The sequence below is a fragment of the Pongo pygmaeus genome, chromosome 1 (genome assembly GCF_028885625.2).
Source record: "Pongo pygmaeus isolate AG05252 chromosome 1, NHGRI_mPonPyg2-v2.0_pri, whole genome shotgun sequence".
In the NCBI taxonomy this organism is placed as follows: Eukaryota; Metazoa; Chordata; class Mammalia; order Primates; family Hominidae; genus Pongo; species Pongo pygmaeus.
Window position 1 is genome coordinate 220530284 of NC_072373.2, and position 60948 is coordinate 220591231.

Here is a 60948-nt window from a genome sequence, read left to right on the forward strand (position 1 = left end):
ATCTGGGGGCCCCTCCATGACACAGCCTCTGACTCACACCCCACAACCTCGAAGCCTCCGCCGCCTTCTCTGACCTTCATAAATCCTTGCGCTCCGAGTTGGCTGGTTTCTTTTTTCTCTGACCACTGCTCCTCCACTGAAGGCCTTTTCCTCTTGGGCAGGGCCCACTCGGCCTGTGGCTACCTGACCAGGGACTTGGCAGAGTGGAGGCTTTCCAGGCATCCCCACACCTCCCTCCACTGCTGGCTGCCATCCCCCAAGCTCTCTCGAGTCCTGTCCCTTCCGCCATTCCTCTCTAGCCTTTGTCTGCCTGAGACCCCCAAGTTACTGGGTGGCCAATCCAGGTGGTCCTGCCTGGGCAGCTGGAGGGAAGATGCTTTCCTTTTCCCCTCCAAACCTTCCTCAGGGGTCAGGCTCTGACCATTCTCAGCTGAAGCCCAGGAGGACATTCAGAGCCAGCCAGTGGCTGTGTGGGTCACGTATGCAAGCAGCTCCCCATCTTTGCAGACATCTTCAAATGCACCCAGAAATCACCTCTTCTATCCCTTGCCTCCAGGCTTCCTCCTACACACAGTTGCCCAGATAGGAGAGCAGAGGCTCAGAATTGGGGTGAGGATTGATCACCTGCTGTCACCAGCCAGAGCTGCAAGCCTTTTGTTAAGATTCCTTGCTTTGGAGAGTCACTGGGGGCAGCACCCAGAGGCATGTGTGCACCCCGCAGCGGTCCTGGACACAGATGCCCTCTCTCAGATCCCATGTCGGGAGCAGAGGCACACAGTCCTCTGTGCTGGGTGCCCGGTGCGGGCAGTCATACTCCCAGGCTTAGACTTTGGGTAGTTCTGTTCCCTTATTCAGGGTTTTGGGGCCAGGGGCAGCTCAGTAAGGTTTCTAGGCCTCTCCAGCTGCTGTTCCTATGTAGGGATGGGTTGGGGAATCACAGAGCCAATGGGGCTGTGTGACGGCCAGGAGTGGGGACTGCCAGGAAGGCAGTGGGAAGGGCAGTGGAGTAGGGGAGGGATGCCCAACTCCCTGAGAGGCCATTTAGAACTATAGAGCAAGCAGGAAAAAAGGAGAAAAATGAGGGGAAAGTAGGAGAAAGAGTAGATTGTTAACTCCCTGATGTCTTTGACCCAAGGCCTCCCTGGCCCCTCCCTTTGCAAAATAGAAATATTGCAAAAATAGGCCAGCGCCATGTTGCTGGATGCTGTCCAAAGACCAGGGAAGCCTGGGCCCTGCTCCCCTCCCCTCATCGGAAGGCAGTGCAGCCCCTCCTGAAAGAGGAGCGCTGGGAAAGGCGAGGAGGGCAGCACGGTAGGTGAAGAAGGGACGGAGAACCAGGTCCTTCCTTAGCAAGGCTGCCCAAGGCCCTGCTCACCCCACCATCTCTTTCCTTGAGCCCCTCTGGGCCGAATGGGTCACTTAAGTCACCATTTAAGGACTCTCAAAATATATGGCTGCAGCAGGGACATCTGGGGATGTCCCATGGTGCATGGTTCATGGTGGGGAGAACCCTCAAACTGCCTTCTCTGGCAGAAAAGGAAGAGGAGCAAGGGGAGCACAAAGCGCCTGGCTGGCCATGGGCTGGCAGGAAATGAGGTTCCACGTTGAAGGGGACAGGCCTGGAGATGGGGGGGGCGGGGAGGGGAGGAGGAGCCGGGATGGGCCTCAGACTCCCTGGTTGAGGGTGCCTGTGCTCTGCTGAGCGCCCTTCCTAGGGCAGCGGCCAGAGGGACAAGGCAGGGAGGAAGCGCAAGTGATGGCCGGGATCATGGGTCGGGGGCTGTGGGAGAAGGGGAGCGCCGATCTCCATTCGTCTGGCTGCCGGGCGGATGGCCCAACTTTGAGGGAGGAGTGAGCAGAAAGACCGGAAGACCGGGGAGGCTCTGGGAGGACACTTGGACCCGTTTTAAGGGCAAAACCAAAGCAACGCCGAGGAAACCCCAGTGCGTGTCCCAGGCCGGCGCTCCTGGGGCCCAGGGCCGGAGACGCGCGGGGTGCGGAGGCGCGCGGGCCTGACTGCGCGCGGGCCTGACTGCGCCCTGCCCCGCCTCGCCCCGCGCTCCTGTTCCTTCAGCTCCAAGAGCCGCCAGTGCTGTGAGGGGAACACGAAATCCCTGTGCTACCCGAGGAGCCCCGAGCCCGCAGGCAGCGGGCAGGGGAGCAGGGGAGCGCGCGGCCCGGCGGGCGCGGCCCCGCGGCGCCTCACACCTGCGCCCGCCCTCGCGGAAAAGTTAGCGCGGCCGCGCGGGGCGTGGGGCAGGCGCGCCCGGCGGCCGTCGGTCGCGTTCGCGGGGCCCGAGCGGCCGCTGGGAGCGTGCGAGCGCGCGCGCGGCCGCCGGCGGCCGGCAAGAGTGGGCGCGTGCCCGCGGACGCCGTCCTCGGGCCGCGTTCCCCGCCCCGCGCCGGGTCCCCTCCCGCCAGCCCTGAGCGCAAGTCCCCGCCCCCTCCTCCCGGAGCCAGAGGTTTGGGGAATCGCAGAGCCAATGGAGCCGGCCGCCCTGCCAGTGCGGCGCGGGCGCGCGCGGCAGGGGCGCGCGGCGGGGGCGCGAGCGAGCGCGAGCCCATTCACTCCGGCACCGGGCGGGCGGGCGGGCGGCCGGCGGCGGGCGGGCGCACCGGGCGGCGGCGGCGGCGGCGGCGGCGGGGCCGCGCTCTGCTCTTTCACCTGCCGGGGCCGGCGCGGGCCGGGCCGAGGAGGCGGTGCCGCGGCCGCCCTGCCAATCACCGCGGCGCCTGGCAGCGCCCCCGGCCGCGCCCGCCCGCCCGCTCCCTCCTGCCAAACTGTTACCCTGAGTGTTACCGGCAGGAGCAATGACATCAGGGCTTTAAAACAACTTGTTATTCGGGGAGTAATCAGTTGCAATTAGGCATTAATTAAGTATTATGAAAGTTGATTATTTAAGTGAATTCGGCTTTCGACTCTCCGACTATGGTGAGTACCGGGCGCGGGCGGGGGAGGCCCGGGGGCCGCGGTCTCGGGCGGCGACCCGGGCGCGGGGCGCGGTCGCCGGGACGGGGGCGCCTATGGGCCTCGCGGATCCCCCGGCCAGGGCCGCCAAGCCGGGGCCGCGCCGGCCGAGAGTTGCTGCCTTAGTTGGAGAAACTCAGGCGGCGCGGACCCGCGGGCGCGTGCGGGGCCGAGCGTGAGAAGCGGGCGGCGCGGAGGAGAAAGTTTCTCCGCGGCGGCCTCGGCGCCCGCCCGGGACTGGCCGCTCCTGCGGGGTGGGGGGCAAGCGGGGCGGGCGGCCGGGGTCCCGCGAGACGCTAACCCCGTGTTTCTTCTCTCCCGGTCTTCCCCTGGTGGCGTTCCGCGAAGAGTTTGGGACCAAGGAGAAGAGAATGGATCTTGGAACAGGTACCGGCCGGTGGGAACGCAGGGGCGGCTCTTTCACTTTTCTTTCGCTTCTTTTACGGAAGTTCTTCTTTTTAGCCCAATGAGGTGGCGGCGGGGCCGGGTGGGGGCCGGGAGGGTCGGGCGGCTGCCTCCCGGCGTCCCGGCCTCGGGATCGGCGACTTCTGAGGCTGTTGTTGTTGTTATTTGCCACTTGCTTAGAGGCTGTGACTAATGTGATGCTTGTCATTATGAAAGAACCGAGAGGAGCAGGAGCTGGGGGGCACCCAGAGAGCGGATTTAGGGGGTTTTTGTGGGGTTTTTGTTCTCCGTGTTTTTCGTATGGCTTCGTGTTTTTTTCTGTGTGTATGTGTGCCTTTTTTTTTTTTTTTTTTTTTTTGTTCTCTGCAAAGATCTTTGTGTGTCGGCTCTGGGGTGTGTGTTTTTATTTTTTTAGTGGGGGGTGGTTTAGTTTTTGAAAGCAGCGTCCTGTTGGGAAAGGTGGTTAGTCTGGTTTCGGGGCGACTGTCTCAAGGTAAAGGAATTTAATTTATTTGGGACAAGGCTGTGTCGGATGATCAAGCTGCTTATTATGGCTAATGAGTATTTTTCACCTGAGAATCTGTGGGATGAGGTGGCTGTTATCAGTTCAAAGTGAGGGGCCCCGGACTGTCTCCCACCTGCCTCTTTAGCCCCCACCCTGGGGGTGGTGATGGACCAGACGGACTGCGCAGCATAGGCATCTGGGTTTGGGGGCCTCCTGTGGGACAAGGCTGGGGGCTCCAGGAGGCCTGGTGCTCACCTGGGGCAGTTTATCCTGATACTTTGGTGTTTTCTTGGTTTTAATCTAATTCTTTCCAGTGTTTTTGCCTTCAGCTCTTGTGGGCTTCCCATGGGCCCTGGCTATTGAAACCAATTTTGACCAGGACCCTCACGTGCTAGGTTGACAAAAGCAGCAGCTGTCTTCTTAAATGTTTAAAAAGAAACAAACAGCCGAATCACTCATTGAGACTGATCTCTGAACTCTCCTGGTTCATTGATGGGATAGGTGATACTGGTGGCTGTTAGCATTGTTGTTTATAATAGGCCCAAGTTCACAGCATCGGCCCTTGGGACCCATGAGCTGATATTTGACCTTCTAAGGTCAAAGGGGAGTGGGCGGAGAGACGGGAGGCCGCCCTGAGGGGCCGAGGATAGGTGGCACGGTGGCCGGTGAAGAAGGGCCTGTGTTTGTTGGAGGGAGGTGTCGTTTGCAGAGTTTGAGGACTGTATGACACCAGGTGTGATCTTGGCTGGTCTGACGTGGAGGGCCTGGGGACCTCTCTGCCCAGGAAGGGTGTGACACCCCCTGCTGGGCAAAGTGGTAAAGGTGTCTAAGGCCACGGCTGCCACCCTGCCCCTCCCTGCCCTCCATTCCCACAGAGAACCTGCCTGCCCCCACCTCCAATCGGTGTCTCATCACCTCTCTCTCAGGCCCCACCCCCTTTCTTTGGAAATGGGGCCCCCACCCATCCCAGCCAAGAAGCAGACCCCAGAGTTGGGCCTGGTGGCAATGCACCACCCCTTACCTGGGGCAGGCGAGCCTCTGCTTGTGGGCCAGCACACGGGACCCAGGCATCACAGAGCTGGAAGGCAGGCCCTCTGGTCGGCCTCCTCCTAACCTGGGTGCCAGCTGGAGCCAGCATCCATCCTCCTGCCATCCACCAACCAGTCCCTCCAAGTCTGTCGTGGGGACAGTACTCCAAAGCCCTTCTCTAGGGTGTCCTGACTTGAGCGAGGGCCCCCCAGCCCTGGTAGGAGGCAGGTGGCAGAGCCTCTTGTGGCTTTTCTCCTGGGCCTTAGGGAGGCTGACTTCTCCCAGCACTCCAGGGACAGGCTCTGGAAACTTTTCCTAGAAGCCAGAAGGGACCCTGAGGTCAGCTGCTTCCTCCTGTAGCTAGAGTAGAGCACTCCCAGTGGGACTCAGGCCTGGACTCTGGCCACTCAGAGGGGAGGCCCAGGGTGGCAGAGTTCTGACTGTTTCCTGGAGGAGTCATCTGGTGATACCATCTCAGTCTCTTCTTTGAACTTGGAAGTTTCACTTATAATCTCAGAACTTCAGAAGAAAAGCAATCTTCCCCCCACTTCACCAAAAAAGGGAAGCAGATGAGGACGCTGAGATCCCCTCTGAGCTGGTCCCTGGGCTGACTCCATGCTCATCTTCAGGAGCTGGGAATAGCTCCCTCAACTTCATAGTGCACGCAGCATACAGCCGGGGCCACGGGCCTCGTCTCTGGCCAGGGCTCGTGGCTAGTGAAGTGAGGGTCCCTTCCTCTGGGGCAGCATGGGCAGCTTCAGCCAAGGGCCTCTCTGACATAGTCCAAGGCCAGGGGCGCAGGCCTCGAAGGGCTGCTGGCATCATGGACCCACCAAGCCTCTGATCATAGGTTAACATCTCCTGCGGCCCCGGACACATCTAGGTCCTGAAGGCCTTCAGCCATAAGGAAGTCAGTGGTGGGAGAGCCAAGCCTTCTCAGGAGGGGACAGAAGGACCTCAGGACCCTCAGGGGCCATGTGGACCCCCTTTCCCCCACCATAGTTCAGCCGAGGGCTGGATCAATCTGGACGTCTTTAGCAATAAAAAATGCCGATGTCGTCCTAATTCACCAGGCCCCGAGATGACAGCAAATTTACATTTTTTAATTAAACTAGCAGCCAGTTTTTATGAGAGGGGGTTGGGTTATGCAAATCAAATGGTTGTGTACGGAAGATTAGGAGAGTTTGGGAATAAATTCCACAAATGCTAATAAAAAAAAAAAAGGAAAGAGAGAGAGGGAGGGAGGGAGGGGAGAGAGGAAGAGAGGAGGACATAGTTCCATTAGGCCCTTTTAGAGTGATTTCCCTGGGGGAGGGAGCGGGAAGGGGGGAGGGGAGATGGGAGGAAGCTTTCAGACACAGGTACATCCATCCTGCAGTTGGGAAGCTCCCAGGGTTAGGCCCCACCAGGCTGATTCCCAGGCCCTGAACACAGCTAGAAGCCAGGGTGAAAATGGCGGTGAAGCACGGGTGGAGTTCTGAGCAGGCGTTCGCCCTTGACTCGTGGGGATCTGGTGATAGTTGCCCCTTCTCTTCTTGAGACGAAGGGGTGGGGCTGTCCCAGGCGCGGAGGACCCAAGATAGGCTCTACAAGGCTCTCAAGGGCCAAAGAGGCAAGAGGGCAAGTTTAAAGGGATGGCCACAGACCGCAGGTGGAGCCAGTGAGGGACAGTGCTGCCCATGTGTCGCTGTGGCTGCAGCCTTGTCGTCCAGGCGGGTCAGTGGGAGGAAGCCCGGCCGGTTTCTTTCTCTTTCTGGGGCTCCAGGCCAGGACCCCCTTGCGTTGCCAGCAGATCCTGCATCGCAAACGGCCCAGGCCCAACTGTGGGGAGGCCGGGAAGCGTGGGATCAGAAGCTGGGCCAGGCTGGCTCATCTTCCTGATTCTCAGTAGCCCTATGCTTTGAGAGCATACTGTCTTGAGGTAGGCCGCAGACTTCTTCTAGATGGTGTCTAAGCCGAGAGAGCAAAGAGCTTGGCATCCCCAACCCAGCCCCAGTGTGTGCTGCTCAGGCCCCTGCCCTGAGTGTCAGCCGCCTTCAGATCAGACCTTCCGTGAGCCGCCAGGTCAAGGCCAGAGCCTTGCCAAGTGTGGAGGCTTCTAGGAACCTCACTAGCTCTGGTTACACCTTCAACCTGCCAGGCACCGGGGATTGAGAAGGTTCCTGTGCTGTTCTGGAGGAAGAGATTCCATGCCGGGTTTAGGGCAGAGCAGATTGCTCTCAATTTCCTTCCTCCAGCCTTTACTTGGCCAGATACACCCACTCAACCAGTCTAAGCTGGGGCCAGCCCCCGTAGCCAGGTTGGGCACCGGTTTTGCCAGTCTGCTGCAGGGGGTAGGTGCTCTGGGGCCATCTTGGCAGAAAGGAGCTGAGAGCCCAGGACAGAATGGGCCATCTCAGAAGTCATGAGTTTCCTGGTACCATTCAAACAGAGGTTTGTGCTGTGCACCGGTTAGTGACATTTGGAGGGACTTGAGCATCAGATGACCTTTAAGATCTTCAGCTGTCTGACTCCCAACTTGATTTTGTTCAGTGGGGCAGTCCTGGCGGATGGGAGTAGGGGGTGAGTGGACGAGGTGAGGAGCACATTATTTGGACCTTTTCTTTGGTAGAAAGCATTGGAGACAGGCAGCTCTGGGCTGTGAAGTGACCCTTTGAACCAGCCCTGGTTCTAGTTGCAAGACGTCAGAGGAAACTGAAGCTAAAAGGCCTAGCATAGCCTTTCCTCCCCAACAAGAGGCCGAGGCAGAAGGGCAGGTCTGAAAGGCTCCCTAAAGAGACCCCACCCCAGGCCCTTTTTCCCTGGTAGGGACCAGCGAGGAGAACCCATTCACTCTCCTCTCCAAGAAAGGCACTGAGTGTAGGTGGTACTCAGACCTGTCTACTGGCCTTGTCGGTACTACTGGTGTTCCCCCAGTCCCCACAGCCCCAGAATCTGGCTGAGCTGCAGCTTGGGTTTTTGTGATGGAAAAATAAAATAAATGCAGGCACCTTTGGAGGGCTGAGCCACGCAGCGGTATCTCCTCATGAGAATGGCTGCCCTGGCTCAAGGCCGTGCCCACTGTCTGAGCAGGGGATTGGATGGGGCTTGGAAAGGCTCTTGGCCCCAACTCCTCTTCTTCCTGGGTCCTGCCAGGTCAGTGGTGCAGCCCCAGCCTCCATCAGCCTCCTCTAGAACGGGTGGCCCAACACTCTTCCAGGGCTGAGGCCATTTCTCCACCTGGTCCAGCCCCCAGGCCCCAAGGCTCACCTTCTAACACAGCCTTCTCTGAGCTGATTTTTAAACCCTGACCGCCCTGGCCGCTGCTACCACCTCTTCCTCCTTTTCCTCCTTCTCCTCATCTTCAGAGGGGGAAGGAAGTTGCACTGTAGTAATTACCGCCTGTAGGTCCCCACGGCAAGCAGCAGCTGTTCTGGGGTAGCTGGGCCAGGGTACAACGAGTAGGGAGAAGCTGGGAGCAGGAGGAGGGCGGGCAGCCCCAGTGTGCAAAAGAGGAGGGGCAGCCTCGCCGGGACCACCTGTGCAGGGCAGCAGCTTGGTGGTCTAGCGCCTGGCTAGACCCCTCTGGCTGCCTGGCCACAGAACAGCACGCTGACACCCTCGACTCAGCAGGATGTATGGTCTCCTGCTGGGGAAGAGACCCATGCGGGAGGCGAGGCCTGAAACCCAGGAAGCATGGGAGGCTCTCCTGCAGCAAGAGGGACAGAAATGAGGACTGCCCGGGCCCCTGTGTTGGCAGCGTCTGTCTAGTGGAGGGAGAGGAGCGGTCTGCTGTCCCACCAGGCCGAGGAGCCAGGGGCCAGGGACCAGACAGCTTTGTGAAAGAGTGGCCTTAAGGGACCTCCCTCCGCCACCACGCTTTCCAGACTCCTAGCCAGCCCCTTCTGTCTGCGCCTTGTCCTCCCTCCCCCTCCAAGAGCAGAACTCTTGCTTCCCATTTTGCAACCACGTTTTTCTGTCTTTTTCATCCAGGCCACCCAGCTCCCTAAAGCCAGGCCCTCACTGCTACCTTTCTTGCCCCGTGCAACCTTTCCAGCCTCACACCCCGTTGGCCCTGGAAAAAGATAGAGAAGCTGCTGGCTGCGAGCCTGCTGTTCTGAGGCTCTGGGTAGACCTGTGACGTTGCTGTGCCAGGACCCAGCACTCGGACTCATGTGCCCTGATCCCCAGGAGGCCAGGGCCCTTGTTTTCCTCTACCACGGCTGCTCCTAATGGTGACCATTAGATGGTAGCTGGTGTACTGCCACCTCCTCCCCGGGCCTGGTATGGGCCGGGGCTCACGCCTTCCTGCTGTAAGTGCTGGTGGAACTGATTGATTGATGTGCCTCTTCCCCAAGTGCCTCCCTGGCTTCTTAGTGGGGGCAGAAGGAGGAAGGCAGGAAATGTTGGCCAATTCCCTTGGGACCTGGGTTTTAGCTCCTTGAGAGCTTTCTAGAGCCTGGTTTACAGGAAGGAGCGAGGCTGGGATTTGGGATGACGTGAAAGGGGCAGGGGAGCCCTAAGGATAAAGACAGGAGTGTGATGGTTGGATGGGACCCACAGTAACTCCTAACCATGACCATGGCCTGGGACTGGGATGTCAGTCTGCAGCCAGAGGGTGATCCAGGCCTTTCTCCACTTCCTCCCTTGCCCGTCTCCCTCTCCCCTTTCTCTCTCCTCCTGAGCAGACCTCACCGCTGCATGTCAGCCCTCTCTCATTCTCTTCCCCGCTTCCGGGATCCCTCCAGCTAGACAAACCCAGGGCAGGGAGTAAGGCCAGAAAGACAGGGATACACCCATACTGAGGGCCAGCCAGGCGCCAGGGCTTCAGGCCTCTGCCCTGGGCGTGGTATGTGGGCCACTCCTGGCAGGGGCATCTGCTCTTAGAATGTCCCACACGCCTGACTCTGGGGTCTTGGCCCTTCTGGGCCCTGCCGGTGCTGTAATCACTCACCTGCTGACACCCTTCCTAAAGCCAAGAGGGCCCTCTCTTGATGCCACCTGGCTGAGGCTGGGGCACTGCCTGGCGTTGGAGGAGAAGGCGGGAGCCGGGAAACGGACACATTTTGTGTTTCCAGAGACCAGGTGTTCCCAAAGTTCGCCTGGCCTTTTCTTATGGGGCTCTTTCGGTGAACTAAGGGGGCCCTGGGAGGGACTGCGCTGTGTGAGAATGGGGGACTGGAGGAGCCAGGCAGAGCTTTAGATGGGGGGACCCTAGTGCAGCGGGAGAGCAGGAGGCGTCCCAGAGGCCGGCTGGGAGAGACTCCTGGAAGTTTTGTCACCAGGAAGTGCCTCTTCCCCGCAGCTATGATCCTCACCGCCCTCTAGCCCAGTGCCTCCCTGTCTATCACTCCTTCAGCCTGGGAACCCAAGGCCACGGGAAGCCAGGGGCTGTCTCGCAGAAGGATGACCCGGCTCTCCACTGCCCAGCAGGGGGCGCCCCACGGCATCTGCCCCCGTCCTTTTAGGTGTGGGGTGGTGTGGTCAGGACCTGGTCCAGGCCTTCTGGCCACGGGTGGGGGAGGGGCAGCCTAGCGTCCCCACCCCCAGAGGTTCCTTGGCTGAGTTTGTTTGCCAGGGTGACCTGTTTAATCATCTCATTTTCTGGTGGCCGTTTATTCCTCGTTTCCACGGTTACGGCCCCATTAAGGGGAGAAGCAATAAGGCGGTGAGTCAAACAGGTAATAAAAACATGCAGAACCCCTGTGCACCAAGAGAGGGTGGCGGGGAGGGGCGCAGTGAGCTGAGACGGCCTGGGGGGAAGCCCAGGTGACGCCCTACCCGCCTTATCCTCCAGAGGCCTGAGTGTCCCCAAGACCCAGTCCTCGGCTTAGAACTGTCCCCAGCCCTTGGTCCCCTGGGCAACAGGCTGTCCCAGGTAAAACAGGAAGGAGAAAGGTGAGAGGGGGCGTGATACAAGGCCCCCCAGGGCTGCCCCACAGTTGGTGTGTGACCTGTTTCCAGGCCCCACCTCGTGCTCCCTTGGTAGGGGCGGGGGATGATTTCTGACATTGGTTTGAACCCTAGAATTTTTTTCTGCCAACTTTATCAGAAAGCATATTTGTGGTGAGTGCTGCTAACAGGGCCAGTCCGGTGAGTAAATATTCCTGGTGTGGACGGCCCTGTGACCTTGCAAGGGAGGAGTACAGTGGTGTGGCCAAGGGCATGTAAGGAGAGGAGAGGACGACCAGGCGCCCACGGGCCCCTGTGCTGGGTGGGGGGCTCTTCCTGGGAAGGGGTCAGGTGGGGGCCACAGGGTCAGGTTGACCCCAGTAGCCTCTTCCCAGCAGCATGGTCTGCCTCAGGCCCCAGTGACACCAGCTGGAGCCGGGTTGTGTGACTTGCTGGCTGGGGGACAGGTTGGCAGCTGCCCCTGTGGGCTCCCTTCCTCTGGTAAATGGAAGCTGAAATGAAAGTCAGCCTCTTTCCGGCCCCTTTGAGTCCAGGGGCACGTGCCTCCCTCCCAGTGTCCTCTCCCTGTCCTTCCCAGGAGCTTCCTGGGTATCCCCAGCCCCTCTGCCCTGCCCTCGAGGTTTTTGAATAAGCAGAGGCAGTGGGCTGACTGGAGTGGACAGGGGGAGGCTGGGGTCTTCCTGTTGCCAGGAAGGGTGGGGCTCAGGCAGGCGTGGTAATGCCAGGCCATGCAGGGCCAGCTTCGTGCCCGGGGGCCGAGGATCAGTGGCTCAGAGAGAAAACAGCAGAGGCCACTCTGAGGGCTCCCGAGTTGGGGAGGAGCCTCCCTTCTCTCCAATGCCATGCTCCCTGACAAACTCACCCAGGTCTGTGACTCTGATTATTAATTTCAAAGTTGATTTCTGACGAGAGAGAGAGAGGGAGGAAGGTGTGGGAAATGGGGGAACCCTTTGGCCGGGAAATGCGTCTTGGGAATGGGCCTAGATGAGTGAATATTCCGATCAAACAATTAAAAATAGAACACGCTACCGAGGCCCCAGCTGCCGAGGTTTTTCAGCAACTGTCACCAGTGGGTTCATGGGGCAGGTGGCACTGGAAAGGAGTTTTTCCACAAACGGCAAATATCAGAGATGACAGTGTGCCCCCCACTTCCCTCCCAGTTCTCCCCAGACTCCCCTCTAGGGCCTGTGTAGCTTCAGGGCCGCCCTTCTCCCCTGCAGGGCCCGGCCGCAGCGGTGAAGTCATCGCCAGATGCCTTGGTAATTGCTTTAAGAATCTAACTTAAAATAAGATGAAAACTTATATTCCTGGGTAAGGAGTAATTTCCCATGTAATAGTAAATTAATGAAAGGATTATACCAGGGGGCCTGGCGGGGAGGCCATGCTCATCTGATAAATGCAAGGGTTTCAGGCAAGACAGCTCCATTCCAGGAGGCTCCCGACCTTTGGTCCAGGTCCCACACTGGGGGTTCCTCTTGGGCTCCCCCGTGGGCAGCTGAGTTGGGAGGACACATTCCATGTGTGCTCAGTGTCCCTCTCAATGACGGGAACCAGCTTTTTAAAACCTACAGATGGGAGAGGCTCAGGTCTGGCCTCCACAGGCATGAGAGGCCCTGTGTCATCAGTTCGCCCAGGCAAGAGAGAATTTCTGACACCCGAGAGTGTGGGCCCCCAGAAGCAGATACGAGTTAGACTCCAGGCCGAGTTCCCAGCTCTTAGACTGTGTGGTCAGCATCGTGGTGTCTCACGATAGGATGACCAACCACCCCAGTTTGCCCAGAACTGCAAAGACCCATGTGTGTGAATCCCCTCGGTCCTGGGCAAACTGGGAGGCCTAGTCAGCCCTGTTTGGAGGCAGGAGGATGGGCTACTTGACATGGTGCCACCCTCAGGGTCCTGGAGAGCCCAGGCACCTCCTGAATGGACCATGTCTTTGTCCAGGAAGAGGACTTGCAGCTGGCTCCACTTAAACCCCCTTGCGCTACCAAAACTTGCTCCCAGGCCGCTGCGTTCCACTAGGCGCATGTGCTGGGGCAGGCATGCTCGTGTCCCCGGCTCCCCGCCCCCTCCAAGGCATGGCAGGGCACTGCTTGGAAGCTTGACCCGGCCTAGAAAAGGGCTTGCAGCTGTGATCCCACCCCTTTAACACTGAGCCTTCTCCCCACGACATATCACAGTCCAGGCGGGGCTTCTGGAGAGGATGCGGACAAGGCAACCCCCACCCCCAAGCCCCTCACTCCCCCACCACCGTAAGTTTATCAGCGCCTTCCTTCCGAGAGAGCCACACCTAACATCTCATCTCTCCTCATCAGTTCCCTTGGAGGAAGACAAGGAGCTGTCCCATTTCCTAAGTGGGGAAGCTGGAGGCCCGGAGATACTGCTGGGTTTGTTCCCAAATGCTAAATGCCAGAGGACTTGGTGCGGGGCGCCCCTGAGCACTGTTCCAAATGGCAGCACTGAGTGAGGACACACAGGCCTCCAGCCCTAGGTATCTACCGTGCTGCCTGGCCCACGTCCCCAAACGTCTCTGGCCCCCATGTGTATCCCACCTGTAGTCTGCAAACACATCCCTGGGCTGCAGGGATGCAAGATAAAATGTAGTTGTTGATGCAGATGCATTTTGAGCTTCTGGGGGAAAGCCTCCTTTTCTAGAGGCATCCGGAGTGCCCATCTTTGCAGAAACGAGTGCTCCCGTCTGTCCGCAGGGGAGGGTTGCAGGTGGGTGGAACGCCCTCCGACTTGTCTCTGGAAGTGAAAGGACTGGACACAGAGCCCTTCAGGAAGCATGTCTAACCGAACGGGCATTCTCCTAGGAGACAGGTTCACGATGCATGTTTGCTGGATATGTTTCTGTGTAAGCAGAGACTTGCTGGAAGGGAAGATGGGGAGCTTGCCCCCTGGTTCACTGGGAGACCATTTTCAGTTCAGCTCTGCGGTGGGTGTCTCCACTGGCTTTCTTTGCTACTAGAGGTGATGGGACTGCCTTGGGAACTCCACGCGATAAACTCACTGCTTTGCAGGCAGCTTTCCCAGGTGGGGTTTTAGGCTGGGGGCTGTACTGAGTTTGCTCAGGTCTTTGCTTGGTTGTAATCTGAGAGTGAACCGGCTTCTTTCCCAGTGTAGACCACACTGTGCTTTAGGAGGTGGGGAAGATTTGTGCTGCCCTTCCCCCACACCTACCCCCAACCCACAGGAAGGAACGTGGAGCAGTAGGGCTGAGAATTCCTAGTCTAAACAACCCAGGAAAGCACGCTCAGAGAGCCAAGCCAGAACCCCAGATGGTGTGATCCGATTGTAACTGGAAGGATGGTGGCTTTGGTTGTTAGATGTTATGTGGCCGTTGCTGTTCAAGCAGACAGATTGGTGACTTCCAGACTGCAGAGATCAGAGCGGGCTCTCCTTTATTTATCTTCGCATACCCGCAGGGTTAGGGGACCGAGTGGAATAGCTAGAATGGACAGACAGGCCTGGAGAGCCAGGCACAAGAAGCAGGGGGGATGACAGGCCCCGGCCCAGCCACACCAAGCGCACCACGCAGGGCCACAGATGGCACCACGCCTCCAAGGGCCATATGGGGTTCCTTTCCCTGGCCTCCCTGATAGGAAGGATCACTTTGGGGCTCCTTGGGAGGCCTTCAGATGGAGCTGAAGAGCCCCTAGGCAGGGCCAAGTGCCCAGAGAAGGAGACGGAGATGTTTTCTATTTCCGGGTCCCTGGGGGGCCCAGGGGCAGATTGAGACAGGCTCCTTGCAGGGAAGGTGTTAACAAACAGCAGGTGATTAAACATGACAAGCGGTGACATTTCTGTTCAGGGTTCTCAGTCCCGGCGAAGCCAAGAATGAAGCTATAAACCCTGACATTTTGTGTTACGCACCGAGAGGTTTTTAATAGACCTCGCTCCCTCTTCCCCACTCAACTTCTCTCCCTCCTTTACTTCCCCTCTCAGTATCCACTGCCCCACTGGAAGCTCCTGCCTCCTGGATTCCGTCGGGCCCCCATGAGCCTTCCCAGGCCCTTGATCCACAGACCCTCCTCCCTCTGCCTCTGCAGGGCTGAGTACAACCCTGCCCTCTGCCTCTCCCACTTCACGGTGATATATCCCATTGCCCCTTCTCCCCGTCCCGACACCCCCCACTTCCCTCCAGCCTTCACTGTCTCACCTGTTTTTGGGTCCTGATCTCACAGCCTCACCCTTAGCTGCGGCTGTCCCAGTTGTCTGGGACAGCAGGTGGCTGTCCCTGTGTGTTGTGTTTATAACATAACATTTTCAGACAAACTTGAAAGTGGGTGTAGGGAGATGGTGGGGCTTGGTGTGGGATTTTCCCCCATCTTTTTTTCAATCCCCTTTTCTCCTTTTGGGACACGGACAGGAGGTGGAGGGAGAGAGTTGCACTTCACTGCAAACAGTTGCAGGATTTATTCAGAAAGGGACTGGCCAGCAACAGTTGTTCCTCTCGCCGAGAAATGTTCGAACAACTGGAGCCTCTTTTGTTCTCTGGGTAGAGCCCTGTGAAGGGCGTTTGGAGGTGAGCCTGGGGCTCAAGAGGGCAGAAGACCCAAGAGAGGGGCTTCAGCTCAGTCCCACCCAGGGAGTCCCCACCCCACCCCTCCAGGAAAGGTTCCTGGAGCCCCAAGGGGGTCAGTCCAGAAGCCAGGCCACGTCCCTGGGGCCCAGCGCCGCCCTAACGAACTCCAGAAGCACTGGATTTTCCGCATTCATTCAGTAAATATTTGTTGGGCCAGACACTGTGCTGAAACGGTGGTCTCGTCCCAGGGATCTTGTGGTCTGGTGAGGCAGAGGGTAATTAAACAAGTTACTACGAAAGTGCTAAGACTAGGACAGGGTGCAGTGAGGACAGAGGGAGAGGACAGTCCCGGGAGGCTGCCCAGAGAAAGTGAAATGTCAGCTGGGACCCATGAAGGCTGTGTAGGAGGAGGGGTGGCCAGGCTCTGAGGTGAAGGAGCAGTTTCCACCTCTGAGAGGGCAGCGTGCTGAGGGCCTGGCAGGGAGAGGCGGGTGCTGCTTCACGTGGGCTGGCTGGCAGGTGGAGTAGGGTCTGGGCTCTGCCCTTTGATCTCTGAGTAACTGACCCCGTACATGCTCTTCCATCCACCCTTCCACCATCCCCACCCACCTGGGCCAGGCATGGAGGTCAGGGTAAGGATGAGGATGAGGGTAATGGATAAAAGACTTTAAGGAAAAAAAAAAATGGCCAGGCGTGGTGGCTCCTGCCTATAATCCCAGCACTTTGGGAGGCCAAGGCGGGCAGATCACTTGAGGCTGGAAGTTCGAAACCAGCCGGGCCAACATGGTGAAACCCCGTCTCTACTAAAAATTCAAAAATTAGCCAAGTGTGGTGGCAGGCGCCTGTAATCCCAGCGACTTGGGAGGCTGAGGCAGGAGAATCGCTTGAATCCAGGAGGTGGAGGTTGCAGTGAGCCGAGATTGTGCCATTGCACTCCAGCCTGGGCGACAGAGTAAGCGCCTGTCTCCAAAAAAGAAAGAAAGAAAGAAAGAAAGAAAGATGGGGGTGAGGCCCCAGCCCTGCACCAGTGGGAAGGGGAACACCCGGGAAGTCAGCGTGTGTCCCCAAAGACTGGGGCTGCATCTGCTTTCCCGCTTCCTAGTCCCTGTTGCTGGTGACTCATTGGTAGTGGGGTGGGAGGGAGGCTTCAGACCTGCATGGAGGAACTGGAGCCCAGGAGGGCCCAGCTGGGCTCAGCAGCGAGTCCGTCTGCCCACCTGCCCCCTCACCTTCTCCACCCGCTGACCTCAGGGCCCAGCCAGGGTGTGGCCTCTTGGATGCCCTCCTCCAGCCCGAAGTTGCCCTACCCTTTTTACTCTCAAGTGTGAAACAGTAGTGCTGGAGCCTGCGACACTGCACCCCCTGAGACCCAAAGCCATCCTCCCAGGATCCCTAGGGCAGAGGGGGCAGTGCCAGTAGCTGCTCAGGATATATTTGAGAAACTCAACCAAGCCAGGAGAGGATTTGAGTTCATCTTTAGAGCAGGACTAGTGAGGAGCCTGCAGACTGACCTGTGGGTCCCTGGTGTCCAGAAGACAGGCCCTGGAGGTCCAAGTTCAGCTCCTTCCTCCACCCCCAGAGCCGGCCTTGCACCCCCCTCCCTCCCACCCCCCCGTCTCCCCGTGCCATCCAGCCCGAGCCATGCGGCAGCATCATAAGGCCTTCTGCCTGGAAGGGGCTCTCCTGGCCCTCAGGGTACTTCCTTCCCCGCTTACTCAGCCTTTGCCCAGAGGTCAGGCCCAGGACACCCCACCTTCACATTTGTTCCCTGAGAAGGAAGCCAGGCGGCATAAAGCCATCGCTCCCCTTCCCCAGCCTACCCCACCCCAGCCTTTCTGCAGGAGCTGGCCTGGGCTCCTTAATGCCACCCCTTGTCAGTCCAGACCCCCCAGAGTCCAGCCAGGAGTCCCCTAAGGGCCAAGAGACTCAGCCTTCCTCCCTCACTTGGCAGCTGGGTTTGGGACAGGGAATGGGTAGGGATGCTGGAAGGGGAGGGGAGGGGAGTCCCAGGGCCAGGACTTGGCCTGCTGCCCCTGCAGATCCGGAGCCAGGTTTTACTGTAATCCCTACATCCTGTTGCAGATCCTTAATCAGCTGGAGCCCAGGTTGGGCTGGACCCTGTGGTGACACTCGGGGTTGTAGTATGGAAAACCTGAAGTGGAGCTTCCAGAGTTGGGGTTGGGGACTGTGAAGATGAGGCAGGTGGAGGGGAGGAGAAGGGTACCCGTGCAGGCACAGGATGTGGACAGAGCCCAGACCCACCACCCACTCGACCCAGGCTGGGGGTGGAGGTGCAGCTGTTGCAGGCTGGGAACCAGGACTATGGGATGGGGAGGAGGGGCCCACGGGGGGCCCTAGGAGAATGCCAGAGTATGTGGGGGCTGCTACATTGCTTGGTAGCACCATCGAGACAGCTGGCCCGAGTCGTCCTGATGGTGAACAATGACTCCAGCCCGGAATCGGCAGTGGGAACCCTGGGTGGCGCTGGCTCCAGGGGTCTATTCTAACTGGGGCCTAAGTCCAGGGTTGGGGCCTGCTGGGAGAGGGACCCCTTCCTGGGGCAGGTGGTGCAGATGGCCCAGGAGACCTGTCTGCCTCAGGTTTGGGACTAGGCTCTGTCCTGGAGGCAGCAGGGGCCCTTTGGCAGGGCAGCAGGCTCCCAGGATCAGCCGATGCTTTCGTCAAAAGCAGCAGCCCCTGGTGGAGAGCTGTGTGGCAGCCCTGCAGTCCCCTCGTGAATCCTGGGAAGTCAGGGCAGCGGGTACCCCTCCTGAACCTCAGCTCTTCGCGGCCCAGGGAGCAGTGGAGGAGAGTGAGGGGACACGCATAGACCAGAGATAGCCAGAGAGTGGAAGCCAGGGGTGGGCTGGCTTGCAGCGGGCAGGCAGACCGGCGTCTGTCCTGCCAGGGGCCCAGGCTGGCTCTGCAGACAGCCTCTTTTCTATATGGAAATGAAGAATTTAGGCTAATGGAGCTCAACCATCTCTAATTTTGCGATGGCAGGAGGATTTTGATTGAAAGTAATTAAGCAAGCTAGCTGTAAAATTAATTAAAGCAAAAGGGGGGGATTTTTTATTGGATTGGATAGCGATATAGCGTCTGTCAGGCGGGGGACGGATGGGGGTGACCTGAATCCTCTACCCTCCCCCCTCCCACTCGGGACGTTTATGTCACTTTAATCTCCTTACAGCGGCTGCTGTGCATTTGTTTGAAATAATCAAGGAAATATGGTCAGAAATTGTCAGCTTTCAGATCTAATTTACCTGACGGCCCCTGCGCGAGCCGGCGCAGCCCCGGGAGCGAGTGTGCGTGAGCGGGTGGGGGAGCTGGGTGGGCTCAGAGGACACTGGGATCTTCAGCCCCGGCTTCGGCCCCCTCCTGCGGGCAGTGCTGCCCCGGCCCTGTGGGCACCTCCCTGGGCTTTGACCCCTTCTGGAACAGACCCCCCCCACCCCCACCCACCTGCTGCCTCTTCCTCACACTGTAACCAGCTTTAGGGTTTAGGGAATATAGGATTAGGGAGGTGATTGTAATTCCTTATTCCAGATGGCTGACAACTGCTCAAGCCCTCTACCAGGGCCACCGTTTTAAAAATACTCCTAAATTAGTCCCCTCATGTCCTCGTCATGGTCGCCATCGCTGGCCTCAGCAAGGGGATTGTGGAGACGGGCTGCAGGGAGGGCAGGTGGCGTGCCACCCAGTGTTCCTCTGCCACCTGCTGCCCGCACCGCCGCCTCTCCTGGGCTGGGCCTGCTGTCCGGGGCCTCTCTAGTCCAGGCTTTCCTTCTCATCCCCAGAGAGCGCCTGCCCTGTCTCCCCATCAGCACACATTGGAAGATCTCAGGGTCTCAGTCCCTGCAAGAGAAAGTTCCCCTCTTTCTGCCACACGCGTGCTACCCATTTCCGGTGGGTCAGCCAGGCCACGAAGCCAGCCTCCACTTTGCTTCCTCTGGAGAGCAGGGGAGCCTGGCTTCCAGGCCTCGCACCCCGCAGGTGCTGGTTCGGAGCCATTTGGGGTCCTTGCCCACTGGGCCATGTGTGGCTCAAATCCTCCGCAGCAGGGGGCCTTTGTGGTATTTGGGGCCCAAGGGGCCTGGTACAATCTCCAAGGCTGCGGAAAGCTCTGCTTTGAAACAGAAATGTGTAGCATTGGATTTGCTGGGCGGGAGAGGGCTCCGACTGGGAACTGGGCCCCTGGATCTGTCTAGTCCTCGCGAGTGAGTGGCCTGGGCTTTTGCCAAGTTTCTCAGCCTCTTGGACCTCAGTCCCCTTCCAGGTCTAAAGTTCCATGCACCTAGGACAGCCTCCACCCTGATAGCTGTCCCTTGTCCCAAGGTGCGTGGGACCTAAGTGCAGGCTCTGCCCTCCTTAGCTCCGTGTCCAGCCAGAGCCACTTGCCACACCCCTGCCATGCCCCACACACAGGTTCTAGAAACAGCAGGTCAGGATGATCAGCTGGTTGCCTGTTTGCCCACTTTAGACGTACCCATGAGAAGGCCCCTGTCCCCACCTGCCCTCCTTGGTGCCACCCAGACACCCTCTGCCTTGCCCTCTGTCAACCCTTCCTCTGACCCTGAAGGCGCCTTCCCCTGCCCCCTTCTGCTCCAGTGAGGCTTTGGCGCTGGGTGACTCAGTCTGCCTCCTCCAGCAGCGAGGGAGTGTGAGCTCCTGGCGTTCCTTCCAGCCTGAGCAGAGCGGCTGGAGGCTCGGGAAGCGTCACCTGCCCCCTCCTGAGCTCTCTCTGTCTCGACCCTCCACTCTGCCCTCACCACGACTCACTCATCTTGGAGGCAGGGGGAGATGGAGCCCCAGGGGGCTCTGCCCAGGAAAGAGGGGGAGAAAAGCTGCTGGCTTTCCTTCACGTCCTACATGCCAGAGCCCAGGCAGCACTGAGGTCTGTGGGGCCCTGCACCCCCTGATTGGCTGTGCCCACAGGGGCCTCAGTGAGAGGCAGTGGCAGAGCCAGGCAGTACGGGGTTCAGCTGGGACAGAGTGCATGCCCTTGATACCCGCCAGCTGCCAGGACCTAGATCCCGGGAGACAGGACGTTAGAGAGAGTCTCTGGCCCAGCCCAGCATCTCACCTCCAGGCAGGGCTCACAGAGGCTCCTGCTGGCCTGTGCGGCTGGGACGTGGAGGAACCAGCAAAGGCGTCCACGTCAGGAAACTATGGGGCTGCTCGCCCCGGGCCAGGGGCTCGTTTCTGAGCTGTAGGCTGGTCCAGGGCAGGCACCAAGGTGGAGGGAGGCCTGCTGCGGAAATAGGATCCCAGGGCACCCCTAGGCAGGTTGGTCCACTGAGACACAGAGGGAGATGGAGAAGCCTGGGAGGAGAGCCCCTTTGTTCAGGGGATGGTGGAGAGGCCTCCCCGGGGACTCTTGGTGTCTTCTTTGTCCTGGGGGGAAGAGCCTGCATTGGGGATGTTCTGTTGAAAGGTCACTTTTTGGGGCTAACGCTGTGTGGTGGAGTGAGAGCTTTGCTTCTTCAGTGGCTCCCCTTGGAGAGGAAGGACAGGGGTGAGCATCGGACAGGCAGGGGTCCTCCCTCAATGTGGCCGACAATAGCGGAGGCCCAGGGCTTCTGGGAGAGGGAATAAGAAGCAGCATGGGGGACGGGGGTCCGGGCCAGTCCAGCAGGGCCTTGGTATCTGTCACTTGGTTGGCATGGGTTTGTCACCACCCTGAGATCACACATTCTGTGTGACCATCAGGGGTTCCTGCTGTCCCTCCTTCCTTGGCCCCCAAGCCTCTGAGACGGCCTAGGTCCAGGGGAGCCCCGCCCTCTTCCTGGGGCCCCTCCCTGGCTGCTGGGGATGGGCACCTGGTTCGTCTTGACCGTCTCTGCCATCCCTGGCAGGCAGGTGTCTGAGCCCCTGGGATGGAACTTGAGGGAGAAGAGGCAAGGCTGAGGGTAACAGGCCTAGCCCTGCCCATCCCAGGCAGCTCTGGCCCAGACCGGCCTGCCAGGCCAGCTCCCTGCAAACCTTGGGGAAAGAGGACTTCCCCGCTGGGGACCCACCTGGCCCAGCAAGCTGGCCACTTTCTCCCTTTGTTGGAGGTGAGTGGGGGGGTCATGTGCTAGGCTGGCTGGCCCCCGAGTCCTTACCCATGCTTAATAGGGGCCAGGAGAGTTCCCATAGTGCCCTGGCCACAGGAGCCGGAGGCAGGGGTAGGGGTACCTGCCCAACTGGGAGAGGAGCCCAGAGTGGCTGGGGTCCAGCCCCAGGAATCATTAACTGCAGGGTTTCCTAATGCCCACAGTGTCAGGGGACCTGGCACCTCCCCCAGCCAGGTCCGTGCGGAGTTGGCCGGATATGACTGAGGCACTGGGCTCCCGGAAGTGCCTGAGGCTGAGCTGGGCACTGGCCTCACCCCTCTTGAAGCCTCCCCACCCAGGCCTGTTCCCTGCCCATGCCAGACCACCCCACCTGCTCGCACTGTGCCCACCCTGCCACCCCAGGACCCCCATTCTTTCCCACCAGCCTTGCCTCGGGGTTTCTGGCCCCTTAGGCCTCAGGACTCCCTGGCTCAACCCTGGCCCCGTCCTCTGTCCCCACTGGCTTCACAGTCACATTTTGCTGCCAGCGCAGGGCACTGAAAAACTGCTGGCACTGCCAAAAACCCTGTGTGCGCTACGACTCCCCAAACATCCCTTTATTTTTATTGTTCTGTTAATTACTGTTTAAACTTTAATAAGTCACTTCGTCAGGAGGGGGGACCTGCCGTGAGCTTTTCTGTGCAAACACGGGCCAGGAGTGACTCGGGTGTAATATAACCCTTTATGTGATGTGGGAATGTTTAGATTGTAACAGAAACTTGTTATTTTAATGACGGTTGGGGGGGGGTATCTGAGCACAGAAAAAAAGGAGGGGTGGGTGTTCCCCTTGCATCCCCACGGAGGGCTTGGGGCAGCCAGGGCTGCTCCCCTGCTGCCACAACAGAGGGCCCAGGGACCCATGGGGACCTTCTTGGGCTGCCCACTGGTCAGCTCCAGATTGGGCCTGGATGGCTGGGGCAGGTGAGGCCCAGGAAGAAGTTGGGCTTTGCAGGGATGGGAGCAGGAGGCCTAGGGCAGCTCTCAGATCCCCGGGCAGAGGTGGGCAGGGCCACGCGAGGCCGAACTCCAGGTCTGCAGTGCCCTGCAGTTACCAGGCAGGAAGCAGTGCTCCTGGCTCGGAGGAGGGGACTCTGCCCACAGTCACCGTGGAGCATCAGGGAGGCTCTGTGTGCTCTGCAGCCCCAGCCAGACATGCGCCCACATCATCCCCTCAGCAACGCTGTGTTACAGTTGGGGACCCGAGCCCAGGGCAGGGAAGACGCTAAAGTGATGAGCTTTCCAAGGGGCCAGGTCTCTGGAGTCGATTTGTCTTATGTGGAAGTTGCCAAAGCCCAGGTTCCCCACGGTGGCCTCAGAGGGCTGGACGCCCTCCCGCAGCAGCGGTGCCGGGGAAGGCTCAGACCCCACGCTGGATTCAGGACTGTCCACGTCGGCTGGTGGGGGCTTGGGCAGGGCATCCCTCAAGTTCCTCTTTGCCTTCATCAGGAGAGGGAGCAGGCAGGTGAGGCAGGGTCACCCTGAGACCTGGAGGCACTGGCCCTCCTCTTAGAAGGTCTTCCCATCTCCGGGGAAGTCAGGGGCTCATGCCCAGGTAGGGGCGATGGTGGCCAACGCCCTGACTCTGTAGGAAGAGGCACTTCTGCACCAGAGCTGCTTCTAGTGCAGGGGCACCTGGGGAGGGCATCTTGCCCCAGCATCTGTGGGGCCCCTGCAGGCACCTCAGGATACCTTAGGGCCTGTTTCCCTGCTTTGTCACCATTCAGTCCATCTGTCAGTCTGTCTGTCTGCATAGCTGAGCTTCTGCTCTGATCCAGGCACTGCGGTGGCAGGGATGACAGAGGCCTGCACTTGCCCTCAAGGGCTAGCCCTGGTTGGGGTTAGTACAGGCCATCCAGGGAGGGCAAGGAGGGCAAGACCCAGGGCGTCTGGCCTCAGCCCGAGGCATGGATGGTTCTGTTGAGCCAAGAAGGAGACCCTTACTCTCTGGGCTCTCCTGCCCACGGAGGGTCCACACGGAAGCCATCCTGCCCTTGCCCCACCTCCTGCTGGCAGGGCCAGAGGTTCAGGGACCGGGTTCCCTAGAGCTGGAGTTGGGAGCCCCCCAGATGGTGGCAGCAGCATGGGCCACGAATCGCTGAGGTTTTCCTTTTCCAAGCAGCGCGTTTCCCTAAATTGTCTTTGACTGCGTGCATGGGTAATGAAAGTTTATGCCCTTGTTAGAAGGACAGGCGGCCAGTTCCAGTTAGAACTGGGGCTGTCTCCCTGCCAGCCCCCTCAGCCCCCCTCCCCAGCAGGAGAGAGGCAGCGTGAGCACAAGAGTGCAAGAGAGTGTGGGTGCGTGCACGCGCGTGTGTGTGCACGCACGCAACCTCCCCCTCCCTGGCGGATAAGAAGGCTGTTAGGCGAAGGGAGAGGGGACGAAAAAAAATTTCCATATTTGTGTAAGTTGCTTTAAAAGCATTTTATCATGTCATAAAAAAGGGAAAGTACTCTCAGAAATTGATCCTCTCCGCCAGCCCATTGGACAGAAGGACGTTGGGATGTTAATGGCCATCCTGCTCCAGGGTGGCTTATTAAAAAATTTATACATAAATGCTTAAAATTGCATAAATTATTTAAAAAAACCAACAAAGTAAGCAATTTGAATTCCCTCTTTTCCTCCCCTTCACTCGGTCCCCCTTTTCCAGCCCCTCCGCGGGGCCCTCCCGGTCCCCAGGCTCCCGCCCCCCTCGGAGCTTTTCCCCTCTTTTCTCCACTCGCCACTGCACCCCAGCGCCGTCCGCCGTGCCTTCCTCTGGGGCTTCCCTGCCTCACCCACAAATTAATGGAACCGCCAGTCCACCTCCAAACACTCACAGGCACACGCGCTAATAAAAACACCACTAATAATGCCCCAAATCGCGAAATTAAATATTAAGGCCAAAGGAGGCGGACGTGGAACGGAGCCGCTGCCACCGTCGCCGAAGTTGGAGCTGATGAGTGTGTCTCTCACAGGCGTGGAATGTCACCCACACATCCTGGAGACTGGAGTGGGGAGTTTTATGATGGTTTTTCATTGATTTGTTTCCCCAGCGCAGCTGCCGACCTCTATTGAGGGACAAACATAATCAGCACTGACGCAAATTAGATGGTTATTCGTTTTGAAAATTGACAGAAAAACAATAAAAAAGATGAAATGCTCCCAAATCAATAGATATAATGAAATTCAAATAATCCGAGAGATGAGGTCTCCATGGCAACTGATAATGTGGAAAAGAAAACAATTTAATAAAGGACAGACACACTTTGAAAACAGATTGGGCCCGGGGAGGGGGGCGGGCCGGCGGGCGGAGGGCTGCAGCACGGGCTGGCGAGTGAAGGATCACTGTCCGTCCCAAGGACACCTGCCATAATTAAGCGAGGCTTTCGGCCCCAGAAAGTGCAGATTCAGGTTTTAATACACAAAATTATTTCAGGAGCAGTGAATCGGAAAGTCGTTTGTAATGACCTTCCTGAGAGGCCCGGGCGCGGGGCATGTTGGAGGCTGGGCGGCCGGGCGGCTGAGTTATGGCATATTTGTGTTTTTATAGTGCGGAGGGGAGGGGGTGGGGGGGGAGGGGGGAGAAGGTTAAACAGTATTTACAGCTCAGTTGTTTTCAGAGAGGAAAGAGAAATAGAGTTCATGGGGAGATGCGGCGGGCGGGTGAGCCGGGGAGGCCTCTCGGGCAAGCAGGGAAAGGAGGTGGCCTGGGCAGGTCCCCCACCTCGGGCTGCCTTGCCCACGTCCATCTCTGGGACCTAGAGGAGATGCCAGGAGCCGCCTCCCCCACTCTGGTCTCTGGCATGGCACAGCTTGTGGGGCTGTCTAGGTCTGGGGCCTCTCCAGGGCAGTCCAGGCTGTGTGGACACCCAGCCAGCCACACCTGCCCCCGTGAAAAGGCAGGGTGTTTCTGCCATCGTCCTAGCCTCGCACCCTCCAGTGCACTGCATGGCATTTGGCCACCCATTTAGATGATGCTGCCTTTCCTGAGCCCAGTGCCGCATCTGGGGTGTGCCAGCCTCGGCATAGCGAGTGAGGACCCGAGGTGACATCATGCCCCGCTGGGGTGGCCCGCAGCTTACAGCCTTCTGCCTCCTTTTTCAGGCTCCACCCCCCTGCCAAGTGCCCACCTGGGGCTGGGAAAGAGAAAAGCTTGGGCACTTTGGGTTTGGCAGAGGTGGGGGCCACAGAGAGGGGAGGGGACCAATCAGACCCCCTCCACTGCCCTCCAGAGACACTTGCCCGGAGCAGGGCAGCTCAGGCACTGAGAGTCAGCCCGGCCCTGGGGGTCCTAGGCTCACCCGAAGCCCCTTCCCTCAGATCTGTCTTCCCCTCATGGCTGCAGGAGCCATGTTTGTGTTCTGTTACCACGACCACACGCAGCACTCTCAGATTCTACATGTGCACGTGTGAATATAACGGGATTGTACAAACACGGGCGTCCGAGTGTGGTGCGCGCACACAGGCATGCATGCGGTCTGTGCGCGTTTGCTCAGTGTGTGTGTTTTAAATCTCCCCTGGGTGGTAACTCTCTTTTTTCTCCCCTTCCTGTTTGGCTGTGACCTGGGGGAGATTGATAGCCAGACTGTGCAGTGGATGCTAACAGTTCCCCTGATTTATAGAGTTACTTACGCTAAGTGAGGCCACTTAGACGCGTCTGGATAGTAAACCTTTTAACTGGACTAAAAAAATCATAATAAATAAATAAACAAAGTGGGGCAAGCTAGGGCCCAGTGGCCAAGCACGCCCCCCACCCAAGTTGGAGCTGTTGAGGGCCAGGGGACCTGGCTGAACCCCTAGGGCCTTGGCTGAACCCCTGGGGAGCAACAACCATTCCTCCCACAGAACTTGGAGGCCCTTCTGTTTGGAGCTGGGGGTAGAATTGGGTCCAAGAGGGAAGGACTCCCGTCTCGGAGGGGACGGGTCCTGGCTGGGGGAGGGGTCACAGCTGAAGGATGGGGAAGGAACCGTTCAGGCGGAAATGGGCTGTGAGGTAGAGAAGGGAGGAGGGGTAGGTGCCTGGGCCCTTCCTGGCCCTTGCTGGCCTCCAGACCTGCCACTCCTGTGGCACCTCTGATGCCCACTACAGAGATGGCTCTTGTACTGGCTTTGAAGTGTTCATTCCCAAGTCTGAACTGAGCATCCGCGGTGCAGGAACCAGGGCTGCCGGTGTGCCCACATCGTAGCCTGAGGAGTCAGCCCAGGGTCTGGTCTGTACACGGTGTTCAGAGAGAGGCTGTTGAAAGGACACCAGCACAGCACCCCAAAACTGGGGCTTGTGGCCTGTGAGCTGCAAATTCGGAAGCGCCGGCAGCCGCCCGCCCCTGACTCCAGGATGCCTAGGTGGTAGGCTGTGGGGGACACAGGTGGGGATGAAGATTATGACCTTGGGCATCTGAGCCTGGTGGGAGTTGGGCTTCAGCACTGACTGTGGGCAGCTACCAGCCTCGCCGCCTCTGCTTCCTTATGTGGGAATGGACAGGACAGCCGACCATGTGGGGATCCTGGGGGCATCACCAAGGTGGCACTGTAAGGCGCCCAGCACAGACGAGGTGCTCAGAGGATGCCAGCTGCTCTATGGCCCCAGACACCATGGCCCAGGGCAGCTACCAGAGTGGCCCCCGAGCTGCCTGGCAGTGGGAAGGCAGGGCCCCAGTCCACCCCCACCCCAGGGGACTGGTTCCTGGCCCCTGCCTCCCCACCTCCTGATATACAGCGGGCATTAGGACGCCCAAAGGGGATACTGCATCCTTAGGAAGAAATATGTCCTCATTTTTCTTAAACACCGCTTCCACTGAGTGAAATGTTTAGAAGGGACGCGCAGGGAGAACTTTATTTCCTACCAGGGAGTTCAGAGCCACCAAGCGGAGCCCATAAAGCACCCGGAGCCTGGGAGCTGACAGGCAGCCCGGCCCCAAAACACATTACTCACGGCTGGGGAGGGGCTGCCAGGCCTGCCCAGCCCCCTGGGACAGACCCCCCCCCCCTCCCACCAACCGTCGAGGCAGGACAAGCAACTCTGAGACCCGGGGCCATGGGCAGTGGGCACTGCAGCCTCTCCTCCCCTTGAACCCAGGATGCCTGCGGGAGGGGGCCTGGCCCTGACCAGGTGAGCAGGCTACCTCCAGAGAGCAGTGAGATCAGGAGACCGGGGATGCGGTGCAGCTACAGGAACGCCCCTCTCACCCAGAGCTGGCAGGAGCCCTGGCCTGCCCCAGCCTATGGAGGGGGTGATGAGATTCATGCCATAACGGGGCCTTCTCCCGAGGCCCTCCCTTCATTCGATTTCTGAAGCCGGCTGATTTGAATATTTATAAATATCAGTAAATTATTTATTGTAGCAATCTGCTGCACCATTTTACCCATCGCAGTTAACACTTTAAGGGGCTCCGTGTTATGGGAACAGGAAGTGAGGGTGAGGAGGGGACGGGGCAGGGGAAGGAGTGCCCGCAGAGAGGCCTGGGATTTCCTAGGGCCGGCTCAGGAACCCTAATGGGGATGGGGCCGAGTCCCAGCCTCCGGGAGCTCCTGGCCAGGGTGAGCTTGGGCTCTGGAGTGTCTACAGCCTCCTCCTCTATGAAATGGGACAATGACAGTGCCGGCTCCGCTGGGCCGTTACAAGTCATCCCTTAGTGCCCGGAAAGGTGGACGGTCCAGTCCATGCCCCTTTTCCCCAACCCTGTGCAGGGTCTGCTCAGCTCAGAGACCTGCTGGGGGACTGTTGCTCGTGGCTCCCTGAGAGGGAAGGTCCCGAACCTAGGAATCCGAGGAGGGGCTGAGAGGCCAGCCCGCCCCTGCCCCAGACCTCCAGCCTCTTCTCTGTCCCCTGCCTCTTCCAGGCCAGGTAAGGTTTCTCAGCCTTGGAATCTCAAGCTCACGTGTGGCACCACATCTGCCTGGTGGCCCTCCCGGGGCTCAGCTGCTTTTTCCCAGGTTCATCCCTGCTAGGCCCTGTGCTTGGCACAGACAGGTGCCCTCTCTCACCTAACAGCCTGGCCGCCTTTCTACAGGGAAAAGTCTTGCCCAGGGCCAGAGCTAGCGCAGGGCAGAGCTCCACCGTGAGCTCACAACTCCCTGACCCCAGAGGCTAGGCCATACCCTGGTGCTGCGCCAGAGCCCCTGGGGCCAGAGGCTGGAGGCCAAGAGCACTGCCACCAGCAGAGTGGGCTCTGGCTGTGTGTGGGTCCCAGGCCCCGGCCCAGCCCACCTCGGCGGCCCCTCCCCTCACCTCTCCCGTCTCCGGGGAAGCAGAGCAGGAGTCCCCTCGCCTTCCCACCCTCTGGCCCAAGCCTGCCTCCTGGGCAGTATTGTTCCCAGAGGAAGTGTCCAGTGTAAATAGAGCAGCGGGCAGGCTGGTGGCGGGAAGGAGATGAAAGGGGCAGTGACAGGGCCGGGGACGGATGGCTTCCTTCCATTGAGGCCTGGCCACGGCGTTTATATTTTAGGGAAGAAAGTCAGAGGAATGTTTACATGGACAGGAGTCTGGGGTCAGACCACAGCGGGGTGGGGGGCGGATCGTCTATGGATCCCAGGGCCCTGGGCCGGAAGACGGCGGGCAGCTTAGACTCAGCTCCAACGCACCCCCGTTCCCACCGCCCAGCCTCACACGCGCTCGCACTTACAAACCTAAGCCCTACCTCTGCCTCCTGCCCCTGTGTCCCCGGCCCACACGCCTCCCACCTCCACCCCTGGGACCGGCAGGAGAGGGAGAGGGAGGGCAGCATCTGGAAGGCAGGTGGGCTGGGGCAGCGCAGCTGCTGGAGGGCAGGTGCCGGGGGAGTCGGCAGGAGCAAAGGGGCCTGGGGCTGGGGGCGGGTCCTGGGTACACAGCTGCACCGCAGCTGGTGGGGGCCCGGGCAGGGACTGAGCCAGGCACACAGCTGAGATGGGGAGAAGGTGGGCTGGGCTGGGTGGGCCAAAGTGCGGGGAGGCTCCAGGATGGGTGGGGGCCCGGGGAGGGGGCGTCACCGGCAGCAAGTGCGGCCCTGGGAGCTTCTGCTTCCCTCTTCCTTAGGATAAATATTTATAGATTCATTTGCCGTCTGCCATCCACACTTGGCTGCTTACCTCCTGGTAAAAATAGTGCAGGCTGCCCCACTCCCCTCTTCCCTTCCCCATCCAGGGCAGGGGATGAGGGGACCAGGTGAGGCCCGCTTCCCTGGAGGCCTGTTGGAGGAAACCCGGCGTCACAGAACCTGCTGGGCAGCTCCGAGGTCGAGTGGGACCCTGTGAAGAGGAGGCGCCGTCTCAGAACTTCCAGAGGGGCCCCGCATCGTGCTTGGGGTCTTGGGTGTGGGCGGCACAGACTTGGAGATGTGGACGAACCTGGGTAGAGTGGGCATCAGCTTGGGCAAGTGTCTAAGGCCCTGAAGCCAGGGTCACAGGACTGGAAGGTCTGGGAGTAGGCTGAGAAGACCCTTCTCTGGCAGTGGGTCTGGCTGGGCTAGAATCACCCTGTCTCGTCTGGGCCAAGTGAGCCATCCGTACTGGCCACTGGCTACAAGGGAAGGATCTGGCTGGGACGGCCAGGCACTGTGTCTATCAGGGGACAGTTATCTGTGCGTGTGAGTCAAGTCCACCTCAGGGATTCGGCCCTTGCGTGGACCCAGGTATTGCCATTCCCGCCTGAGTAGGCCTCTCATCGGGTTTCCAGGCGTGTGGAAAGTTGGCAGGGGGTGATCATTAGAGTGAAGCCCCTTCTGACCATGGAGCCGGGGGCCCTGCCCTCAGCCTTCCCACCTATATGGAGACTCTGACACGCCCATTCCTCCCGTGACGGCCATGGAGAGGCACATTTTGTTTTGTACACAGTGAGTGTGAGCCGAGCCCCTGCTGCTGTGGCCACTGCCCTGTCCCCAAGCCCCACGACAGGGTCTGGCCCACAGAAGGAGCTCATTAAATGGATGGACAGACAGTTCCACGTGGCTGCACTGTGTGTGCACACGTCTGTGTGTGCATGTGTGTGTCCACCCTCGCCAGCCTTTGTGGCAGGTCCCAGGCTGTGTGGTGGGTGGGCTTGCCGTATGCCCCCCAGGACCCTCGGTGCCCTATCAGGGACAGAGTTTGGGCTATGCGGCCGCGAGGGAGGTCGCTGGCTCTCAAGTCGCCTCGTGAGGGCTTCCTTCCGGCTGTGTGTGTCAGGCTGTCACGTTCGGGGATTAGGCGCTGTGACCGGCGCTTCGGGGCGTTCCGTGAGGGATCTAAGCAATCCCACCCTGCGCCAGCTGGAGCTCCTAGGGGCTGGGAAGTGGGCTGGCCAGGCCTTCCAGGGCTGCAGAGGCTGGCCGAGGCTGGGGAGCAAGGTCCTAGGACAGGGACAAGTGGCCCTAGGAAGGGCCATGAGGAACTCCGCTTGGACGGCTCTGACTGAGGCTTGGGGAAGGGAGTGGCAACAGGAAATGGACAGAGAGGCCAAGAGGGGGCTGGCAAGGGCTGGGGAAGAACCTGAGGCCGGGAGGAGACTGAGGAACACGGAGGCCTTTGGGAGGGTCTTGAGTGGCTGAGAGAAAAGGAGATCTCTGCTCTCTGCTGAGCAGGGTTGGAGTCTGGTGGGGCCCAGGGATCCGGCCTGGCAGAGGAGCCGCCAGGGGCTGACGTGCTCAGGTGGGAGGGTGCCAGCCAAGTGCTGCTGGGACAGTGAGGCAAGAGGCTGGCACAAGCTGGTCCCTGGCTCTCTGTGACTCCTCCCCGGGAACGTGTGGCGAGGCAGGACGCTCCCAAGTGGAACCAGCCGCCAGCAATGCCATGCTGTCCCTTGACAGCCTGACTGCATAGCCGGCTCCTTAACCTCCCTGGGCCTCAGTTTCCTTGTGTGTCAAAGGGCACACCCCCTCCCAGGGCCCAGCAAACCTAGGAAGTGCCTCCAGGACTTGGGCACCCCTTGTAGTTGAAGAGTCATTCATTCATTTGTTCATTTACAGACTAGTTCTTGAACTACCTACTCTGTGCCAGGCACGCTGCCAGGCTCAGAAAGTAGAGTGATTCTCAAGCATGGCCAAGGAGCTCATAGACTAGTGGGGGAGACAGACACGTGCCAGGCAGTCTCAGGGCAGTTTGATGGAACTGGGGTCGATGGGGGAGGCCTACAGCTTGGGGGATGCAGGGCTGTTCGGGAGGGTGGGTTGTGCTTGGCCTTGCACGCCTCTGACCTCCGTGCCCTCCTCCATCCCTGCAGCTGAGGGCACCCGGTGCACGGACCCGCCTGCAGGCAAGCCCGCCATGGCGCCCAAGCGCAAGGGCGGCCTGAAGCTGAACGCCATCTGCGCCAAGCTGAGTCGCCAGGTGGTGGTGGAGAAGCGAGCTGACGCCGGCTTCCACGCGGAGGGCAGCCCATCGCGGCCCCGGGACCAAGAGCGCAGTGGCCCTGAGTCTGGGGCAGCCCGGGCCCCCCGCAGCGAGGAAGACAAGAGACGGGCAGTGATCGAGAAGTGGGTGAACGGGGAGTACAGCGAGGAGCCGGCACCCACACCTGTGTTGGGGCGGATTGCCCGTGAGGGCCTGGAGCTGCCTCCCGAGGGTGTCTACATGGTGCAGCCCCAGGGGTGCAGCGATGAGGAAGACCACGCGGAGGAGCCCCCCAAGGACGGCGGTGCCCTGGAGGAGAAGGATTCAGACGGGGCAGCCTCCAAGGAGGACAGCGGCCCCAGCACCAAGCAGGCTTCAGGTGGGTGCCTGGCCTTCGAAGGGAGGCTGAAGGCCAGGACAGGGAGGCCAGTGGGGAAGGGGCAGTGTGTCTGGGGAGCACACCCGACTCCTCACTCCTGCTCTAAATACCGGCGCCTCATCCCACCCAGGGAGGACTTCTGGAGTGGGAGAGACTAGGACGGGGAGGGGTACCCCAGGTGAGAAGGGAAGGGCTGGAGCTGCCCCACACACAGTGGGTCTTCAAGAAACCACAGGCAGAGGCGTGGACAGGTGGGGAAGGAGGGAGGGAGGGAGGATAGATGGGCGGGTGGATAGATGGATGGATGGGATAGATGGCTGGACAGATGGTGGGTAGTTGACTCTTTACACACAGCTGTGAGGCCTGAGCTTACCGGGCACAGTACCTGGCACAAGAGGGGCGCGGTGGTCAACAGCATGAGCCTGTGAGCCTGCTGTCTGCGCATTCTGCTACTTACGGAGCTTTCTCGGAGGAGCCCAGGACAAGTTTTGTTCTCCTGCCACTCCCCTTGGCCTCCTCTTCCTTCCCTACACCACTGTCCCTGGCCCTCCCAGCAGGACGTCTCAGGGCCACACAGATTGCCGGTCCGGCCAGCGTATCCTCTTACAGCCAGCTGCCCCGGCCACGGTCCCCTGGCTGACCTCTCTCCCACGAGGCACCGAGGCCCTGCTCTGCTGATGTCTCCATGTCCTGGGGATCCAGAGCAGCCCTGCGTGCCTTCTGCTCAGGGGAGGGCAGGCCTGGGGTTCCAGCAGGCAAGGGGGTCGCCAGGACCACAGCCCCCAGGTCTGGGCCTTCTCTCTGCCCCCGGCCTCCTTCCCAGCCTTGTGCCCAGTGCCCTGCGCCTCCCCTGCCCGCTCCCCTAGCCATTCCCCTGCAGCGAGGGGCGCATCTCCTCCCTGTGCGGGGAGCCCTGCGCAGCCACATAATTATGCATATAAGATATAAACAGAGCTGTTTAATTATCCTTCGCCACATCAGTGACAGAGTAATTAACAAACATTGCAAGATCAATGAGGAAAAGTGTGACCTTCAGTTTCCTCTGATAGGAAAAGCCCTTGCCGTTGCCAGACACAAGGTGATTGTGCTGGGCCTGAGGAGAGGAGAGGAGAGGAGAGGGATGCGACAAGGGCCACCGTCCCCTCCACACCCCCACCCAGGCCAGCTCTGCCCGCAGCTGACGGGGAGTGGAGTGGGCCTCAGCCCCTGCCTCCTTCCTCCAGAGGAGTGGAGAGCCCGGCTGGCAGAGGTGGGCCTGGAACTGCCAATGGCCTCAGGGACCCAGGCCTCGCCCCCTCAGCCCCGACACTGGGACTGCCTGCTCAGCGCTCAGCGCTGGAAGAGACAGACAGCGGAGCCTCAGCGGCCTCTGTGGGCTTGGCCCCCAAGCCACCTTCTCTGGGCCCTGGGCTCGGCCATGCAGGCCTGTGGGCCCCCTCAGGGACCCCTGCCTGGTCCCCTCCCTGCACAAGCTGCCTGCCCTTCGAAGCCTCTGTTTCTCTGCCATATATAGTGAGGGCTCAGCTGCCTCCAGCTATTTTTAGCCCCTTTCCCTGGTCCCTGAGCCACTGAATCCAGCAGCCAGAGCCCACTCCTCCCGAGCTGGGCCCCCCAACCCTGTGTAGCTTGAGGTCAGGACAGCGGCTGACCCACCAGCCCCGCCCCAGGAGAACAGCTGTCTGTTGGTTTCTTGAGTCCCTCTGTGCACCCTGGGTGCCAGGTGGCTGCCTGTGACTGTCCTCTCCTCCCCTAGCCGAGTCCCAGGCCCTCCCCGGAGCCCACAGCCTCTCCTTCCACATCCCGCCAGGTGTCCTCCCCTCCCCAGGCCCAGTCCTGCCCCTTTAGAGCCCCATCCCAGGTATCTCTGAGGATCCCAGTCCTGGGAGATTCGCCTGGGAGGAGACCCCCCCCCAGCCACGCCTTCCCTTGGCTGTGTAGTCAGGCTGGGGTCCTGCTGCCCCGAGTGTGCCCACGTGGCTGGCTTGCACACAAGCGAGAGAACATGGTGTTTCCCCGGGGGCCGTGCAGGTCTCAGTCTCGTGGGTGCACCTAAACCCGATGCAGGGCATGGCACACGGGAGGCATGTAGCACGCGGGCAGTGAAGGGGCAGGTGTGCGTGTGCACTGGGGTCACGCCTCGGCCATGGGGTGGGGCACGTGCAGAAGAGGCGGGTCCACAAGAACAGCTCAGAATTAGCCTGGGACTGACCACCTTCTCCCTCATTCCGAGAGACCCAGGGCAGGGGTTCAGGGGGTTGTGTACCTGTATGTCTGCAGAGACGGGAAGGCTGCTAGGGATGGGAGCTGGTGAGCCCGAGTGTGAGTGCAAGAGTGTGTGAGGTGTGTGAGTGTGTGGTGTCTGTGTGTGAGTCTGTATGAGTGTGTGTGTTGTGTCTGGGTATGTGTGTTTTATGTGAGAGTCTGCATTTGTGTGGGGGTGAGCAAGTGTATGAGTTTAAGTGACTATGTGTCTGGGTGTATGTGAGAGTGTGATTGCGTGTGTGTGTGTGATTGTGAGCACATGACTGGGTGTGTACAGTGTGTGTGATTGCATGTGTGTTGTGTGTGATTGTGTGCATGTGACTGTGCGTATGTGCGGGTGAGAGTGTGTGATAAGGCATGTGTGTGTTGTATGTGATTGTATGCACGTGACTGGGTGTGTGGGTGTGAGAGTATGAGAATGCACATGTGTGTTGTGATTGTGAGCATGTGACTGTGTGTGGGGGTGGGTGGGTGCCAATGTATGTATTTTATGTTATTGCACGTGACTGTGTGTGGGGATATGAGAGTGTATATATGAGAATGCATGTGTGTGTTGTGACTGTGTGTGGGTGTGTGAGTGTATGAGGATGCATGCGTGTGTTGTATGTGATTGTGTGCATGTAGCTGTGTAGGGGTGTGTGTGAGAATGCATGTGTGTGTGTTGTAGGTGATTGTGAGAATGTGGGTGTGAGAGTGTATGAGAGTGCATGTGTGTTGTATGTGATTGTGTGCATGTAATTAACTGGGTTTACGTGAGTGTGTATGTGATGGCGTGTGAGTGCATGCAACTGTGTGGGTGTGTGTGAGTGTATGAGGATGCATGCGTGTGTTGTATGTGCTTGTGTGAATGTGACTGTGTGTGTGTGTGTGAATGCATGTGTGTGTTGTATGTGATTGCATGTGACTGTGTGTGGGTTTGTGTGTGTGCGTGTGTGTTGATGTGTGAGAGTGTGTGTGCATGTCACTGTGGAGAGGTGGCTCCAGGCTTCCTGGTGTGCCCAGGGGTGGCCACAGTAGGGAGGCTGCACTCAGGCCCTGCCTGGACTCCTGCTCTCCCCTCGTGGCCCAGCCTTGTGTTACTGCAAGTGACTGGAGGAGGCCAGGGGGTTGGAGGACGTGTCCAGGTCCTATGTCACAGGCCAGGGGAACATCCACACACCTGCGCCCCTGGCTGAGCTGTGTTGTCAGGGACCCTCAGCACTTGGGAAGGTGTGAGGAGGCCAAGAGGCCAGGTCCTAGGAAGGCTTGAAGCGGACCCTTCATCTGCCCAGGGGATCCATTTGTGGGGTCAAGGGAGGTCCTCCAGCCAGGCCACCCCGACCCCGGCCAGAGCATCCTCCTCACCCCTGGGTTCCCACTCAACTGCCCACTGGCTCACGTCCCTACCTGTCCCCGGTTCTTGCCGCTCCCTGTCCTGGGAGGCAGGTTGGGATCTGGCCTTACTTCCAGTAAAATGACTTCTCTTTCATATTAGGCCAAGGCGAGAGAGCGGAGACATTTATGAAACTTTGTTTAATGTACTGAAAAGCCATCGGCCAGAACATTTAGGAAATTGATTTTCCTGGCATTGATGAACTCATTTTATTTTACCCCAGTATTAATTACTTTTTTTTAAAACAAATTAATTTAAGAGTCGTAAAACCTAACAAGTGAGCCAAACGTCCACAGATCATGTCCTGCTCCACCCCTCCCCACATTGACCCCCTCCCTCTATGGGTGGGGGCCCCCGGTGGGGGGATCTCCTGTCCCTCCCACTCCCTCCCAGAGGTGATGCGCCCCCCTCCTCCTCTGCAGGAGAGGCCTCCTCGCTGCGGGACTACGCGGCCTCCACCATGACCGAGTTCCTCGGCATGTTTGGCTACGACGACCAGAACACGCGGGACGAGCTGGCCAGGAAGATCAGCTTTGAGAAGCTGCACGCGGGCTCCACCCCGGAGGCAGCCACCTCCTCCATGCTGCCCACCTCCGAGGATACCCTCAGCAAGCGGGCGCGGTTCTCTAAGTATGAGGAGTACATCCGCAAGCTCAAGGCTGGCGAGCAGCTCTCCTGGCCGGCCCCCAGCACCAAGACCGAGGAGCGGGTGGGCAAGGAGGTGGTGGGCCCCCTGCCCGGCCTGCGGCTGCCCAGCAGCACGGCCCACCTGGAGACCAAGGCCACCATCCTGCCCCTGCCGTCGCACAGCAGCGTCCAGATGCAGAACCTGGTGGCCCGGGCCTCCAAGTACGACTTCTTCATCCAAAAACTGAAGACCGGCGAGAATCTGCGGCCCCAGAACGGGAGCACCTACAAGAAGCCATCCAAGTACGACCTGGAGAATGTCAAGTACCTGCACCTCTTCAAACCCGGGGAGGGCAGCCCCGACATGGGCGGGGCCATCGCCTTCAAGACGGGCAAGGTGGGGCGCCCCTCCAAGTACGACGTCCGGGGCATCCAGAAGCCAGGCCCCGCCAAGGTTCCGCCCACCCCCAGCCTGGCTCCCGCACCCCTCGCCAGCGTGCCCAGTGCCCCCAGCGCCCCCGGGCCAGGGCCAGAGCCTCCTGCCTCCCTGTCCTTCAACACTCCCGAGTACCTGAAGTCAACCTTCTCCAAAACAGACTCCATCACCACGGGGACCGTCTCCACTGTCAAGTAAGGCGCTCCCCACCCCACAATGCCCAGAGCCAGGAGCCAGACTAGACAGGAGGCCTCCTTCCTCACCGGGCTTGCCCGCGCTTGAGGACACACCTGCCGCTCACACCTTACACACATCCACTGTGCATCCAGGCGCATGCACGCTCAGGCTCCCATCCATGCGCTTCCACACACACAGGTGCGCGCCGCGCTCACGTTCACTCTTGCACCTACAGAACCATGCATGAGCCCTTCTGCAGCACCCCGCTCCGCTCCTGGACCTGCACGTGCACCTCACACACGCCCCCCACACACGCCCACACTCCCAGGCACCAGTGTGCTCTGCCTTTTGCTAGCATGCACACCAGGACTGCAGCCACCCCCATCTGCCCATGACGGGCTTTCTCTACCTGCTGCCATGAGCGCCGAATGCAGGCCTGTGGTTGGCTGAGAAAGTGCCACCCTGGGTGGGGATGCTGGGTCCATGCTGGTGGCCCTGGCTCCTGGGCTCAGAGCCTGCGCGCTGGGGGAGGCAGGTAGCAAAGGTAGTGACCGGGGTAAGGTGCATACACCCTTAACAGCCTGAACCCATGGGCAGGGAATGGCCTGGGTAGTCAAATGGTGGATGGCGTGGGGCTGAGCGAGACCCTTCCCCAGAGCTCCTCCTGTACCCTGGGGGCGCTCCTGGACCCCGGGGGGCTGCATGCCTTGGAGCAGATCAAGGCGGCACCTGCTGCCTGGGGAAGGATACACTTCCCCTGCCCAGCTGCCTGCCCCCACCTCGAATCCCTCCCTGTTGGGAGGCCTGGTGCCCCTCAGCCAGCGGCCTCCTGATGCTCCCTGAATGCCAGGTGCCGAGCCCGGGCTTCTGTGGCTTGCCAGCCCGTGCCCAAGGGGGGCTCCAGCCCCACCTGCACGAGATGGCACTGCCCTCCCAGAGTTGGGCTCTTTGAACCTCTGGCCAGCTTCTGCCAGGGATGTCCTCAGTCCCACCCTGGGCGCCTCGGACTGCAGAGCGGAGCAGAGGGGCTGAGGCCTCAGGGCAGGGGCTGCCCACCACATGCCCCTGTGACATGAGGCTGCCCCATCTGCTCACCGGCTGTGCCCTGTGTGTCTCTCGCCAGGAACGGACTGCCCACAGATAAACCAGCCGTCACTGAAGATGTAAACATTTACCAGAAATATATTGCCAGGTAGGCCCCTGGGGAGGAGCCTGCCGTGGAGAGAAGGTGGGGGGCCAGGACTGACCGGGCACTCTGAGGCCATTCGTTTGACATCTGACCTCTAGGGCCAAGGTAGCTACCTCCTCCCATCCCCATCCACTTCGGTCCCTCCACCGTACCAAGGGCTGCCCTGCACGCCCGTCTCAGAGCCTCCCTCCGCTCTGTGTCCAGGCCACACATTCCCTCAGCAGCCTGTGCCCCCAGGTAGGGCCGGGGTCCCAACGCAGGGCCTGGCCACAGGTGAGTGCAGCTCCCCTAGCTCGCCTGGGTCCTGCTGTCACACATAGCCTTGGGTAGGGTGCAGGCCACCGTGAAACTGTCAGGGTTGGGAAGGGAGAGGCAGGCCGGGTGCAGTGGCTCATGCCTGTAATCCCAGCACTGTGGGAGGCCAAGATGGGAGGATCACTTGAGGCCAGGAGTTCGAGATCATCCTGGGCAACAGAGTGAGACCCTATCTCTTTAAAAAAAAAAAAAAAAAAAAAAAGAGAGAGAGAGGTGTGGGCTGTCATCCTCTCTGACACAGCCCAATGCACTTCCCCAGTGAGGCTCTGACACCACCTGACTCCAGACCAACCCCTTTCCATCCCAAAGGCAGTGGGATTGGCAGTGAAGAGCCTTTGCCTCAACAGATTCCCCCAAATCACACAAATAACACCCCCCGCCCCACCCCCCCACCGCCTGCCCTCTGATGGGGCAGCACACAGCGGCCGGCGCCTGTCTGTCCACAGATCTTCCAGGTTCCTCCCGCCTGCTCTGTCTCTCCGCCTCCATGTCCCGCTCCGTCTCTGCTCCCCTGTCCTGCTCTGTCTCTGCCCACCCCCATCCCACTGTCTCCGCCCCCCTATCCCACTCTGTCTTCAGCTCTGCCCCGTGCTGCCTTCTCTGTGGTATTATTATTACCATTATTATTAGCGCCTCCACAGATGACCCTTTTGGCCACTTCAGCCTAAGTATTTGTTTGCACGTGGTTTTCCCGTTACAGTATGGGGTTTCTCTCTGTGTCTCCTGCAATCTCACATCACTCTTGGAGGGGTACAGGCAGGCTGAGTCACCCCCTTCTCCACAGTCGTCATGGTGTGGCCTCTGCAGAGTGGCCTCCCCACGGCCGGCCGTCACCGAGGCTGTGGGAGCCACGTCCCAGCGGCCCTGGGGCCTGGAGGAGGACGGGTTTCCTGGGAGGCAGCACAGGCTCCTGGCGGTGGCAGCGGCGGCTGGAGAGTGAGCTCCTTGCTGCAGGAAGCCAAACAGATGCTGTGCTTTAAAAATTCATAACTCTGCACTGTTTCAAGTGTCAGGAAAAGCCCAGGACAGAGAGAGCCCTTTAACACCTCTCAGCATCAGAGCCCGGGCTGGCCCAGCCAGGGTCTCTGCACCTGGCCAGAGCTGGGCGGGCTGGGAGTGGGGCAGGCAGCCCCTGCAGAAAAGACAGGTGGGCAGCCGAGGGGGCGCCTGCCTTCCCTTCCATCCCAGGGCTCGGGCCCCATCTGTCTCCCCCCACTTTGACTTTTGGCCACCTCAGTGTTGTCCTGCCCCCTTCTTGGGGCCAGGCCTCTTTGCCTCAATGGGCCTGGGATTCCCGCCAGGCCCAGTCCCTTGCCTGGGCCTCTGCAACTTCACCTCCCCTCCGCATCCCACACAGGGCCCGAAGAGTCCTCCCTGGGGCTGGGGCTGGGGCTGGGACTGTCACTCACAGCAGGGCCCTGACCCCAACCCCTCGTCCCTCCAGGTTCTCGGGCAGCCAGCACTGTGGCCACATCCACTGTGCATACCAGTACCGCGAGCACTACCACTGCCTTGATCCCGAGTGTAACTACCAGGTACGGCCACAGCCAGACGGGCTCCGCCTCCCCGCCACCCCCACCACCAGCACAGCATGGAGGCACTTAGAAGTCAGCAGGGGAGGACGGCAGTGGGGGGGGGTTAGTTCTAGTTGCACCACCCAAACTTGACTTGAGCGGGCAGAGGGCCCGCAAAACCACCAGCCTGCCCACATTCCCCGATTCCTGCCGACAGAGCAGCTCCTACGATTGGGGGCCAGTGACCTCCCAGTGGTGACCATTCCAGTCCACTTTCACTGAGAGCCTCCCATGTGTCCGGGGCCAGGCCAGCCAGCGTGTGAGCCTTGCCTCATTGACTCTTTGCAGTGGCCTTAGAAGGTTAGCATTACTGCCCCATCTTAAAGATGATAAAATTGAGGTTCAGCCAGAGTGCCACTGTGCCCGAGGCTGCCCACCGGTGAGCGCGGGGCTGGTGAGTGGGGAAAGAGTCGGGGCAGCCTGCGTGGGGTGGCTCCCTCTGGCTTGCCAGGGATCCCAGCCTGCCTTAGTCCAGAGGTGCACTGGGCGGGATGAGCTGCCAGCATCAGAGCCCCTGCCCTCAAGGCCTGGCCCGATGCACCGTCTGTGCTCCTGGGGATGGCCACTGGGGACCTAGGGGAGCATCGGGGAAGAATCTATGGTCCTAGAACCTTTGGGATGGTTCCCTCCAAGGGCTGGTGTGCCTGCCACTGGCCTTGGACAATCTGGACTGCGTTGACTCCAAGCAGGGTTCTTTCTAGGGAGACCTGAGGCCAGCACCTGGCCCAGGTGCTCTTGGCATACGGGAGGAAGGGCGGAGGGGGAGCTCAGGCTCCTGCCCATGCAGCGCTGTCTCCTGGCAGAGGTTCACGAGTAAGCAGGACGTGATCCGCCACTACAACATGCACAAGAAGCGCGACAACTCCCTGCAGCACGGCTTCATGCGCTTCAGCCCGCTGGACGACTGCAGCGTCTACTACCACGGCTGTCACCTCAACGGGAAGAGCACCCACTATCACTGCATGCAGGTGCCTCCCGCACCCGGGCCCGCCGGGCAGCTGCAGGACTGGCCCAGGCCCTCCCGGCCGTGAGCCCCCCACTCCCAGAGGCAGGGCTGCCCCATGGGCAGGGGCCCCAGTTGATCGGGAGCCTCTCTTTCTCCTGGCCCAGCACAGGGATGGCCAGCGAGCCAAGAGGGTCCTGGGGGTTCAGGCTTGGGCAGCGTCTGGTGGGCCAGGGTGGGGCCTTCCCCATGGCCATACTTGGTGTGGATGAAATTCAGTGAGCTGTTTATATAGATGGACATTTTTCAGGCTTTAACACCAAGAGAAGCATTGCAAATGATTCCTGAGGAGGTTTTTGTTTAATTCTTTGTTTTAATGCCACGCAGAGTCTGGGCTTTTTCAAGGTGTCAGGGCCAGGAGGAGCGACTTTGGGTTGCAAATAGCAGCCCTGTGCCTCCCCCGGTATTTGTCAGGGGTTGTTAAGGCCTCTGTGAACAACCTGGGCCACGAGGAGAGGGGGGCCACCCTCAGGGCTCTGAGATGGTGACGGGGAGAGGGGGGCCACCCTCCGGGCTCTGAGATGGTGACGAGGAGAGGGGGGCCACCCTCCGGGCTCTGAGATGGTGCAGACACTGGCACGGCCCAGCCTACGAGAGTGTTCAGATTCCACGGGTTTTTACTCAATATGGCAACGTTGCCTTCCTGGCCTGGCTGCGGTGGGGTGGGAGGGCCCCGTGCCCAGGGACTGTCCACTAAGCAAATCCCTGGGCTAAAGGTGACCTCCAGGGTCCAGCCCCTGTCCACCCACTGAGGGTTTTAGAGGTAGGGCCATGGATTGGGACTCAAAATCCAACTCCTGCAGGATGCAGCTCCCTCCCCTGGGCCAAAAAGTGCCCTGGGTCTCCGGAGATGCCCTGACCCTCCGGAGATGCCCTGACCCTCGTCACAGACCGAGCCAGGCCCCAGCAGCACTTGGTCCCTCCGTGGAGGCCTGAGGGGCTGTTGGAGGCTTTCTACTCTGCTTCCTACATCGACCTCCCGAGGCCTCCAGTTTGAAGTCAGAGGTGCCAAAGCTTCCCTGAGCAGGGAAGTCAGTGGCCCCAGCCACACACAGTGGTGTCGACCTCGGCCCAGGAGCGCCTGGCCTCCGTTCGCCTGACCGCCATCCCTTCCTGTGCAGGTGGGCTGTAACAAGGTGTACACAAGCACGTCCGACGTGATGACCCACGAGAACTTCCACAAGAAGAATACCCAGCTCATTAACGACGGCTTCCAGCGCTTCCGAGCCACCGAGGACTGCGGCACAGCCGACTGCCAGTTCTACGGACAGAAGACCACACACTTCCACTGCAGGTAAGCGGGAGCCTGGCGGGGGCCTTCCTGGGCAGAAGCGGGGAGGGAAGGCAAGGACCAGGCTCGTGGGACAGCCCAGGCCCCTGCCTTGGTGTCCAGCCTGGGTCTTCCACCCGGGGGACTGTCCCTTCCAGGGCCATTGTGGCAGCAGGGCGGGGCCTCCTCTGGGTCTCATGCCAGGCTCCCAATGTCCCATCCAGGCGCCCCGGCTGCACATTCACTTTCAAGAACAAGTGTGACATTGAGAAGCACAAGAGCTACCACATCAAGGACGATGCCTACGCCAAGGACGGCTTCAAGAAGTTCTACAAGTACGAGGAGTGCAAGTACGAGGGCTGCGTGTACAGCAAGGCTACCAACCACTTCCACTGCATCCGCGCCGGCTGCGGCTTCACCTTCACCTCCACCAGCCAGATGACCTCTCACAAGCGCAAGCATGAGCGCCGGCACATCCGCTCCTCGGGCGCGCTGGGGCTGCCGCCCTCGCTGCTGGGCGCCAAGGACACGGAACACGAGGAGTCCAGCAACGACGACCTTGTCGACTTCTCCGCCCTGAGCAGCAAGAACTCCAGCCTGAGCGCCTCCCCTACCAGCCAGCAGTCCTCTGCGTCCCTGGCTGCCGCCACTGCCGCCACCGAGGCTGGGCCCAGCGCCACCAAACCTCCCAACAGCAAGATCTCGGGGCTGCTGCCCCAGGGCCTGCCCGGCTCCATCCCCCTGGCCCTGGCCCTCTCCACCTCGGGCCTGCCCACCCCCACACCCTACTTCCCCCTCCTGGCTGGCCGTGGGAGCACCTCCCTGCCCGTGGGCACCCCCAGCCTCCTGGGTGCCGTGTCGTCTGGGGCAGCAGCCTCAGCCACCCCTGACACGCCCACGCTGGTCGCCTCGGGAGCTGGAGACTCAGCCCCCGCGGCTGCCGCCTCTGTCCCGGCGCCGCCTGCCTCCATCATGGAGAGGATCTCTGCAAGCAAGGGCCTCATCTCGCCTATGATGGCCAGGCTGGCTGCAGCTGCCCTCAAGCCCTCTGCCACCTTTGACCCAGGTGAGCAGGCTGGGTCCTGCCCAGAAAGCAGGCACCTTCTGGACTGGGGTGGCCACCTGGCCTCAGGCTGCAGAGCAGAGTCGGGGGGTGTTTGGAAGAAGTGTCCATGTGGCCCCTGCCTGCCAGCACCCCCTCTTTGCCTGGTCTTCGTCCCCATCCTGTTGGTTTCTATGTGGGGCCCCTGGTTGTGGCTCCCCACAGTAGGCGGGCCATGCTTCTGTTTCCCCATCTGTGAGCTGGGGGCAATGGTCCCTGCCTCCTCGGCTGCCCCGCCTCCCTGGGGCCACTGCAGGTCCCCCCTCCCTGTCTGCTCACCCTCCCACATCCCAAGTCCACCCTGATGAGAGCAGGCCCAGGGCCCCTGGCGTGCCAAGCGTTTCCTCCAGCTGACCTGGAGAGGGGCCTGCGTCCAGCCCAGCGGTAGTGGGGCTGCACCTCACACCTGGACACCTCCAGGCCCAGGGACGCACTTCCCAGGCTCCCTCCTCCATGAGTGCCATCCCAGTAGGACTTTCCAGGCATTGGAAGCCTTCTGTTCTGCACTGTCTGACTTGGCAGCCGCTGGCCACATGTGGCTGTTGGTGCTTGAAGCTGGGTCTGTGATTGGGAAGCAGGATTGTCACTTTAAACGGCCACACTTGGCCAGGGACTGCCATGTCAGACAGAAAAGGGCCAGAGCCCCGGAGTTGCATCTTCCTTCTTCACGCTGGTTCACTGAGGGGCGCAGTTCTCTTTCCTGCTTTCCTATAATTTCATAAATTTCCATTTAAAAAAGATTTCCCTCCGTTTTTCTCTGATGATTGGGGTGGGGGTGTTTTCTGTTTACCTCACTCCTCTCCCAGTTTCCCTGCTCTGGGTAGTTCCTATTTGTTGAATCCTTGAGGAGAGTTCAGTTCACATCTGGGATGTGGCTCGTTTCACTTATTCATTCAACAACCACTGATGCTTGCTGAGAGCCAGGCTCCGAGCCGGGTGCTGGGGACACAGCAGGCAGGACGCCAGACAGAGACCCACGTCGTGGAGCCAGCAGACGGTCAGGGATGGTCTCTCCCGGGCACATGACTAGGAAGTGGCGAACCAAAGCGCTGCCCGCAGGAGTGGGGCTCCTGGGCCTAGATGCCCTGTTCCCATTTGAAACCCTCTCAGAACCAGCCAAGACTGAGGGTCCCTGTGGCCCAGTCCGGGGCTCTGCCCACACCTTGCAGAGGCTGCCAGTGCTTGGCAGGGGAGCGGGCCATGTTTTCCTGGGACCTTGGGCAGGTGACTTTGTCGAGCTGCTGGAATGTGGAGTCCCGAGGTCTGAAAACTCTCACAGGCCCAATAGGGTGCTCATGCCGGGCGGCCGCACGGAGGGACCGCCTCCTGGTCCAGGCATGGGTGGGGCGTCGCTGGCCACGCCCTTCCAGCCAGGTGCCTGATGGATGGGGCAGGGCCCACTCCAGGGCCACCTGGGCTCGGTGGCCAGACTGTCAAGTACTTTGTTTTCATTAGAAAAGTATCCTCCCAAAAGAAAGGTCAAGCACAGGGGAGGGGGCCGTTTTATTTTTTAATAAAATGCCACTTGCTGTCTCTGAAGCAGCTCTCTGTCAGCTACAGCGCCTTGGGGCAAATTAATATTTCCATCACTGGGGGATTGTAGGGGAAGGCTCACTGGACGGCCCTGTCAGCAACTTCTTTTACCCCTGCTCTGCTGGCCTCCTGCAGCCTCACCCGCCCAGCTCCCTTCCGGACCCAGCTCGGCCCAGCCTGGCCTCGTGTCCCTGCCCCGGATAGCTTGACTTTGAGGTCACACGGTGTGGCCGCTCTGATTGGCCATCGGCCCCATCGCCCTGACACAGCAGAGGCCCTTCCCGGGCATGCTCCGTGCGGGGGCCGTCACCCCGGCAACTGCGGGCTGGGGACCACAGAGGGGCCCTCCCAGTCCTGATCTGCCACTTTCCCTCAGCATTAACAGAGTCTTTAATAAAAGCCTAAGCGGCAGCCCCACAAATCGACTGTGACAGTTGGTGGAGAAAATGAAGGGCCCCTGCCCCCACCCCAACCCCCTCCCCAGCCTCCCGCCCTTCTCCTCCAGGAGGCCCTGAGCCAGGACAACTTTGACATAATTTTGCAATAATTATCACTTGAAGAATTGCCACACAGGAGCAAGCGTCGCGAGCGATCACGTCAGCGGGAGAAGCGCTGACCAGCAGCCGGGGCCCACCCAGCCCACTGCCCTCCCTCCAGGGGGCACGGCTGTCTGTGCCCGGGCCAGGCCTTCAGCCCCTCTGATGCATCTTCCCTCCCCTCCCCTGCAGGAAGCGGGCAGCAGGTCACCCCAGCCAGGTTCCCCCCGGCCCAAGTGAAGCCGGAACCCGGTGAGAGCACCGGCGCCCCAGGCCCCAATGAAGCCTCCCAGGACCGCAGTCTAGACCTGACTGTGAAGGAGCCCAGGTGAGGCGAGGCCCCCCGTGGGAGCCAGCCCCGGGAACCGCACCTTTGAGCTGGAGCCCCGGGGTGGTCCTGCCCGGGCAGTTGCAGCGGGCACGGCTGGAGCCCCAGGGTCGGGCAGGGAGGGTGAGCCCCAGGGCCCAGGCCCCGGCCGTCTGAGCTCAAGCCCCTTGGTTTGTGTGTTCTAGTAATGAATCAAATGGCCACGCAGTCCCGGCAAATTCATCTCTTTTATCCTCGCTTATGAATAAGGTAAGAGCCATCCATCACACGCCTCCCGTTCCCCCACCCAGAGAAATTAAAGCTGTGCTGGGGGCTGGGGGGATGTGTTTGTTTTTTAATGTTTTGCCTCTAATAAGATGAGTTTGTACCATTTAAATTTTGAGGCCATTTTTCATCGGATATAATTTCAGAGCCACTGCTTACAAATTAATTTAATGAACTGGCTGAAGAAATATATTCCAGCCTCTGACACCTTTTTTTCCCTTCAGATGGAGGGCTCCAAAAGCTTTTCCAGAGCCCTTCAACTTCGTTCGTGCCTCGTTATTAATTTAATTTATTTATTTTATATATATTTTTTGTTTGTTTAAAAGGGGATGGGGGAGGGGGGACTAAAGTGGGAGCAAAACATCAATTTCCACTTTTCGGGTTGAGTAATGGTCTCGGACGCCTTCCGGAGAGGTCGCTCCGGAATATTTATTTTAAATAATGCAGGGTCTTTGTAAATTATACATCATCTCAAATATATTTTTCCCCTTCACATGATACATTTGACTACAGCAAGATTAATTCGGTTACTGTACACAAGTGACTGCCCTGAGGAGGGGCCGGGCCTGGGCCGGACCTCTCGCCGCAGGGCCCCAGCCGGGCACTCGGTGGAGAAGGAGCCTTGCTGGCCTGTGGCGTCCACTCCTTGGCCACTTGCTCTCTTGCTCTCCTTCCCCTTCCCCTTCCTTTGGCCTCCGCCCCCACGACCCCCTCCCTTCCCTTGGAGCCTTGCAATGACCCCCTCCCGGCCGCTGCAGCGAGCCTGTCTGGGTCTCACCCGTAAGCCTCCCTCCCTCCCTCCCTCCCTCTCTCTCCTTTATGGGCCTCCTCTTGTTCTCAAGGAATTCGTAGGGGTTCCCCCATCCCTCCTCCTTCTGCGCTTCTTTTGAAAACCTTCTGGCAGGAAAATAACCAGGGAGCCGCGAAGTCTGGGGAAAGATGGGCTGCAGCGTGCACCCTGAGTCGCGGCCTTGGCTTGAGTGATGGATCCCGCGGCACGGGCTCATGTGGAGGAGCCCTGAGGAGGCCTCGCAGCTCCTGGGGTCGGGGCAGCACAGCAGGCTCTCTGTTCAGAGAGGGCCCGGCCACAGCCAGAGCCAAGTAGGCGGGCCGAATTCTCTGCTGGCTCTGAGGGCTCGGTGGGTCCCAGCAGCCCAGAGCTTCGGCTGTTGTCCCCCCAGGCTGCCGTGTCTGTGTTCCAAGCTACCCCAGCCCCATGTTCGGCCTCTGTCCTCACAGATGTCTCAGGGCAACCCTGGCCTGGGCAGCCTGCTGAACATCAAGGCGGAAGCGGAGGGGAGCCCCGCTGCGGAGCCCTCACCCTTCCTAGGCAAGGCCGTGAAGGCGCTGGTTCAGGAGAAGTTGGCAGAGCCCTGGAAGGTGTACCTGCGCAGGTGAGGGGCTGCTGGCCGCGTCCACCCATCCTCCCCCAGCACCCGCCCTGGAGCCCCAGGCTGTCCTCTAACGCCGGCTCCTCTGGCTAGGTTTGGTACAAAGGATTTCTGTGACGGCCAGTGTGACTTCCTCCACAAGGCCCACTTCCACTGCGTGGTGGAGGAATGCGGCGCGCTCTTCAGCACCTTGGACGGGGCCATCAAGCACGCAAAGTGAGTAGGGTGCTGGGGGCCATTTCAGCAGAGCCCCACTGATCCCAGCCTGGCTCTGGGGTGGGTGGGGCTTGGGCTGGCACAGCAGTTCCCGCTAGACCACAGAAGCTGAGCCAGCTTCTCGGAGATGCTGCCCCAGCAAGGGTGGGCTTCCCATCCTCCTTCACACATGCAGCCCTCAGCCGGGGGCTCTGAGCCCCTGTCCAGGCCCTTCCTGGGACCCTGAGCAACAGCTGCTGCTGCACCCACGTCTCCAGGGCAGCCATCAGTCCCAGCACGTGCTCCCTGCAGAGCAGGCCAGAGGGGCACAGAGCCCAGCTGGAGAGACTCGGCTGTGACCTGGAGCAGAAACCCTAGCTGAAGGCCTTTCCAAGCCACAATATTACATCTCTAGGTTACCTTTGACCTAAACATAATGAAATGAATTTGTAAATCCCATTGAGTTAAAAGGCTTCGAGCCTAGCCGCCCGCTTATAAGGGAACTCAGAACTTGCAATTGTTTAAAACAGATCTGCAGTGCTCCCAAGGCTTTTCCGACCACATAGGCACCCTTGGCCGTAGCCCGCGGGGAAGCCTGCTGTGAATACTGAGAATCCTACCTTTAAGACCTCCGAGCAGGTTCTGGAAGGAAGGGGCTTCCTGGGGCAGGGCCTGCTGTCACACACATGGAGGAGCTGGGGACCGAGGAAGGGCACAAGTAGGAAGGCATGGTTAGGCCCAAGCCAGGAGACCAAGTTCGGAACCAGAGGACGCGGCAGTTTGCCCTCCAGTCCTTCTGTCCTGGTGGGGTCACAGGGGACTTCTGGAGCTGAGTGATGGGGACGAGTAGGGACGGACACCAGGGTCTAGGCCTGTGATGGGGTCACACGCGTGCCCCTCCACACCTGTCTTCACTGCACCCCATGAGACCCCTCTTCTACCTCTCGCAGCTTCCACTTCCGGACAGAGGGAGGAGCAGCAAAAGGAAACACAGAGGCTGCCTTCCCAGCCTCGGCTGCTGAGACCAAACCTCCCATGGCCCCCTCGTCCCCTCCGGTCCCTCCTGTCACCACGGCCACGGTGTCCTCTCTGCAGGGGCCCGCTCCCAGCCCGGCCTCCGTACCCTCCACCCCCACCCTGCTCGCCTGGAAGCAGCTGGCTTCCACCATACCCCAGATGCCTCAGATCCCAGCGTCAGTGCCTCACCTGCCCGCCTCACCCTTGGCAACGACTTCTCTAGAGAACGCCAAGCCCCAGGTCAAACCCGGATTCCTCCAGTTCCAGGAGAAGTGAGTCCCTCGATGAGCCGGGAGTCCCGCATTCCCCTCGCGTCTCGGGAGTAGGTGCTAGCAAGGGCGCTAGGAGGCCCTGTTCCTCACTGCGGATGGTGCTGCTGTCCCCAGCCTCTCTGGGGCATGGCCATCGGGTGATGTCCTTCTAGCCAAAGATGCTGCTGCTCCTACCTCACTGCCTGTCCCAGAACAGGCCAGCCAGCGTGGGCCGATGGTGGCGGCAGTGGCCGCTGCTCCTGCAGGGCATGTGGTGATCCTGCCAGGGCCAGCTGGGGTGGACTGGGCGTGGTGGTCCTCAGAGGACAACTCTCGCCCTGACAAGGAGGGCTGCGTCTCCCTCCGGGCCTCCGTATCGGCCTGCTCTGTGGCTCACACCCATGGCTGAATCTCTGCAGGGCACGTGAAGTCACGGGTGGGGCGCGAGGGGGCCAGGCCCCTCCAGGCCATCACTGGCCTGCACGGTGGTCCGAGCTCTTGGGTGGAAGGGACGCTCCTCACTGGATGGTGGTGGCTCCTTGCAGGGAGAACGGTGACTTTGTATTGTCATGTGTGCGACTTCCTGTTCTCAATAAAAGTAATAAATTGGATTATTTATATCGCCTGAGTGGCAGCTGTCCTCCCTCTCTGAGCACCTGGGGCTGGGCCCACAGCATGGAAGGGGCCTGGCACTCTTCTCCATCCCCCCACCAGCTTCCCCTCCCCCTCCTCCTCCCCAGAGTAGCAGCTCAGGTTTCCCTGGCCTGGTCAGAGTGCCCACCGTGGGTCCCCTGGGAGGGGACTACAGTGTTGCCAACCAGAGTGGAAGGCTGGGACCAGTGTCCTCCTGCACCCCTCTGCATCCTGGAGGTGGCCCAGGGCAGGCCAGCACACCCGCTCTGCCCCAGCAGCTCTCCCACTGTGCCAGCAAGTGAGGTCTGAGTGGGTGGGCACCATGGGCCCCGAGCTGACCCTGGGGAGCCCAGCAGCTGTGAGCCCCCAGGAGCTGACACCAGGCACGCGCTCCTGCTTGCTAAGGGCCTGTGGCAGCAGCACTTCCTGGTGGGGCCGAGCACCCATCTGCAGTCTGTCAGTCAGCCACATCCACGGTGGCGCCCATGCCACGCCAGCCAGGGCCTCACGGCACCCCGCCAGGGCTGGCAGCACCATCCTTATTTTCCGATCCAAGAAGTTATTACAGCCATCCTTATCTATAATCCTGAGGTGTGGCCATGGAAACTACTTGTCCCAGCATGCAATGCTCTGGGCACCCTGCATATTGCAATCCCTGTGCACCATGCAGAGCTCCTAAAAGGAGGCAGGAATGCATGCTGGGATCTGTAGTCTCCAGCTGAGTCATCCTGTTGAGCAGGACGGCAGCCCAGGCCATCCCTCTTGGTGGTACTGCTGGTCGTGGGGGAGTGAACTCCAACACAAGTGAAGTCAGGACACCAGCAGGGAGGGCTTGGGAATGGCAATGACCTTCTGGGCTGTGGTTTCCTTCCAGCGATCCTTGCCTCGCCACGGACTGCAAGTACGCCAACAAGTTCCACTTCCACTGTCTCTTTGGGAACTGCAAGTACGTCTGCAAAACGTCTGGCAAGGCCGAATCCCACTGCCTGGACCACATCAACCCCAGCAACAACCTGGTGAACGTGCGAGACCAGTTTGCGTACTACTCTCTGCAGTGTCTCTGTCCCAACCAGGTCAGCATGGCGGGATGGCCCAGGGGCAGAGTAGGGGGCAGGGAGGTGCAGGGCTAGCTCAGGGCACAGGACAGTCACCTCCTAGCAGAGGCTCCGTTTCTCACACCTTGCTTAAATGGGCCTCCCGGACTCTGGAAAGGGCACCATCTGCCCCTAGGCCCCTGGAGACCCCTGGGCAGGGGTCCAGATTGGTGCTAGTTGGTGAGGTCTAACCCCCGAGTGGTGACTCAATGCTGGGCAGCCACCGTGCCCTTGACATCATTCTTGCCTATCCTGGAACTAGCTTTATGCCCCCTTTCTCCAAAGCCCTAGAATTTTCGAACAGGCCCATTGTCCATGCCCACACAGGAAAGTCAGATCAGATTCACCTTAAAGGCCTGACTCCCAAGACCAGGAGGGGCTGCCTGAGGGGGAAACTGGGCCCAGAAGTGCTAGGATAGAGCAGTGATGTCTGCCCAGGTCTAGACATACAGAGAAGAGTGTTAAAATAGATTCGCGATGTCTGCTCTAGGTGTGGGATTGCAGATGGCCTGCAAGGTTACCAGGCTAGGATGCTTTAGTGCAGTGACTAAGGGCAGGCACTGCCTTTTTTTGAGACAGAGTCTCACTCTGTCACCCAGGCTGGAGTGCAGTGGCACGATCTCGGCTCACTGCAAGCTCTGCCTCCCGGGTTCATGTCATTCTCCTGCCTCAGCCTCCCGAGTAGCTGGGACTACAGGCGCCCGCCACCACGCCCGGCTAACTTTTTGTATTTTTAGTAGAGACGAGGTTTCACCGCGTTAGCCAGGATGGTCTTGATTTCCTGACCTCATGATCCGCCCACCTCGGCCTCCCAAAGTGCTGGGATTATAGGCGTGAGCCACCGCGCCCGGCCCTGCGCTGCTTTTTAACATGTGAAAGGTGTTTCTATGATCATCAGCTCCTGAGCAGAGAAGAACACGTGCCAAGGGCCCACCACAGCCTCAGGCGCGGGGCAGGCAGGAGCTCATGAAAGTCACCCGCCTGTCCTGACCCTCTCGTGTCTCCCTGCAGCACTGCGAGTTCCGAATGCGTGGGCACTACCACTGCCTCCGCACCGGCTGCTATTTCGTGACCAACATCACCACCAAACTCCCCTGGCACATCAAGAAGCACGAGAAGGCGGAGCGGCGGGCAGCCAATGGCTTCAAATACTTCACCAAGCGCGAGGAGTGTGGCAGGCTAGGTACCGAGGGCTGGGGCTGCGGGCAGGGACTTGGAGCAGGCGTCAAGACCATGGCCCCCGTGGCCTGGGCCGCCTCTCCTGGTACTCGCGTCCTGTTCCCCACTGCAGGCTCCACGTTTTGTTAAAGGTGTCCCAGATATCACAGGCTAGGCACTGTCAAGCTTGTGAACAGTCCAAACCCACAGAGCCCAGCAAGAAGGGTGGGGGTGACTCACGCAGGGCACCACCGCTCCACCCCCAGACAGCCTCCCTGGGACCTCATCGTGAGCATCCAGGGCCTGGGCGTGATTCTGTTTTCCTTTTCTCATCAAGAAGGCGAGCAGGGAAGTTATAGAAGTTCAACGTTCTTTGCTCTGGGATCTCTTTCCATGGCTTTCATGATGAGGTTTTTGTCTGCAGTGAGCTACAGTTTGTTCGTCCATTCATCTGTTCTGCAGTTACTTATGGAGGGACAGCTGTGTGCCAGGCTGGGTGCTGTCACAGGGGTGGGGGTGGTGACAGTGGTGGCGACTCAGATCTAATGGGGAACGGTCAAGTTCTCCATGGGCTCAGCTGGAGCACCCGTGACCCAGAACCCAGGAAGGGGCCGCTGTGGCTTTGGGAAGGGAGGCCACTGATGCCTGAGAGGTAACCGTGCTGCTGGGAGCTGAGCCCCCCGGCCCCTGTGCACGGCCTGCTGATGGGGCAGGACTCTCCCTAGGAAGAGACCGGAACCCATGGGCAGGCAGGAGCCAGGCCGCCCGGCAGAGGCCCCTGGGCTGCAGGCAAGGCCCGTTGTGGCCTGGTGGTCACGGCAGCAGGGGTGGGGGCTGCTGCAGTCTGGTCCTTCCAAAAGTGAAAGGTGACATCCTCAAAGTCAACCGCCAGAAAAAGGAAACAAACCTTGCCTTCAAGTATGAATTCAAAAAGGAGTTCTCGGCCAGAGAGAGGACTGGTAGCCATGCCAATAAGCGTCAACACTCGCGGCCTGTGCTGTCCCTGGGCTCAGTTTACAGATGTCAGGGTATTCTGCAGTTGCTATTATTTACTCAACTTGTGGTGTTTTTGGTGATAGTTGGGGCCAAACAAAGCTGGGGGATGACAGAAGACACCTGGCCAGCCTGGGCGCCATGGCAGCGGACAGGCCCTCACCTGCCCCGTGATGCTGTTTCAGTCCCGCCTGCTCTGTTTGTTCTCGGCCCAGAGTGAGGCCCCATGGGTGCTGGGGCCTGGGCAGAGGGGCAGGCAGCACCCCGGGCTCCCCAGCAGAGATGTGGGGACAGGTGGCTTCCTGGGAGGTAGCTGGCCCAGTGTGCAGGGACCATGAGGGTCCCTTGCCTTGGAGCTGTGCACCTCCCTGTGTGTGGGCCAGGGGATGGGGGGCCAGCCCAGCATTGTCACTCGCCTCTGTGCCAGGCTGGAGAGGAGGCCCAGGGTTTGGACAGCCAGGTGGCTTTGGACTTCCTGACCTTCCTCCTAAGAGTGCCACCTCAGCTCAGTGCCCTTTCCCCAGATACCATCTGCCTTATTGACCACACTGCCCCCATGCCCAGAACAGTGCCCAACAGGACCTGGAAGCCATGATCACTGGCCAGCTGGGGGCTCATGCCAGGTGGGGCTATGTCCACAGGTTGCAAGTACAACCAGGTGAACAGCCACTTCCACTGCATCCGGGAGGGCTGCCAGTTCTCCTTCCTCCTCAAGCACCAGATGACCTCCCACGCGCGGAAGCACATGCGGAGGATGCTGGGGAAGAACTTTGACCGCGTGCCCCCCTCCCAGGTGAGAGCCCTCCCCAGGTGATAGCCACCCCCCTCCCCCAGCTGAGAGCCCAGCCCGGGTGGTGGGAACGCATCATGGTCCCACGCTCACTCTCAGGCCTGTGCTGCATGGAGCCTCAGCCTGCCCTCTGTGGGCAGCATGCCCCACAGCCCCACTTCCTCAGGGACCCCCGTGTCCTTTCAGGGCCCCCCAGGCCTGATGGATGCTGAGACAGATGAGTGCATGGACTACACTGGCTGCAGCCCAGGCGCCATGTCCTCTGAGTCGTCCACCATGGACCGGAGCTGCTCCAGCACCCCCGTGGGTAACGAGAGCACCGCGGCAGGTGAGCGGCAGGCACGGGGCTGCTGGCAGGGCCAGGCCCCACTCCCAAAGCCCAGCACCGCTGGGTGCAGCTTGGGACAGAAGGTCCGGGGCACGCGGCCTCCGAGGAGGACAGGCTGGCATGCAGCAGAGCCAGCTGGTCTGTGGGACTGGGTCACCGAGGCCCCTCCCGCCATCCTCCCGCCTCCCCGGCGCTGCCCTTCGCGTCAGTTTCCAGGAGAGGACCCTGGGCCCGTCCTCTGAGCCGCAGCGGGAGCGGCGCAGCCCCAGCCTCCTTCCTCGGCCGCCACCCACCCACCCGGCCTGGTCCCAGCGCCGGTCCTGCCCGGCACACCTGCCCACGTGACCCCTGGCACTGCCCCGCCTCTCTCTCCTTCTGCCCCCTCTTCTTGTGTCCCTCTCTCTGCTCATCCGTGCACACATTTTCATACCATACCTGCTTCTGCCATCGGGTTTCTCATTTTGGTTCTTTCTGTTTGTTTGTTCTTTGTTTTGGTTTCTTTTTTTTTTTTTTTTTTTCTGCTTTTCTCCACCCTCTCCAGGCTGCCCGGCTCCTCCTCCTCCTCCTCTTCCTCCTCCTGCGGCCGCTGGTGACGAGGCTGCCCGCGCGGCCCCGCAGCCGCCAGCGACTCCATCCTTCTCGCCGGCCACGCTCCGGCCGCCCCTCCCCCCCCTCCCCTGCCTCTTCTCTCCGTCCTGTCTGTCATACTCTCTGCTCAGTGCCACTCTCGGAGCCGGCCGGGGCCTGGCCCATCCCACCTGCAGCCCGCCCAGCTTCCCGCCCGTCACTGCCACTCCAACTCCAGTAAAAAGTGACGTCCCCCTAGTTCAGGATGCTGCAGGTAACGCGCACATGCCTTCTCACCGCTGTCCATCACCCCAACCCACCCTCCAGGCCACGCTCCGGGGCCTGACCCTTTTCTGCAGCCAGCCAGGCCAAGGACGGGGCCGCTCTGCACCCCTCACAGCCAAGCATCCCCGAGACTAGAGAGCGTGGTCTCCATCCCAGGGACAACTCCTCGTGGCTCCTGCTCAGTGCTGGGCGGGCCAGAGCATTGCTGCCAGGGATTCTCCCTTGTTCACAACTGCTCAGAGTCCCAGAGATGGCTGATCCTGCCGGAGGCCTTGTGGAGTCTGCCCTCCTCGGCCTGGGGCAAGGCAGGACCCGTTCCTTCTACTCTGAGGAGTCCCCCTGAGATCTGGCACTAGGAAGAGACAGAGGAGGCTTTCGGGAAGGTCTGCTGGGGTCTGGGACCTGCTCAGGTTCAGAGGGTCCAGATTCCAGCCTGAACCCCGGCCCACGCCCAAAGCTGAGCAGTAAGGGAAGCTCTGTGGACTCAGGCCCCGGCAGTGCTCAGGGGCAGAGGCACCTCCCATCCCACTCCCATATCTGATACCCACCGGGATGGCATCTGCCCACCCCCTCCCTTGAGCATAGACACCACCCGGGCTCCGACTCCTCTGCTAATTCTTGCCTCACGTTCTGCCTGAGTACAGGCCCCAAGAGTTATGGCCAGGGCAGGGCCGAGCCTCCCCCTCCTCAGGGACTTCCGGCTGTTGGAAGCTCCACTCTGGCATAACCAGACCCTGTGACTTCAGACCCAAAGCTGCTCCTCACCCACCAGGTTTTGGGCCTGAGGCCATCCCTTGCCCCCTGCCTGGGTGCCCCTACACCGTCACAGCCCTTAGTCTCTCTCCGTTTTTGTCCGCTCTGAGTGGGCGATGGGGCCTGGCCTGAAGTGGGCAGGGCAGACATTTGGTGGCTAGAGTGACTGCTGGGCCTTCTAAGCAGGCTCTGGGGGAGCCAGGCAGGTCAGCCGTGTGGGAGGAGCCCAGAGGCTACCCACGCTCTGGTGGGGCTGGTCAGAGAGCTTCTCTTGTTTGTGGAGGGTGGCGTGGGGAGCCAGGACTAGCTGCCTGTGCCTCTGGCAGGAGCTGGGGCTTCCCCTCACCCATGGCCATAGGGGCACAGGTGCCTCCCAGAAAGGGTTACGGGGGGCATCCTAAATCCCAGGAAGCAGTCTGGGCCAGCTGGACATAAATGGGCTCCGCTCCCCATGGCTGAGCCCCTGCCCTGGTCCTGACCCAGGTAAATTACGGGTCTGAGCAGAGGGCAGAGGCACTGAGCTCCCTGAGTCCTGGTCCTCCATCAGGGCTGCCCTCTCCCAGCCCTTGGGGTAGAAAACCCCAACAAGACCTTAAAGAACCTTCTGGTACCAAGGACAAGGTGCTCCTTAGGGCAGGGAGTTGCAGCCCCGCACAGCCCTGGGGCACTTGGCACCCCTACTGTGAGTAGGTAGCTCCCCCTGTGCAGACAGGCGCAGCCAGGGAAGCCGGGTAGCCGGCGGGAAAGGAGCCGGCCTGTCCCTCATTAGAGGCAGCTATAGCTGGCGTCTTGGCCCGAGTCCAACTTGGGTAATTGCACTCTGCCGACCTAGATTCCCCCTTCAGCTTCAATTAGCGCGAGGACGTGTCCTCACTTCCCACCCAAACTGGCCAGGAAGCAGCCACCACGTCCCCCAGAGCTGGTTGGGCTGCCACCCCCGGGGAGAGGCCTGTGTGGCCCTTCTGCAGACAGGGATGAGGAGGGGAAGCCCGGGACCCCTGCTGTGCCGGGATAGGGAGGGGGCGGGGCAGGAGAGGCCTCCCGAGCCAGGGGAAGCCGAGGGCTCCCTAAATGCCGCCCTCTGGCGCCATGCCAGATCAGGGGTCCCGTGTGGGTGTAACCCTGTGGATGGTGCTCACGTGGGTCCCTCTTCTGCACTGACCTCCCTGCCCCTCCCCAGGGAACACCATCTCCATGCCGACAGCCTCGGGGGCCAAAAAGCGCTTCTGGATCATCGAGGACATGTCGCCCTTCGGCAAGCGGCGGAAGACGGCGTCCTCCCGGAAGATGCTGGACGAGGGCATGATGCTGGAGGGCTTCCGGCGCTTCGACCTCTACGAGGACTGCAAGGACGCAGCTTGTCAGTTCTCGCTCAAGGTCACCCACTACCACTGCACGCGCGAGAACTGCGGCTACAAGTTCTGCGGCCGCACGCACATGTACAAGCACGCGCAGCACCACGACCGCGTGGACAACCTGGTGCTGGACGACTTCAAGCGCTTCAAGGCCTCACTCAGCTGCCACTTCGCCGACTGCCCCTTCTCGGGCACCAGCACGCACTTCCACTGCCTGCGCTGCCGCTTCCGCTGCACCGACAGCACCAAGGTCACGGCGCACCGCAAGCACCACGGCAAACAGGACGTGATCAGCGCCGCGGGCTTCTGCCAGTTCAGCTCCAGCGCCGACTGCGCCGTGCCCGACTGCAAGTACAAGCTCAAGTGCTCGCACTTCCACTGCACCTTCCCGGGCTGCCGCCACACGGTGGTGGGCATGTCGCAGATGGACTCGCACAAGCGCAAGCACGAGAAGCAGGAGCGCGGCGAACCCGCGGCAGAGGGCCCCGCGCCCGGGCCTCCCATCAGTCTGGACGGCTCCCTGTCGCTGGGCGCCGAGCCGGGCTCGCTGCTCTTCCTGCAGTCGGCGGCCGCCGGCCTGGGCCTGGCGCTGGGCGACGCGGGCGACCCCGGCCCGCCCGACGCCACCGCCCCCGGGCCGCGCGAGGGCGCCGCCGCCGCCACCGCAGCTGGGGAGTCCTCGCAGGAGGACGAGGAGGAGGAGCTGGAGCTGCCGGAGGAGGAGGCCGAGGACGACGAGGACGAGGACGACGACGAGGACGACGACGACGAGGACGACGACGAGGACGACGACGACGAGGACCTGCGCACCGACTCGGAGGAGTCGCTGCCCGAGGCGGCGGCGGAGGCGGCGGGCGCGGGCGCGCGGACCCCGGCCTTGGCGGCGCTGGCGGCCCTGGGCGCCCCCGGCCCCGCACCCACCGCCGCCTCCTCGCCCTAGCGGCGCCCGCGGGTGGCCCTGGCGGCGGCCTCGGCCTCGGGAGCGGCGCCACCCCGCGCGAAGCGGCCCCTGGGCAGAGCCCCGCGCCCCGCGCCCCGCCGGTGCTTCTGGACCCCGAGTCCGTCTCAGGACAGAGGCGGGGACCCCTCTGGTGCTCCGCGGCCGAGGACACAGGCGGCGGCGGTGGCCCTGCTTTAGGGAGGCCGGGTCTCTTCAGGGAAACAGAAGGTGCTCTTGTCCCGGGGTAGGGAACCGAGGAGCAGGGGTCCCGGGCGAATGGGGCGCAGCTCCCGGCCGCTGCCCCGGCGCCCCTCCCCGCGGCCGATTCGGCCCCGCGACCATTGCTCAGGACTGGGACAGGCGCTGGGGGCCACCGGGACCCCCACCCCGCGCCACCAGGGCGGGGTGGCTCCTGGAGCCGCTGGCGGGGCCTCCCTCATGCAGCTAGGATCCTCCCCCCTGCCCAGGGGAAGACGGGCAGAAGGCGGTCAGCACGGGTGACACTACAGGGACCGTGGAGGAAGCCTCACGGGAGTAGCAGCCGCGGAGCTCCCGCTCAGCCCCACTCCAGGGCCCGGCTGCTCCCCCAGGCCTGGGTCGGGTCTGTTTGGTGACTCCCTAGCCCCAGCCTCCGCCCCAGGGAAACCGAGGCTGCGTCCAAAACCCAGAGTAGCCCGCTGGGGGCCGGGGCGGGGTCTGGGCCACCCTGGTGGTGCAAACAGGAAGGATGCGCCTGGTTTTGGCTTTAATGTTCAAAATGGAAAAAAATACAAGAAAGTTGTACAGTATTTTTCCTGTAAAGGTTATTATTCTACACAGAACAAAAAGGAAGCAAGCAGGCGTGGTGAGAGTGCAGACCCGCCTGGGCCCGGCCTGAGGTTGGAGGCTCAGTCCCGTTTATCCTGTGGGATTTGGTCCAGCGTTTTTTGTAGAGGCCTTAACAGTTTGAGGCTGTCTGTCTTCACACTAGCACTGATGGGAGCTGCGTGATTCCAACTCTTAACTTGAATTTTGTAGAGACAAGAAAAAAGGACTATTACTGTTGATCCAAGTTTGTAGTTAATTTAACATTTGAGTTCTCTCTTGGTGATGCGTGTGGCTTTATAGGGCTTTTTTTTTTTCCAGTTTGTTTTATTACTTTGTTTGGGATGCTTCTTTGCTGGTGCAGTCTACCCAGATTGGGTTCCCTTTGCAAAACATCCCCCTTCCTGGAGATGATGAGGCCATCGAAGCCCGGGCCAGGGCCTGACCTGGCAGGCACACGCCTGGCTGGTGGCTCTGAGGTCCCCGGGGACCAAGTCCCCTGCAAGGGCAGGCTGCCTGAGGCCACACCTGCCCACCTTCCCTACTCCAGGCCACCAGCTGTTGTCAGATTGGGCCACCGGGAGAGAACAGGCCTAGGAGGGAATGGAAGGCTGGCGGGGAGGCTGTCACCCAGAAGCTTCCTCCCCAGAGGTCTCCAGGAGGAACCTGGCTCAACTGGGGGGCAGTGGTTTACTTTTCCCTTTTTTCTTCCTTTCTTTTGTCCTCTCGGCTGCCCACAGCCAGAAAGCCAGGACCACCCGAACTGGACAGGGAGCAGGGAGGCAGGAGTGGTCGCACGGATCGTACCTGATTCAACAGGAAATCAGTTGTTTTCTAAAAGAGCCCCTATCAGAGCCTCCTGAACTCTGTGGGCACCACGTGCTGCTGTGAGCATCTGCCCAGACAGTGACCCGCCACAGGCCCCGGGCGTCTGTGGAAGGAGTTTTGTAAAGGAAAAAAAACACACACACACAAACATTTTTTTCAATGTAGCAAAATCAAACTTAAAAAAAAAAAAAAAAGAAGATGCCGACAGTGCGGAGTCTAGCCTTTTGTAAACTTCATATTGCACACTAGGACTATAAGCCATTGCTAGCTCATTTTGAATTTTAACGTGTAATTTTTGTTTTATTTTCTTTCTGTGGGGAAACAATGCTTGATCCACCAATGCTCTTTTTAATGTTTTATAACTATGTATGTGTATATATATAAATATCAAATAATATGTATGCACATATGTGTGTGTATATATCTATATGTATATACATATATAGATATATAGAGATATATAGAGAGGTTTTGAGACAAAAAAAATACAGAACGTGAAACCCGAACTGAACAGCGTGTGCTCTGATTACTTGAATCTGGTCTCCTCGGCACCTGGTTATTAAGAACTGAATATTTTTCCACTTGAATTTAGTGCTATTAGAAATTTAATATATGTGTTTTATTTATTTGATTTTTTTTTTGCATGACTGATGCAAGGTTTGACATTTTCACTCAATAAAAACTGGAAAAAAATCTATCAAGTTATCTTTTATTTTTAAAATCGCCCCCAATCGGCTGGCCATGACCCAGCTACACCGGTGGGGTGAGGAGGAGTTGGGCGCCCTTCGACCCTGGCAGGAAAAGCGGGGAACAGACCAGTTTTGTCCCCGGGCTGCTGAGGACAGAGGTAGGGGGCTCATTCCTGGCCTGGCCAGAAGGGTGGCCTCCTCCCCAGCCCTGCCTGAAGCCCCGACTTGGAGCTCAGGAGCCACCTTTGGGCAGAGCCATCTGACACCAAGGTCTGGGTCGTCGGACAAAGGCTCTGCAGCCCCCCAGGACCCCCACCCCAGCCAACCCTCTCGTCTCCTGCTGGGCTGCTGGGCCGGCGTTGGCAGGGCCACCCTCCTGCCTCCTCCCTCAGCTCCTTCCTCCTTCCTGCAGAAACCTGCCCGGGCTGGGAACGGCGCGTACCCGGATCCAATCCGGATGCTGGCGCGACTCCTGCCTGGAGCACAGGGTGGCAGAGGCAGAGGGGGCCGATAATTCCTGGGTCCGTAGCCACCAGTCCAGAGCCTGAGCTGCCAGCCCTGGTGGCACCGTGGTTGGCTCCCTTGGAAGCACGGTGGCCGGAGTGTCCACCAGACCTAGCCTGGAGTGCAGGCCTCCCAGGCGCTCCGAGAGTTTGTCTTGACACTTCCAACTGATGGCCGGCTTCTCACGACACCACGTCATGGGAATCACCTTGGCAGCCCTGCCCTGAGCTGGACTCCAGGTGGCCGGAGCTCCCTAGGACCTTGGGGAGGGGATGTGTGCGGGATCTGCCACATTCTTCCACGCTGAGGAGTCTTACTGGCTC

At 60.2% G+C, this 60948-nt stretch overlaps 1 protein-coding gene across 2 annotated transcripts; it reads left to right on the plus strand.

Annotated features, from left to right (window-relative positions):
- Positions 1–2628: 2628 nt before the first annotated feature.
- On the plus strand, positions 2629–60127 carry CASZ1 (castor zinc finger 1). 2 transcript variants are annotated; one of them, XM_054439821.2, is made up of 19 exons: positions 2629–2932; positions 3317–3355; positions 31574–32062; positions 36119–36953; positions 38060–38128; positions 39885–39975; positions 40716–40982; positions 42139–42311; positions 42512–43353; positions 45651–45786; positions 45972–46035; positions 47290–47444; positions 47535–47657; positions 48587–48925; positions 50412–50610; positions 51643–51814; positions 53424–53575; positions 53759–53900; positions 56686–60127. In XM_054439821.2, the coding sequence occupies exons 1-19, from the start codon at positions 2884–2886 to the stop codon at positions 57798–57800; spliced, it is 5451 nt and encodes a 1816-aa protein (XP_054295796.1). In that variant the 5' UTR covers positions 2629–2883; the 3' UTR covers positions 57801–60127. The 2 variants fall into 2 exon arrangements, with proteins under 2 accessions (XP_054295796.1, XP_054295806.1); XM_054439831.2 differs by having other exon boundaries at positions 40818–40982.
- Positions 60128–60948: the final 821 nt, after the last annotated feature.

Coding starts and splice junctions, on each gene's coding strand:
- CASZ1 (XM_054439821.2), top strand. CDS start 2,884: ATGAAAGTTGATTATTTAAGTGAATTCGGCTTTCGACTCTCCGACTAT. Junction 36,954..38,059: donor GGGACCGTCTCCACTGTCAA/GTAAGGCGCTCC, acceptor GTCTCTCGCCAG/GAACGGACTGCCCACAGATA. Junction 43,354..45,650: donor CTCTGCCACCTTTGACCCAG/GTGAGCAGGCTG, acceptor CCTCCCCTGCAG/GAAGCGGGCAGCAGGTCACC.